The 60,948-nt window shown below is 44.6% G+C and overlaps 1 protein-coding gene across 1 annotated transcript; it reads left to right on the forward strand.

The window, feature by feature from the left end:
• Positions 1–17,447: 17,447 nt before the first annotated feature.
• PDIA6 (protein disulfide isomerase family A member 6) lies at positions 17,448–60,452 on the forward strand. The gene is made up of 13 exons (XM_073674156.1): positions 17,448–17,605; positions 18,728–18,869; positions 18,953–19,010; positions 20,839–20,965; positions 32,507–32,616; positions 50,140–50,267; positions 53,474–53,588; positions 55,547–55,687; positions 56,078–56,162; positions 56,278–56,350; positions 58,423–58,581; positions 58,717–58,813; positions 59,928–60,452. Exons 1-13 carry the CDS (start codon positions 17,587–17,589, stop codon positions 59,994–59,996), a joined length of 1,323 nt encoding a protein of 440 aa, XP_073530257.1. The 5' UTR covers positions 17,448–17,586; the 3' UTR covers positions 59,997–60,452.
• Positions 60,453–60,948: the final 496 nt, after the last annotated feature.

The raw sequence follows: 60,948 nt of genomic DNA on the forward strand, positions 1-60,948 counted from the left end.
TGAAACCAAGATTGAGTTGTTTGGTCATACAAAAAGGCGTTATGCATGGTGGCAAAAAAAACACAGCATTCCAAGAAAAACACTTGCTACCCACAGTAAAATTTGGTGGAGGTTCCATCATGCTTTGGGGCTGTGTGGCCAATGCCGGCACCGGGAATCTTGTTAAAGTTGAGGGACGCATGCATTCCACTCAGTATCAGCAGATTCTTGACAATAATGTTCAAGAATCAGTGATAAAGTTGAAGTTACGCAGGGAATGGATCTTTCAGCAAGACAATGATCCAAAACACCCCTCCAAATCTACTCAGGCATTCATGCAGAGGAACAATTACAATGTTCTGGAATGGCCATCCCAGTCCCCAGACCTGAATATCATTGAACATCTGTGGGATCATTTGAAGAGGGCTGTCCATGCTCGGCGACCATCAAACTTAACTGAACTGGAATTGTTTTGTAAAGAGGAATGGTCAAAAATACCTTCATCCAGGATCCAGGAACTCATTAAAAGCTACAGGAAGCGACTAGAGGCTGTTATTTTTGCAAAAGGAGGATCTACTAAATATTAATGTCACTTTTCTGGTGAGGTGCCCATACTTATGCACCTGTCAAATTTTGTTTGAATGCAGATTGTACATTTTCTGTTAGTACAATAAACCTCATTTCAAGGCAGAAACATTACTGTGTCCAACAGTTATTACATATATCAAACTGAAATAGCTGTTGCAAAAACACCAATTTTTATAAAACAATAAGCTTAAGATTAATAGGGGTGCCCAAACTTTTTCATATAACTGTATTATATTCAAACACAGTATTGAGGACGGATACCAAAAGGTACAAGCCAAAATAGCTAGTGCTGTGTAAGTTCACATACTGATAATAATGCACAGCGGAATGAAGTACCCTTTACAAATCAAAGAAAATGCACCTGATACGCGTTTCGCAACAAGCTTCATCAGGGGTTGTGTGATAGGATACTTTGTTTTGCTTCCAAAAGAGATGCAATTTGAATACTTTTTTTCATGGGGCATTCCAAAAAAGAATTCAGACCAAGCTGGTCTCTTTAAGCAGAACCATTCCCATCAAAGTTGAACCATATTATGAAGCAGTTTACTGGCCATGAATGAACTGAGACCAACAACGTCACCTACAACTCTGGTGGCACAAATTATTAACCCCTGGCTTTTTTAGCTCAAATATATTACTGCAAAATTTGATTTGATTTTGTAAGTATCACATTCACTGTGTCCTAGGGATGGAGAGAGTGACAGCTCAGTCGTCCTATAGATTACAGGGGCGTACAGGACTGTCATCATTGTGAGTGACAGCTTGGTCATCCTACATTATGCAGGACGACTGAACTCAATTTTTTTGCAGCCAAATTAGAAATCCTAGTGTGCCCCTAGTAACCCGATGTTTACCATAGTTACCCGCCTGATCGCTGGTCCCGCTGGTCACACACAGCGATGTGTGCTGACCAGCGGGAGAGCAAAGACCAAAAAATGGTCCAGGACACTTTGCAGCGATCACAACCTCACAGCAGGGGCCTGATCGCTGCAAAGTGTCACACATAGCGACATCGCTGGTGAGTTCACTGGTGAGTCACCAAAACCGTGACTCAGCAGCGATCTCGCTATGTGAGACGGGGGCTTAAGGATGATCCCTCTACACTGTGACATCCCTTCAGATATTTGTAGACAGCTATTAGGTCTCCTCTTAGCCTTCTTTTTTGCAAGCTAAACATTCCCAGGTCCTTTAACCGTTCTTCATAGGACATAGTTTGCAGACCGCTCAGCATCCTGGTAGCTCTTCTCTGAACTTGCTACAGTTTTTCTATGTCTTTTTTACCTATTCTGTTATATTACTGATTTATGAAAATGCCTATAGGATCAGCGGCCTCACTCTGTGACATGGTGGATATTTATTTGCCCTTTGTCTGTTATCGATGACTGAAATGTGCTTAAGAGTTCCTGTTATCTGAAAAAAAAATAAGAATTATCCTTGTAAGTAATAATGTTAAATCTGATAAGAAAATAATCTCCTATTATTGGGCCACGGGAGTATTACCCACCTCTAAAGAGCAGCATTACAACAGTTGGCACTGACATAGACAGCTAAGGAACACCCAAAACCAAAGTAGCACAATTCAGGCCTTGTATGTCAATTTCTTTTTTTATTTTCGGGGACTTATATTAATGTCACCATTAAATGAAAAATTTGCTTTTTGGAAATAAAAGGGGTTTTCCGTTTTTTTTTTTTACTTTTAACTTTATTTATTAGTCCCCTTAGGAGACTTGAAGCTGCGATCTTCCGATCGCCTGTGCTACACATAGCGCAGACCTGCGACATCCATCAGACCAGACTGCGACCGATGGGTTTATACAGAGATTGCTAGAGTGATGTGTAAGAGGGCTTAAAGGTTTATAAGGGGAAAAGAAGAAGAGACAATCCCTTTAAATGGTTCTTTCCATCTTCTCAGTTCAGAAGCGCCCTGCTCCCCAGCCCCCAGACTTGCTGTTTCCCAGAGGGTGGTGTGTGCCTGCTTGATTAATAGTTCAGACTAGCAGCATGGTGGCGCCGTTGGACTGAAGTGTACGCTCCGGATACTGCGATATGATGCAACTTTGCTTTGCAGCATTAGAACCGCAGTATCATTAAAGTTGGCCAGATTAGAAGCTAACACTGCGCTCCAGCGATCCGGCCAGATTCAGTGCAGTGCAGTGCTCCAAAGCTCTATTGGAAAGATCTTGTAAACACGGCACATGTTCAGCTCCTTCATTCTAAGGATAGGTGGGGGTCCCAAAGGTCCCCAGCGATCATTAAGTAATAGCATATTTTAGCATGATGCCAACACTTATGGAGATGGAAATATCCGATAATGTCTGTTCTTGTGTGGAATTACTCAAGTTCTCTATTTCCTCCCACATATTTCAGAGGAACATACTTTTAAGTTAATTGGCTTCATACGAACCTGGATAATTAGATTGTGAGCTATATTAGGGAGAAAGAACTGAGGAGAGTGATGACAGCTCTGCCGCATATGTTGGTGCTATATACGGAATGAGAAAAAAAAATTATCGAATAATTCATTCTTTTTACCTTAAATCACAGAAGTAATACACTCCCTGCCACCGCTTTTGTGGGCTCGGTGCACGTGGTTGGGACGTGAAGTGATCACTTGGTTTGATAATATTCGTGGTCAGTCATATCCTGGCTACTTTTATCAGCAAGAAAAGGGTACATTAATCCAGCGGTGCCATTTTTAGGTCTTGTTCACACATAGTATTTTTACTGCATTTTTTCAGTGCAGGAAAATAAGCGCCATTTTACAATAGCAGCAAAATAAATGAAATTTCTAAAATCTCTTTCACACGGTGCATTTTTTTTTCCTTGCAGTTTTTGAGCTACAGTGCGTTTTTTTAAATCGCAGCATGTCAATTCTTACAACGTTTTTGCTATATTTTTTTTTACCCTTTTAATTGAATAAATAAAAAAACACATTAAAAAAAGCATGAATAAAGGATCAAAAACTTGTGTAATATACGCAGCGTTTTTCCTGCCGGCATTCTGTGTTTTTCAAGCATAAAGAAACGCTGCAAAAAAGCATTGTGTGAACATTCCCTTCGGCTTTCACACTTCACAGCATAAAACTTTTTACAATATATTTATAGATGTAACGATGTTATTAATAAAGCTGGTGCACCGACACGTGCGGGAAATAACGACAGAAGACTCAAAAAGACAATCACGGGGATAACAGAGGAAATGTGGTTGTGTACTTTACGTACTCTGCGGTATAATAATGAAGAATTGAAACCAACAGTGAGAGTTGGTGCTATAAATACTGCAGTAATTCATGCCTGCATAAATCTCTGCCAAACCTAGGAGCCAGTTCTAAAAGTTAGCAGCCAGCAACAACTGTAGGGTTGGGTCTGCAATGCACCAGGGATGTGCAAGACTGGACTTAAAACTCTAATTTCCCAATAGTCAGAGCAACATTCCTGTTAGGCTCACCAGGTAAGGGGGATTCTCCAAGCACAAAGTCGGGGTGGGCACACGGGTCACAGGCGTCAGTGCAGCAGATAGGTGGGACACGCAGGACACGAGCAGCTGGGGGACTGGAAAGTGCAGGTAGAGAGGAGATGTCCAAAGAACCACAGACAGGCAGCCGGAATGCTGGAAACCGCAGGCAGGTGGGATGCTGGAAGCTGCAGGCAGGCGGAAGACATCCAGGAGACCATAAGCAGGCTGGATGTTGGAAACCGCAGACAAGCGGGAGACGTCCAGGAGACCACAGGCAGGTGGAATACTGGAAACCGCGGCAGGCAGAATACTGGAAACTGCAGGCAGGAGGGAGACATCTAGGAGACCGCAGGCAGGAGGGAGATGTCCAGGAGACCACAGGCAGGAGGGAGATGTCCCGGAGACCGCAGGCAGGAGGGAGATGTCCCGGAGACCGCAGGCAGGAGGGAGATGTCCAGGAGACCGCAGGCAGGCGGAGATGTCCAAGACTGCAGATGGGCAGGAGATGTCCAGGAGACCACAGGCAGGCAGGAGTCATTCAGGAGACCACAGGCAGGTAGGCAGGATTCTGGAAACCGCAGGCAGGCGGAAGACGTCCAGGAAACTGCTGGCAGCGGCTGAGCAGGTCAAGGTGTATAGAGCAAGCAAGGGTCTAGCAACACTCAAGTCTTAATACCAAGACAAAGATGTGTGTCTTGGTGAGCCTTATATAGGCCCATACAGGTACTCATGTGGCGCCCATGTCTGTAGCCCCACAAAATGCCTGCATGTGTAATGTGGTTCATATGTATTGCCAGTTATGGTGAGGGTAAGTTCTCTGCTGTTTTCATTACATACACACATTGTTACCCAATCCTTTACTGGAGGATTGTGCACTTTTGTCCAAACCAGGAAGTTATGCACAATCCCTCAGAGAGGGGAGCAGGTGCTTGACTAGTTGTAGTGTGAGGAAGAAAGCAGCATAATGGAGGTCCTGGATGCAGAGGCATGCTCTCTGCATGTACAAGCTGCACAAAGCAGGGTCCAGTCCCTAGAGCACAGAGACTTCCAGAGTATGTGGTAGTGTGTGAGTCTGCTCAGTCTTTATATAACGAGCAGTGAAGTGTTTTCCCTGGAGCTCAGCAACTGCATGGAATCAAAGCCTCTGCTGCAATAGAAAGTGAGTGTTCTGACAAGATTCCTGTTGCCTGCTCGCTGGAAGGGATCACAGATCCAGTAACTGTTTACCCTGGACCCCTGTGGATCCAAGGAATCATCTAACAGAGATATAATTAGCAGCAGGAAGGCTACACAACCTCACAGCAGAGAAACTGAACCTTCACCATACAGGGCTGTCCAAACCCTGCATGTGAACTGTATAGAAGCTTCTGGAACTATTTGCAGAACTCCAGTAAAGGGTACAAGCTGGTTATTACTCTGTCTAAAGCTAATTATTTTTTGCTGCGCCATTCCTGCTCCAACTCCCCTGGGAGCCAGCCCTGGTTGGGAAGGGTTAATCATCTGGCACTGCTCATCACCACCTAACTCCCAGAGGCCCTCATCAGTGCTCGGCCATACAAGACCCAACATCCCAACTGGCGTCACGAACCGTTTTTATTATTAACCCCCACAATTGATAAAGACTGGCGCGCGCCCCCGGTCGGACCATACATGCACTCGGACCACTGTGCACCAGTACCTTGACAGCAGCGGCCCGGCCGGGGCTTCACACTCACATGGGATCACACCGGGCCATCTGCAAAACCCAATGTGGAGCACAACAGAGTATAGCGGACCGGGGTGAGGAAAGCAAAGCATGGATCTGGGACAGATGCGTAACAGTTCCCCTTGGTAGTTACAGCAGTGCCCCTTCTTACCTCTAATATCAAAAATTGTGCCTCCATTAGTAAAAATGTGTGCAACCAATTAGTAATCAGAGCAGCCCCATCACACACTTCTCCATCTATCACTGCAACTTCCCAAGTAGTCATAGCAGATCAACTCACATCCAAAGCAAATGCAACAGGTCCACTAGTGGTCACATGAGGGTCAGCCTCCTGTACTCATTATTTTGTAAGAACAGTAAGGCCATGTAAATACTATGATTGGATCGGAGGACCCGTCACCATCATTGGTTCTCCCGATCTGTGCTGATTCACATACAGGTGCATCTCACTAAATTAGAATATCATCAAAAAGTTAATTTATTTCAGTTCTTCAATACAAATAGTGAAACTCATATATTATATAGAGTCATTACAAACAGAGTGATCTATTTCAAGTGTTTATTTCTGTTAATGATTATTATGGCTTACAGCCAATGAAAACACAAATGTCATTATCTCAGTAAATTAGAATACTTTATAACAACAGCTTGAAAAATGTTTTTAAAATCCGAAATGTTGTACTATTGAAATGTATGTTCAGTAAATGCACTCAATACTTGGTCGGGGCTCCTTTTGCATCAATTACTGCATCAATGCGGCGTGGCATGGAAGCGATCAGCCTGTGGCACTGCTGAGGTGTTATGGAAGCCCAGGTTGCTTTGATAGCAGCCTTCAGCTCATCTGCATTGTTGGGTCTGGTGTCTCTCATCTTCCTCTTGACAATACCCCATAGATTCTCTATGGGGTTAAGGTCAGGCGAGTTTGCTGCCAATCAAGCACAGTGATACTGTTGTTTGTAAACCAGGTATTGGTACTTTTGGCAGTGTGGACAGGTGCCAAGTCCTGCTGGAGAATGACATTTCCATCTCCAAAAATCTTTTCGGCAGAGGGAAGCATGAAGTCAGGGCCTGCGTCAGCACCCGGCGCACCCAGGCAAGTGCCGGAGCCCTGAGCAGGCGGGGGGGCCCACTGGCGGTCGGGCACCCCGCCGGGCTATGGGCGGAGTAGAGCGATGCCAGCGCCCGCCCTTCTCCCCTGCTTGCTCAAGGCCTCGGCAGCCGGATACTTACCTCTCCCCGTGCCTCCGCAGATCCGCTGTCTTCCTGCTGTGCGCTCCCTGTGACGTCTCAGGTCAGAGGGTGCGGTGACGTCTTTCATAAGCGCCCTCCCCTGAGCCGTCACAGGCAGCGCAGAGCAGGAAGACGCTGGCGACGCTGGAGTCCGGACCTGAGCAGCGGCAGCAGGTGAGGAGGAGTGAGGTGAGTATTTGATTTTTTATTTTTTTTATGTATGGAGGCATGGGGCATAATATGGGGGGTTGACATCCTGCATGGGGCATAATATGGGGGGTGACATCCTGCATGGGGCATTATAAAGAGGGGGGTGACATACTGCATGGGGCATTATAAAGAGAGGGGGTGACCTCCTGCATGGGACATTATAAAGAGAGGGGGTGACATCCTGCATGGGGCATTATAAAGAGGGGGGTGACATCCTGCATGGGGCATTATAAAAAGGGAGTGACATCCTGCATGGGGCATTATAAAGAGGGGGGTGACATCCTGCATGGGGCATTATAAAGAGGGGGGGTGACATCCTGCATGGGGCATTTTAAAGAGGGGGGGTGACATCCTGCATGGGGCATTATAAAGAGGGGGTGACATCCTGCATGGGGCATTATAAAGAGGGGGTGACATCCTGCATGGGGCATTATAAAGAGGGGGGTGACATCCTGCATGGGACATTTTAAAGAGGGGTGACATCCTGCATGGAGCATTTTAAAGAGGGGGGGTGACATCCTGCATGGGGCATTTTAAAGAGGGGGGTGACATCCTGCATGGAGCATTTTAAAGAGGGGGGGTGACATCCTGCATGGGGCATTTTAAAGAAGGGGGTGACATCCTGCATGGGGCATTCTAAAGAGGGGGGTGACATCCTGCATGAGGCATTATAAGGGGGGAACAGCATGCATGGGGCATTATAAGGGGGAACAGCCTGCATAGGGCATTATGTGGGGGGAACATCCTGCATGGAGGATTATATGGGGGGGTGACATCCTGCATGGGGCATTATAAAGAGGGGGGGATGACATCCTGCATGGGGCATTATAAAGAGGAGGGTGTGACATCCTGCAGGGGCATTATATGGGGGGGTAAGGGACATCCTGCATTGGGCATTATATGGGGGGGAGGGACATCCTGCATGGGGCATTATGTGGGGGAAAGGGACATCCTGCCTAGGGCATTATGTGGGGGGAACAGCCTGCATGGAGCATTATATGGGGGCCAGTATCTTGTATGGAGCGCTATAAGGGGAACAGTATCCTGTATGGAGCATTATATGGGGGCCAGTATTCTGTATGGAGAGTTATATGGGGGCCAGTATTCTGTATAGGGCGTTATATGGGGGCCAGTATTCCGTATGGAGCGTTATATGGGGGCCAGTATTCTGTATGGAGCATTTTATGGGGGCCAGTGTTCTGTATGGAGCATTTTATGGGGGCCAGTATACTGTGTGGAGCGATTCGCCAGTTTCTGAGCTATTGTAGAATTTACAATAGATATCACTCATGTAATGTAAGAAGTGAAATCTTTGCATTGTACCATATATATATATTTCTCTGCGGTATCTGTGCATCATGAATCGTCGTATGTGTTAAAGGGGCCCACTGAGACTCTTTCGCCCGGGGCCCAGAAAAACCTGGAGCCGGCCCTGCATGAAGTGCTCTAACATTTCCTGGTAGACGGCTGCGCTGACTTTGGTCTTGATAAAACACAGTGGACCTACACCAGCAGATGACATGGCCCCCCAAACCATCACTGATTGTGGAAACTTCACACTAGACCTCAAGCAGCTTGGATTGTGGCCTCTCCACTCTTCCTCCAGACTCTGGGACCTTGATTTCCAAATTAAAATCGGAACTCTGGGACCTTGAGGAGTGTGTCAATGACTGCCTTCTGGACATCTGTCAAGTCAGCAGTCTTCCCCATGATTGTGGAGCCTACTGAAACAGACTAAGTGGAACTCTGGGACCTTGTGGAGTGTGTCAATGACTGCCTTCTGGACATCTGTCAAGTCAGCAGTCTTCCCCATGATTGTGGAGCCTACTGAAACAGACTAAGGGACCTTTTTAAATACTTAGGAAGCCTTTGCAGGTGTTTTTTGTTAATTATTTTCATTTACTAAGATAATGACTTTTGTGTTTTCATTGGCTGTAAGCCATAATCATCAACATTAACAGAAATAAACACTTGAAATAGATCACTCTGTTTGTAATGACTCTATATAATACGAGTTTCACTTTTTGTATTGAAGAACAGAAATAAATTAACTTTTTGATGATATTCTAATTTAGTGAGATGCACCTGTATGCTCAGGTCAGTAGCTCTGGGTCTTCTAATTCGAGAAATGTCTGCCTTTCACACTGTTTCTGTGAAACCAGCCTAAGGGTATGTGCACATAATGGATTTTTGGGGGTAGATTCTGCCTGGAACCCAACTGAAAAGGGCTCAAAAAATGCAGAAAAGAATAATCATATGCCCTTGAATGGAAAAATTACTTGTATACATATTCAGTCTTTCTGTGCATCTTTTAGCGCTTCTGGCGGCTTTTTCTTGTAAGGTGATCACTAGTTTTATACAATTAAAAAAAAGGATGCCGGAGGCAGAGCCACCATGAAAACAACCAAGAAATACTGCCATTTTTTTCATGCACCATCTAAAAGACACCATGTGCACATAACCTATGGGTACATTCCCACCAAGCAAATCCCTAGGAAATTTAAGAAGTCTCATTCACACGCTGAGGAGAAACTCTGAGGTATAAATTGTCCTTTGCTAGGGATTTTCTGCACCTATTGAGTAAATTAGATTATTTGTGTTTTTCATTGCGTTTTTTACATTGTGTTTTTTTACATGCATTTTTAGCACGTTTTTTTGTCTCTTGTTGGTATGTCCCATTTTAAATAAAGCTGCTTTGTTTTTTATATTTGACTTTTTTATACGTTTCCGCTGCAGAAAAGCACTATAAGTGCATGTGCGTTTTTTTACCTGTGGATTTTCCGCATCTAATACAAGTCTATAGGAAAAATCTGCACGGAAAACTCAGCGTACCCGCAAGAGAAAATGACATTGTGCGGACTTGAATCACTCACCGCAGGTCAGATTACAACTAATAACAAAAGCACAGTGGGCAGGAGATTTCTATAAGGCCAAGTGCACACATTGAATATCTGGTGAGTTTTTTACCTCAGTATTTGTAATGTAATACTCAACGTGTGCACATGGCCTAAGACGCTGCATTTTTTACGCAAAGCAAAGGGTGAAATCCTCATAAATATCTGAAGTGGTAATTTGCATGTTAGGCCGCGTTCACACGTTCAGTATTTGGTCAGTATTGACAAGTCGTACAGGCTTTTCCCTGCTCACTGACAGTGACTGGCAAGCCTCTGCCTGTGTGCACATATAATGTGCAACCGGAGAAAGTGGAGATAAATCCGTGCTGCCAATGGTGAAGGATGCAGTGAAAAAACCATGAAGGTATCAATTTGGTTTTTATTTGTCTGTCAACGCATTTCGACACACACTTACTTCTCCATCTTCATGGTTTGTCCTGATGAAGAAGCAAGTGCGCTTCGAAACGTGTTGACAGACAAATAAAAACCAAATTGATACCTCCACGTTTTTTCCACTGCATCCTTCACCATTGACAGCACGGATTTATCTCCATGTTCTTTAGTTGCACATTTCATCTCTTTTTGTGGATCTGAAGCAGCCAAATTCTCCAGCGATCACAGGGATTGTGCCTTTCACAACCATTGAAGGTGAGCATAAACTTTGCTTTACTTTTTTCATTTTTACCCCGGATAAGACACTGCGCTCATCATCTTTCAAGTTTTCATCACAATTGAGTGCACATATAGGCAGAGACCTGTCAGTCACTGTCAGCTGGCGGGAAGAAACCGCCGGGGACCCGCCTGTACGTCTAGTGCACAGTGCACCTCGGTCCCTGGTGGCTATTAAAAGTATGTTTTTCTCTGAGACGCCGCAGCTTTCGTATATTTCGGAAAAGCAGTGAATTTCTCCCTTTGCAAAATCTGCAATAAAATCCTCAACGCATACATGCGGATTTTGTTCTAGATTCGTCCATAGTGTTATAGAATGTATAATGCTGGTAGCGTACAGCATTGGGTAAGACATAGATTAAGACCTAGGGCATAAGATAAGGACAATAGGTTTAGTACATTCTGGTATAGGATGGGATACAGTTAATTTTTGGGGATAGCTCACAGTGGGTGGAGACTAATGCTAGTAAAAGGTGGGCACTTCCTGATAGTTAGTCAGATAGGGAAGTGCAGTGACAACGTCAAGTTCATGAACAGTGGGCTGCTAGGGCCAACATGTACCAATCGTTCAAGGCAGTGGGAGGCTATACTGATATCTTTGTTGGTTCAGATAGGGGCAAGACAGGTTACATGAATTCTTTGGAATCCTGGGAAAACCGTTACTCAGGGCGACCATAGACCATGTGCTGCAGCTTCCCTCAGGCACACAGGGGTATTGACCCTCAGACACAGACACGTAGGTTGTTTCACTTGCTGACCAGACACACATGACAAGAGTCCTCATAAACGGTAGAACATTAGCATTTAATAAGAAGCCGCACAGCCAGTGCAAGTTAAGTCTTATGAGCAACAGGCTACAGTGACAAACAGTACAGTTTCCTTAGCACCACAGCAGTTCACAGTCTTCCCAGTAGTACAGGACAGCGCAGTTCCAATGCAAAGGCACATTAATGAACACAGCATTCTTTACAGAACAGTGAGATGGAGGAAGGGGGGTGTTGCTGAGGGAGATGATCCCTGTGACACCATTTCTTCCAGTCCTTAACTTTCCGCCTGACAATATTCTGCACTGTTAGTTCAGGAACTGTACCTGACCTGTGCTTAGCTTCACTCCTGACTTGAACCCTTTTCACTTGTAGGGGCGCTTCTGTGAGATTCAGAACACACACACCACCTTTCTCTTGGGCTCCAGCCAGACAGTAAACAACTTCCCCACAATCCCCCTGGAGCTCTGCTAAAACACTCCCCTTCTCCTGTGACTGTGTTAACCCCTCTAGTTGCTGGATGCTTCTGGAGCACAACACTTCCTGTCTCCTGTGCTTTTGTTACTTCTAATAGTTGCTGACTGCTTTTAAAGCAACAGCACTACTTCTGTATGTCACACTCTGCAACAGCACTACTTCTGCAAGTCACACTCTGCAACAGCACTACTTCTGCATGTCACACCTTGCAGACATTCCGGCAACGTCTGGGGCCCAAATCTCGGTGTGGGAGCTGTCATCTGGCATACAGGGGAAGATGGACGCGGAACTGCATGAAGCGCAAGTGGCTGGTCCCTGGTGCACTGCTGAAGTGGACTGGAAATTCCTGAGGCTGATTCCAGTCTACAAGTGAGTGTGATGCACCCTACAGCAGACAGCACACTGGGACATTGTTTTCCTGTAAAGTGCCAGAGTGTAACCGGACAGCAGCTCGGTCATGACTACCGCTCTTGGCCACTTTACACAACTACTGACTTTCAATTTATAATAATTTTTCATATACCATTAAACATGGATCAAATTGTTTGGATTGTCCAACAGTTCTCAGTCATTTTCAAATAATAATGTAACCAATTAGCGGCCAATGGTTGGCTTAGCCAATCAAAACAGTTCATTTCCAGTTTAGTCCATAACTTCATGTGAAATTTTGCCCACGTTCCCCCTTGAAGACACGTGTGTTGTTCTAATGTATTTACATGTGTGACGTGTTTAGTGACGTGTTATTCGTGACAGTGTTGTGTTCTGCCCAACAGTAGGGAGAGTTAGGGTTAATGATTGGAACTTGCAAGAGTGGGAAGTGGAAGGGGTTAAAGCGAAGGGACTGAGACAGCTTCCTGTCAAAAAGGTAGATAGGGCCCAGCTTTCAGTAGGAGTAGACCTATGGTCTGACCAGCAAGCATGGATGCTTGAAGTGGGTGTCGCTGAAGTGAGAGGAGACAGAGGTAACAGATAGCGTGATCCAGTGTAAGGGGGAAGACCGGGGTGTAAGTCCTTTCAGAGCAAGGGATCCGGAACTGCCGGGGCCATGCCTCTGGTTGCAGGGGGAAGACAGACTGCGAGCACAGGAGTCAGGTGACTGGAAAGCTGGGGGCGTGTCCAGAGAGAGAGCTGGGAGGTCAGGTGACCGAGAGACTGGTGGCGTGGGTAGAGAGAGGAAGAGACGAGGACGTTTGCGCAGGAAAGCGGAGCTGGGTCCTGCTCAGCAGAGCAGTGTGAGAGGGTCCAGGCTTCTGGCTCCAGGACTGGGAGCAAGAGCCGAGTGCAGTGGACTGGAGGAGTCAAGCCGACTAGAGAAGAGATGCAGGGTCGGTGGAGCAGGGCACGTGAGGTGCCGTGTTATGGACTAGAGGCTCAGCTGGTAAAACCGGAGACTGCCCGCTGCCGCCAGAAGATGGAGCATTGTTTGGGCGGGGAAGCCTGAAGAAATCAACACCGGCCTCAGCTGGCAACTGCCTTGTGGAGGAAAAGAGTCAGCTAAGTGTAAAAACTGTCGTTTACAACCGGTTAGACTCTGCTATATCTAGTTAAACTGTGAACTGTCAGTTAAAGACTTTTACCTGCTACTTCCCTTGTTTTCCCCCATATTTTCCCCTGATACTCCCTGCGTGGAGATTTACCCTGATATTATAAACTTCCCCTGTTTATTAACCCTGTATTGGCTGCTCTGTGTTTCTGTGTCACTGCATTTAAAGTATCCGTGTTACACAGGCTAGAGAAGAGGTAAAGTGATAGAAGGAGTGAGTGATTCTCCGGAGACGGAATCTGGGGCAGGAGGCCTTGCGGGACGGCCCTGAGTTTGCAAGCCAAAGAGGTAACGGGTCGAATCGGAGCAGGGAACGCGAGACGAAGAGCGTGCCCTGTGTGGTAGTTCCGGGGCGCAGGAGAAAGTAGCTCCCCTAAGGATAAAAGGATGCGAAACCGCTGGTTGAGTAATAAGACTCTGTGACTGGACTGTAGTGCTGTTACTGGGGACAAGGGAAGCTCCCGAAGCACTGTGCTGGGATGTGGTGAAGGCAGAGGAACTAACTGAGGCAGAACCGAGTGAGTTTAGGGAGGAGAGAAAGAATGTGTACAAAGATGTTCTAAGGCTGTGTGCCCACGTAGCGTTTTTCAAGCGTTTATGCTGCGGAATTTCCGCAGCGGAAACGCTTGTAAAACGCTAGGTAATCCGCACCCCATGGTCCCCAAGGGGATTCCGCATGTTCTATGCACATGCTGTGGATTTTTCCGCAGCGTTTATGCTGCGTACAAAAATCCGCAGCATGTCATTTAATTTTGCGGAAGTGCAGCGGAACTCCCGCCATTGACTTGCATTGAGACGCACAGAAACCGCGACTGTACATTTGTACAAGCGGCTTCTATGCGTCTCTATGTGCGGATGGTACCCAGTTCTGGAGGAGAGGAGACTCTCATCCAGACCTGGGTACCATTGTACCTGTAAAAAAAGAATAAAATAACAAATAAAGTTTATACTCACCTGTCCGGCGGCTTCTCTCTGAATGCCAGCAGCGCTGAAGGACCTTCGGTGACGTCACAGTCATGTGACCGCAGGCCCTTCACCGCTCTGTCTCGCGATATGCCGGCAGCCGGGAACCAGCCAGGAAGCAGCGCTGCAGCCACGCCGGGGCCTCGGGGGTGAGTATAGCTTTATTTGTTTTAATTTTTACGGTTCACACTGTATAAATCCATGCTGTTTGCATGGATTTATACAGTGTGACCTAGTTGTCAAGCACTTTCCAAGTGATGCTATCGCCTGGAAAGCGCTTGTCAATCTGCATGCGGAAATGCATGTGAATCCGCATGTATTCTGCAGGAAAAACGCATGCACAATCTGCATGCGTTTTTTTCTGCCAGGGAGATGCAGAAATGCTGCAGAAATTTTCTGTTTCATTTCTGCATCGTGGGCACATAGCCTTAGTGTTAAGAGAAACCTCCATGAAGATTTGCACCCGCTATCCACTGGACATATTATTCTCAGTAGCGTAGCTACCGAGGGAGCATAAGGAGCGGTCGCCCCCGGGCCCTGCACTCTGAGGGGTCTACCCAGAGCTACTGTAACTGTATCAGTTACACTCTGCGGCAGAGCAGGGAGACTCGATCTCCCTGCACTGCCACTCGACCGCTATGGGGCCCGTGAGTAGAGGGAGAGCCCCCGATGCACTTAATGTAGCAGAAATCATAATCTCCTATGAACGCCGGCCACGCATCGGCATTCATAGGAGATATACAATGACATGCACGGGAGTCTTCTGCAAATCCCGTCTGTCATAACAACCCACTGGTGCCCCGCGATGAAGTGACGGGTGCCGATGGGCAGGACTTGTGATGCGCTTCTGCTCGGCGAGTGTTAAATGCCGCTGTCAGAGATTGATAGAGGCATTTAACTTGTTAACAGCCACGGGTGGATCGCCACTCGGAATGATGCGGGCTCAGCAGCAGAGACTGCATCAAATGCCGGGACACGACCTTGGACGTACCTATATGTCCAAGGACATGAAGGAGTTAAAGGGAATCTGTCACCAGGTTTTTGCCGCTTAATCTGAGAGCAGCATAATGTAGGGTCAGAGACCCTGATTCCAGTGATGTGTCACTTACTGGGCTACTTGCTGCAATTTTGATAAAATCAGCAGGAGATTATCACTAGAGGACTAGTAAACCTGCTGCCAAGTAGACCAACCATGCCTCCACCACAGATTGGCAGCTTTCAGTCTATGCACAGTATACACAGAAAGCTGCCAATCAGTGGTGTGGGCGGGGTTATACAGGGCTCAGCAGTCAGAGAACTGCTAGATCTACAGCAGAAAAAAAGTGATTTTATCAAAACTGCAACAAGCAGCCCAGTAAGTGAGACATCGCTGGAATCAGGGTCTCTGCCCCTACATCATGCTACTCTCAGATTACATAGCAAAAAAAACTGCTGATAGATTACATTTAGTTATACTCCAGTACCCTAGTGGAGTGCAAAATGTGTACATTTTTTTGCACAGATGAAGACTAACGTGCACATTTTTATGCTATGAAGGTGCAAAGAAAGCAAAAGAGCCAAAAATATGCATCTTCAAACACTAGGGGTCAATTTTAATAAACTTGGTGCAAAATCCACCAACGTATAAAAAAAGAGAAAAAAATGTCACCCCCCCCCCCCATCCAATTATGTGAATGCTAGATTAGGAGTTTTTGTCCTGATGTCCCTCACTTTCCCCAATAATAAATACTGCTGCATGCTGGGACATTATTTTTTGGACAAATATGACAGAATCTGCAATGGAGACTAAGGCTGGGTGCCCACGTAGCGTTTTTCAAGCGTTTATGCTGCGGAATTTCCGCAGCATAAACGCTTGTGAAACGCTAGGTAATCCGCACCCCATGGTCCCCAAGGGGATTACGCATGTTCTATGCACATGCTGCTTATTTTTCCGCAGCGTTTATGCTGCGTACAAAAATCCGCAGCATGTCATTTAATTTTGCGGAAGCGCAGCGGAACTCCCACCATTGACTTGCATTGAAACGCATAGAAACCGCGACTGTACATTTGTACAAGCGAATTCTATGTGTCTCTATGTGCGGATGGTACCCAGTTCTGGAGGAGAGGAGACTCTCATCCAGACCTGGGTACCATTGTACCTGTAAAAAAAGAATAAAATAACAAATAAAGTTTATACTCACCTTTCCGAAGGCTTCTCTCTCTGAATGCCGGCATCGCTTGAGGACCTTCGGTGAAGTCACAGTCATGTGACCGCAGGCCCTTTACCGCTCTGTCTCGCGATATGCCGGCAGCCAGGAACCAGACAGGAACGAGCACTGCTGCACACACCGGGGCCTCGGGGGTGAGTATAGCTTTATTTTAATTTTTACGGTTCACACTGTATAAATCCATGCTGTTTGCATGGATTTATACAGTGTGACCTAGTTGTCAAGCACTTTCCAAGTGACGCTATCGCCTGGAAAGCGCTTGTCAATCTGCATGCGGAAACGCATGTGAATCCGCATGTGGATCCGCATGTATTCTGCAGGAAAAACGCATGCACAATCTGCATGTACAATCCGCATGCACAATCTGCATGCGTTTTTTCTGCCAGGGAGATGCAGAAATTTTCTGCTTCATTTCTGCATCGTGGGCACATAGCCTGACACGACCCACAATGTTATCAGCCACATGTATTTATCTCCGCAGTATTTCTTTACAGTGGGGCCACCGCTGCCAGAATCAGATAAGCCTGATAAGAGACTAATAACAGGTCTCTGATAAGAGGAAAAGGGCAGGAAAACAGCAACAAAGGAGAAGGAAACTTCCACCTAAAGTTCGCAACGTTCTATCCGGCGGTGACGTCACGTTCCATTCTAGAATACTAACAAACCCCGCCCATATTGAACAAGTCAGCCGGCGCCAGCCAATCAGATTCCCCCAGCTCGCCTTGCCGGAGGAAGGCTGTGGGCGGGGCTGCGCTACCCGGCCGCCGCTGATTGGCCATATTAATGATGGAATTCTCGGAGCGACCAATGTGCGGCGGACACGGCGGAAGGTGAGAGTGCAGCTCCGTACTGCTGAGGCGAAGTCAGCCAGAGACTCCAGACACCGGGAACCGGCGAGAGCATGGCCAGGATTCTGCTAGGTGAGCTGCTCCATGTTATCTATAGCTTGTGTATTGTGATGCATGTGTGCGTGCAGCCATTGTTACCAGTCTCTATAGTGACGGCTCCCACAGCCTCTGCTCAGCTCCCTCTAGGGGAAGCCTCTTAGACTGCACATCCACTGACTGCAGCTAATGTGACTGGTAGCCAATATCCGGGCATCTCCTGGGGAGAAAATGGGCAATCCCATTCATAATTAACCCCAAATGTGAGAATGTTTCCAGTCCGGGGGGAAGAATAAGCGCTAAGCTGTGTATTAATATATGAGAAAGCCCCATTGAGGGCAGACGGCCGTGTGCCATCCATTCTGCATAGACAAGGTGTGAGCACACGGATCTGATGATCGTGCGGATGGATCTATTAAACTTTTGGGTCCGTGCATCGCCTGTTTTTTAAAGTTGACAAAAAACCCGGTGTGGATCCATCCGCTGCTCTTCGCACTTTGGCACAGATCTTGTAATAAAATATGTGCAAGGTGCAATTTTTTTGGACAGGTCCGATCTCACCCATAGATATAACCTGTGCAAAAACTGCACCAAATCGAGTGGTTTTTGTTTCAGAAATTGCGCAGGTTTTGTTCTGCGTTGCTGACATTGATATCTGCAGATTAATAATCCGCGCTGTAGACCAGCTGTCTTTTTTGCGTCCCGTGCGGATGATGTTCTGTAAAGTCTTGTTGGCAGATTTCCCACCAATATATCTGTAGCATATCTGTAGCATACTCGCTATGCGGGCACTTACTATTCACTCTCCAATGTTATGAGCCGATTATTGGGATTTTTGGAGCGCTCGTTCGCTAATTATCGGTCAAGTGTAATCATGTTTACTATCGCTCTACTGACCAGCAAACCCCTTGTTTGTCAGGTGATCAGATCGTTTATGCTGGCAATAAAATCATTATCGGCAGCACATTGGCCTGTGTGAACCGGAGATGTGCTGCCGAGGACATGAACGTCTATGCGCTCAGAACAATCATATTAACAGTCATTCTGGTTGCCCCCTGTATTTAGTTGTGGTCATCGTACAGGGGAGACACCCATGATTCTTATATTTGCATGCATTACATTTTTTTCTTGTATATTAATCAGCTGATCTTCTTTCAGGCGCAGTCGTTTGCTCCCTGTTTGTGGCAGCTCGGTGCATGTACTCAGCCCATGACGATGTCGTAATATTAACTCCCTCCAATTTCCAAAGTGAAGTCCTCCAGAGTGACAGCCTGTGGCTGGTGGAGTTCTATGCCCCCTGGTGAGTGGGATCTCAGAAAACTCCTTTAGATCCGTAAAATAACCTCATATGGGGTGATGACCTGTGGTGGTTTCTTTTGCCAGGTGCGGCCATTGTCGGACACTGGCCCCCGCCTGGAAGGAAGCTGCAACTGCACTGAAGGTAAGAATCCGCTGCAGCCAAGAATGTGACTTCTGGGTCACTCGGTTATCTTCATAAGCTCTCCTGACTTTTTTTTTTCACTGTTTGCTTTTTTTTTTTTTTTGTTTATTCATTCTTTCCACCCTATATGGGGGTGGGGAACGGCACAAAAATTGTCATCTCCACAGGATGCTAAATGCCACAAACCAGATTGCTGCATAGGTGGACTTTTTATTCTATTGGTATGAACTTTAAATTGACATCAGGTCGTAGCAATTAGATTTAACCCCTTCATGATATGTTTTAATTTTTCCTCCCCTTTTTCCAAGAGCCATAATTTAAAAAAATAATAATAATTATTTTGCTTATAGCCATTTGAGGGCTTGTTCTTTGTGGGATGAGTTGTACTTTTGAATGACACCATATAGTGTACTGGATAACAGGGAAAAAAATTCCAAGTGTGTTCAAATTGCAAAAAAAAGTGCAAATTCAAATAGGTTTTTTTTTTTTATTTTATTTACCATTTTCACTATTTGGTAAAATTGAGCTGGCAATAAGATTCTCCAGTTCTCGTACATGCCAAACATGTATAAGGGTTTTTTTGTTGTTGTTTTTTTTTTAAGTGGTGAAAAAAAATCTTAAATTTGTTAAAATGAAGAAGAAGAAAAAAAAAAAAAAAACTTTTTCTGCCAATTTCTAAAACTCTAAATATTTCTAAAATATTATGATGGCTACAATGTTTTAATCACCTTATTGCATTTCATTGCAATGCAGCAGCAGTCAAAAACGGAATTTTGGCTTTTTGAGACACACACACACACACACACACACACACACACACACACACACACACACACACACACACACACACACACACACACACACACACACACACACACACACACACATATACATACACATACACATACACATATACATATACATATACATACACATACTTATACACACACACATACATACATATATACACACACATACATATATATACACACACACACATATACACACACACACATATGCACACACACACACACACAAAGCAGCCAAGGCGCATGAAAGCTGTGATTAAAAATCATGGTTCTTCCACCAAATATTGATTTTCTGAACGGTTCCTGAGTTAAAACATGAGTAATTTGAGGTCTGAAAGCACTGTTTCTTTATTATCTTGACGATTTCTCATTTGCTGCAAATAAATACAACATTTTTAGCTTTGAATTTCGGAGACATGTTGTCAGTAGTTTATAGACTAAAACAACAATGTACATTTTACTCAAAAATATACCTATAAAGAGAAAAATCAGAGAAAATGAAAATTTTGCAGTGGTCTCTTAATTTTTGCCAGAGCTAGCTATATGTATGTATGTGTTATATATAATATATTTTTTTTTTTTTTTTTTTTTGGGACAAAAAGGGGGTGATTCAAACTTTTTGTGGTGTGTGTTTTTGTTTTGTTTTTTTCTTCACATTTTACTGTATTCAATAGTCCCCTTAGGAGAAATGAATCTCTGATCGTCCGATCGCCTGCACTATACATAGTTATTTTCGCTATACATAGTATTGCTGTCACAGGAGGCTCATGACGACAGGCACGGGGGTCTTCAGCAGACCCCTGCCTGTCATCACAACCCATTGGCACCGCGCGTTCTCATTGCAGGTGTGCCGATGGGATCGTGGAATGATGCCCCCCTCTCTTCCTTTGATGTATTGCATTTTGACCAAAATATGGAGCAAATCGTTATTGATCTCTTATATACTGTCATGCACTAATCAGTATACAGAAGCGCTGCTAGTGACCGGCCTCCTTGCTCATGTCCGATGTCTATTTCAGGGCATCGTGAAGGTGGGAGCTGTGGACTGTGATCAGCACAAGGCTTTGGCTGCTGAGTACAAGATTCCAGGGTTCCCAACAATCAAGGTATTTGGGGCAAACAAGAATAAGCCGCAGGATTATGAAGGTACGTGTCCAATTGATTAGCTTATGCTTCTGGTCTCTGGTGTTAAAGGGAATCTGTCAGCAGGTTTCTGCTATGTAATCTGAGAGCAGCATGATGTAGGGGCTGAGACCCTGATAACAGCAATGTGTCATTTGCTGGTCTGCATGCTGTCATTTTCATATAAACCCTGTTTTAGCGGTCGACCATGACAGCACCACAAGAGAGCGGATCCGCCCACCAAGGACAGGAAACCTACAGGCTTAAAAGGGGCGGCCCTCTCTTCTCGCCTCAGTTTGGTTTCCTGTCCTTGATGGAGGGAACCTCTGACAGGCTTACCTGTGAAGATGTCCGGAAGAAGCGTGCTGTCGAGCTGTGCCCCTGTCTGGGATCAGCAGCTCCAGTACCGTCCTGTGCCTTGGGCTGTGGGAGCTGTGCCCCTGTCTGGGGTGGCAGCTCCAGCCAGATAGATCGTGATGACGGAGGCTGCGCCCCTGTATGGGGACGGCAGCCCCAACTTGAGGTGGGCACAGCATTGGAGGGCTGCGCCCCTCTCTGGGGTTGGCAGCCCCAGACCTGCGCGCAGGACTCTGGGGGAGCGGCACCCCGGCCGGGATAGGGCCGCCCCTAGCAGCAGGTGAACGCTAGCTGGAGCAGGCAGCTAGAGGGAGATAGTGACAATTACAGGAGCGGCGCCTCTATGACCAGCGGCGCATGCTTTCGGTCTTTTACTAGGCTGGGGACGGGGCCTGATGCCAGGCGGTCATGTGACCAGACAGGAAGTCCGGTCCACATGCAGACACCGCGTGAGCGCTGCGTTCTCCCCTCCAACCAGCAGGTGGCGATGTAATAAAAAAAAGAGGGGAAATTAAAGGGAAGTAGACGCTCCTATTTAAGCGTCCAGATATCACTGCTCTGGGCTTCCCAGCTACTTCAGAACTCTATTGTTAATGGATTCTGAAGACGAGCAGCAGCAGCAAATCCAGCGGCCTCCGCTTTCTCCGTCTCAGCGGTCGCCTGGGGTGCCCCAGGAGACACGACCCCCCCCCCCCTCGAGCCACCAGCAATTCTCAAACTGCAGGTAGACGAACCCGGTCCGGCCATCGTGACTCTAACAAGACGGACGAATCTGCAGCCCCTAGGGACGATCCCCCGGCTGAGAAAGGTCCTCCAGCTAAACCGGTACCGGCTATTTGAGATCTGGGTAAGTGATCTTTGAGAAAGTTCACTTAGGTAATAAGGTGTCCCTTCTTCTTATCCGTTTAGGGGAAGAAGTGTACCTCCAAAACCAAACACAAGCAATATGCGTTAGGCGAGGCCCTATTGGCGGACTCATTCCAAAAGACTGTTCCAGTCCTGCATAAACTAAACTTTGGCGGATGAGACCCCCTAGTTTCACCTCAGGCTTAAAAACTCTTGTTAAATCAGGTGAGCAAACTCCTCTCTAAAAAGTCTAAGAGGAAGGAAGCTAACCATGAGGTCTCCCCAACTCCTGATTATTCCCTATCATCAGCCGAGGAGATGGACTCTGACGATTCATCTTCCTCATCCTCGGATAGTGGTTCAGGCCAGCACTACTTTCCATTAAATGAAGTTGATGGGTTGGTTAAAGCGGTCCGCTCAACCATGTGCATTACGGACCTCAGACCAGAGAAGGCAGTCCAAGATGTTATGTTCAGAGGACTGGGGCACAGGAAGAGAAAATGTTTCCCGTTTAATGATAAACTTCAGAGTCTAATCCATAGAGAGTGGCAAAAGCCGGAAAGAAAAGTTTCTCCCCCCCCCCCATTCTTTATAAGAAAGTGCCCCTTTGATGACTCTGCCTCCTCCTCCTGGGAGAAGGCTCCCAACCAAAACACAGCCATAACTAAAGCTTCTAAAAAGTAATCTCTCCCCTTTGATGATATGGGGGCCCTTTTAAAGATCCTCTGGACAAGAAAAGCAGATGTTTCTCAAAGGCTCCTGGGAGACAACCACTGGGGCTTGAAAACCGGCAATTGCTGCCACTTGCACAGCTAGGTCTTTGATTGTATGGCTAAAACAGCTGGAATAGCATTTAGAAAACAACACATCCAGGAAAGAGATCTTGTCTACTATCCCACTCATGCAGGGAGCAGCAGTCTTCCTAGTGGGTGCTTCCGCGGACTCTGTTAAGTTAGCTGCTAGATCGGCCGCCATGTCTAATGCAGCCCACAGGGCTCTGTGGCTCAAGTGTTGGCCGAGTGACATCCAGGCTAGAACTAGACTCTGTGCTATTCCTTGCGAAGGGGAACATCTCTTCGGTCCAGTCCTGGATGAAATCCTTGATAAAGCAAGCGACAGGAAGAAAGGTTTCCCTAGCCTGTCCATGCCTGCCTATAAGCGGTCTTTTTGCAGGAGAAGATTTGTGCGTCAAAGGCCACAGAGAGACCAGGATAAATGGGAAGACCTTAAACCAAAAGGTAGAGAGATCTTCTGTTCAGTACGTCTTCTTCTTCCACTCTGGAGCCCCGGAAATCTTACCTGCCTGGACAAAGATTTCAGCCAGTAACTGGATCCTTTAATCTGATACGTTCGGGTCTGAGATTCCTGTTCCAAGCAGTTCCTCGTGGAAGGTTTATCTTGACCCCGGTCCGTTCCTCTATATCAGAACCGCTCGCTCTTCGGGAAGAAGTACTGGACCTTGTTCATAAAGCAGTCCTAGTGGAGGTCCCAGCGTCCGAAAGGGAGTTGGGATTTTACTGCCCTCTCTTTCTGGTCTCTAAGCCGGACGGTTCTTTCAGGTGTACTATAAGTTTAGAAGCCCTAAATAAATTCCTGATAATCCCCACCTTCAAAATGGAATCGATTAAGGTCAACAATAAAATTCCTGTTTCCATATTGTTACATGGTAGTTTTGGATTTGAAAGACTCCTATTACCATGTACCAATCCATTCAGATTACCAGAAATATCTTAGAGTGGCCGTGGTTATGGATGGGGTCATCAAGCACTTTCAATATAGTGCCCTGCCGTTCGGTTTAGCCATAGCCCCCCGGTATTTACCAAAATTGTGGCACAGGTAATGGCTCATGTTAGAGAGCATGACATTTTAATTATCCCTTATCTGGATGATTTCCTGGTAGTTGGTAACTCAGCCCTTCAATGTAGTAAGCATCTAAAAATAGTGATCTCCATCTTAGAAAATCTGGGCTGGGTCCTCAATTTAAATAAATCTAGGTTAACGGCCACAAAAGTTCAGCAATTGTTAGGAGTTATGCTGGATTCAGATTCTCAGACATGTTACCTCCCTGAAGCCAAAAAACTAAGGATAAGGGATCAAGTAAGAAGGGCAGTGTCAAACCCAGTCATGTCCCTGAGAGCTGCGATGTCCCTGTTAGGTACCCTGACATCTTGCCTTCCCGGGGTTCTGTGGGCTCAATATCACTCCAGGTTTTACAATGGGATGTACTGCATAATGAAGTTATGTTGAAGGGGAGGTTTTCCTTGTCTCCCCGGTCAGTTGAATCCTTACAGTGGTGGGATAATTAAGTGAACTTCTCCAGAGGGGTCCCCTGGGTTTTTAGAACAACCCGAACAATTACTACCAATGCCAGTTCCAGTGGGTGGGGGGCCCATCTGGGAGATATGGTAACCCAGGGGTCATGGTCTAATTCAGGAAAGAGTCTCTCCTCCAACGCTAAAGAGTTGCTAGCGATAGACAGGACAGTCGATTATTTTCTAGTTTTTCTTCAAGATCTCTGATGAGAGTGGCGGATCATCTCTTTCAGGTCTCGGAATGACATCTTCGTTCCCTAAAACCCCTTCATATAAAGGGAAAAGAAAATTCAAGGGCAGATTACTAAAGCTGCTATACCCTGAGACAGGGGGAATGGGAACTAAATCAGGACATTTTCTACCTATTGTCCAAAGATGGGGACCTCCAGTAGTGGACTTGTTTGATACAAAGTTAAATCGGAAAACTCTGCTCTTCTGTACCCTGGATCCCAAAGAAAAACCCCTGGCAGTAGACGCTCTCCAGATACCTTGGGGGTTCAGCCTAGCCTATGCCTTTCCCCCTTTAACACTTCTTCCTATGGTTATCAGGGAGGACAAGGTGAGAGTTCTGCTGGTCGCACCCTTTTGGCCCAGGAGGCGCTGGTTCTCATGCCTCAGGAACATGTCTGTGTCAGATCCTTGGGTTCTACCGGAAGTTCCGGATCTCCTCTTCCAGGGTCCAGTAGTCCATCCTCAAGTGTCTGGACTCCACTTGACGGTATGGAACTTGAGGGGGAGCTATTAAGAAAAAAGGGATTCTCCCAAGGCTTAGTGTAACCTTAATGCTTAGCCGTAAGCCTATTACAACCAGAATTTATGCGAGAACCTGGAAGAATTTTTTTTATCTTTTTCCGGTTCCATACTCGGTGAGGATGCTCCAATAAGTAAAATCCTAGAATTTTTGCAAAAAAGTCTTGAGTTAAGGCTAGCCACTAGCACCCTGAAGGTTCAGGTGTCCGCCTTAGGCACCTTTGTATAGCTGTGATCTGGCGAGTAATTATTGCATTTCTCGTTTCATTAAAGCCGCCTTTAGGTCCAGGCCCATTGTCAAAAGCAAATTGGTACCCTGGGATCTAAATTTTGGTTCTTAAAGCCTTAACTGGTCCACCCTTTGAGCCAATAGTTAGCCACTCTTAAGTCCCTCTCCCTTAAAACAGCGCTTCTAATAGCTTTAACATCTGCTAGGAGAGTTAGTGATATTCATGCCCTGTCTTCAGCCTTGCCCTTCACTCAGATCCTGGATGATAAAATAATTCTTAAACCTGATCCTGCCTATCTCGCTAACGTAGCTACCCGTTTTCACAGACTCCAAGAAGTAGTCCTACCCTCCTTCGGCCAAAATCCTGGTAACCGGAAAGAAGAAGAGTTTCATACACTATACGTAAGGAGATGTGTAATTAGGTACCTCTTGGTCACCAAAGAGTTTAGAAAAGACAGTTCGTTATTTGTATCCTACCAAAGGAAAGGCTTTAAGGTCACAAAGTCCACCATAGCTAGATGGATCAGGGAGGCTATTTCCCCAACTTATACATCCAGCGGTGAGGAAATACCACAAGAATTGAAGGCTCACTCCACCCGGGCAGTGACGACCTCCTGGGCGGAGAAGACGGGTGTCTCGATAGAAGACATATGTAAGACTGCTACCTGCTCTTCTCCTTCTACCTTCTATAGGCACTATGGACTGGATTCGGGTGTTCCGTCTGATCTCAATTTCGGGAGAACGGTGCTCCAAGCTGTAGTCCCTCCCTAAACGTCAACATCTCTGTAATACTCTCGTGGTGCTGTTATGGTCGACCGATAATAAGTTACTTATCGGTAACGGAATTTTTCGGAGACCATGACAGCACCCTTATATTCCCTCCCTTCACGTTGGTGGGAGCACTCCTTGTTTATTAATTTTCACTCTTAAGTTGGTAATTTTATAGAAATGTTGTTTTAGCTATGTCTGCTAACCTGGTGGTCCTCTCAATGCTCTGTAATCCAAACTGAGGCGAGAAGAGAGGGCCGCCCCTTTTAAGCCTGTAGGTTTCATGTCCTTGGTGGGCGGATCCCCTCTCTTGTGGTGCTGTCATGGTCTCCGAAAAATCCCGTTACCGGTAAGTAACTTATGACTTTCTCTGCTTCAAATCTAGCAGTGCTCAGAATGCAGAGCCCTGTATAACCCCGCCCACACCACTGATTATACAATGTACAGTGGGCGGGGTTATACAGGGCTCTGCATTCTGAGCATTGCTAGATTTGAAGCTGAGGAAACTGGGATTATATGAAAATGACAGCATGCAGACCAGCAGGTGACACATCACTGGAATCAGGGTCACAGCCCCTACATCACCTGATGACAGATTCCCTTTAAAGCGATACAAAGAACTAGGAAAGCAAAGAGAACCCTGATAACGCAACTGACATGTCTGTTTTATTGAACACTTGTACCCCCCCATAAAATAACACTTCTGGAGTATAATATCTTAGAACTTTTCACCAGTTTGAGCATGTTTAACTGTAGAGCTGGTTTAAACCTAGTTTTTTGTTTTGTTTTAATTATTCCCCTGTGTTGCGGAGATATTAGCTTGTAAAGTTTCAATTATAATTTGTTATAGTTCATCTGGGTGTTACAAGAGATTTGTCTCTGGGGGTGTGTACTTCTGCCCCTGAATGAGGTTGACCAATCATAAGCAGGAGGCATCATGAATGGATGAAAAGAGCATGCCCACTTCTCACTGATCTCTGCAGTTACTGTGTAGAGCTGTAGCAGAGCTGAGTTATGTATCATTACAAACACCTCCCAGATCTTATCTCACAGTGCTGTCAGCTCTCATCCTGCTCCACACTGACTGCCATGACAGAAGATTTGGAAGTGTTTGTAATAATACAGCAGAGCCGAGTTATATACACTGCCGTTCAAAAGTTTGGGGTCACCCAGACAATTTTGTGTTTTCCATGAAAACTCATACTTTATTTATCAAGTGAGTTGCAAAATGAATAGAAAATATAGTCCAGAAATTGACAAGGTTAGAAATAATGATTTTTATTTGAAAGAATAATTTTCTCCTTTAAACTTTGCTTTCGTCAAAGAATGCTCCCTTTGCAGCAATTACAGCATTGCAGACCTTTGGCATTCTAGCTATTACTTTGCTGAGGTAATCTTGAGAAATTTCCCCCCATGCTTCCTGAAGCCCCTCCCACAAGTTGGATTGGCTTGATGGGCACTTTTTGCGTACCATACGGTCAAGCTGCTCCCACAACAGCTCAATGGGGTTGAGATCTGGTGACTGCACTGGCCACTCCATTACAGATAGAATACCAGGTGACTGCTTCTTCCCTAAATAGTTCATGCATAATTTGGAGATGTGCTTTGGGTCATTGTCCTGTTGTAGGATGAAATTGGCTCCAATCAAGCGCTGTCCACAGGGTATGGCATGGCGTTGCAAAATGGAGTGATGGCCTTCCTTATTCAAAATGCCATTTACCTTGTACAAATTTCCCACTTTTACCAGCACCAAAGCAACCCCAGACCATCACATTACCTCCACCATGCTTGACAGATGGCGTCAGGCACTCTTCCAGCATATTTTCAGTTGTCCTGCGTCTCACAAATGTTCTTTTGTGTGATCCAAACACCTCAAACTTTGATTCGTCTGTCCATAAAACTTTTTTCCAATCTTCCTCTGTCCAATGTCTGTGTTTTTTTGCCCATATTAATCTTTTGCTATTATTAGCCAGTCTCAGATATGACTTTTTCTTTGCCACTTTGCCCTGAAGGCCAGCATCCCGGAGTCGCCTCTTCACTGTAGACGTTGACACTGACGTTTTGCGTGTTTAATGAAGCTGCCAGTTGAGGAGCTGTGAGGCGTCGATTTCTCAAACTAGAGACTGTAATGTACTTGTCTTGTTGCTCAGTTGTGCAGCGGGGCCTCCCACTTCTCTTTCTACTCTGGTTAGAGCCTGTTTGTGCTCTCCTCTGAAGGAAGTAGTACACACCGTTGTATGAAATCTTCAGTTCTTGGCAATTTCTCGCATGGAATAACCTTAATTTCTAAGAACAAGAATAGACTGTCGAGTTTCACATGAAAGTTCTCTTTTTCTGGCCATTTTGAGTTTGATAGAACAGCAAATGTAATGCTCCAGATTCTCAACTAGCTCAAAGCAGGGTCAATTTTACAGCTTCTCAAATCAGCCAAACCGTTTTCAGCTGTGCTAACATACTTGTGCAAGGGTTTTCTAGGGTTTTTCTAAACATCCATTAGCCTTCTTACACAGTTAGCAAACACAATGTACCATTAAAACACTGGAGTGGTGGTTGTTGGAAATGGGCCTCTATACACGTATGTAGATATTGCAATAAAAACAAGATGTTTGCAGCTAGAATAGTCATTTACCACAGTAACAATGTATAGAGTGTATTTCTGATTCATTTAATGTTAGCTTCATTGAAAAAAAAAATGTGCTTTTCTTTCAAAAATAATGAAATTTCTAAATGACCCCAAACTTTTGAACGGTAGTGTATAATTACTAACACTAATGAATCTCGTATCGCTGTGCTGCTAGCTCTCATCATCCCCATAGTGACTGCCATGAGAGGACATCTGGAAGTGTTTATAATGATACATAACTCTGCTGTAGATTTTGCACAAAGAAAGACATTTCACAGTTTTAGATCAAATTTCTGGAGAAAACTGCTTGATGAATTGAGTCCTTTGTGCTGTTCCTGTGTTACTTTTCCTGCAAATGTCTGAATAAATTGGAAACTCTGTATTTCTATTCACTTGTTAAAGTAGTGAGTCACTAGATGGCCTAAAAGCGTCTAATCAGAGCTGACTAGTAAGGCTGTTTTTACACGTTGCGTTTTTGCTGGGGGGGTTTTATGCAAATTTTCATCTGCATTTTACAGTACCAGCCAATTCTGAGATTTCAGAAATCTCATGCACACAGCTTGTTTTGTTTTTTTTTCCTGACTGTTTTGTCAGAGCTCTCTTTTTGTAAAATGCAGCATGTCACTTCTTTCAGCGTTTTTGCAGTCTTTCACCCGTTGAAAGCAACAGGAAGTGCAACGCTGCAAAAAACGCAAGTGTCAGGTTTTGCTGCGTTTTTGGTGCCAAAACCTGATGAAGTTGAATTAGGGTTTTTTTTTGTTTTGTTTTGTTTTTTTTGCACTAAACTTTATCAGCATATACAAGAGACAAATGTACACTGACAAACTCAGTAAAACCTGCTTTTTTTTACATTGCTTCATTACTGCAGGTTGCCTGCAGAAAAAAACGCATCAAAATGACAACGTATGAATATGGTCTAAAATGTTTTCATATATATTTCTAACTACCGTATTTTTCGGACTATAAGGCTATGTGCCCACGATGCAGAAATGCTCCGGCTTTTTTCCTGAGCGTTTCTGCATCTCTCTGGCAGAAAAAATACATGCGGATTGTACATGCGTTTTTCCTGCCAGGGACATGCGTAAGTGAAGCGTTCTTCACATGCATTTCCGCATGCGGGTTTTAGCATCACTTGGAAAGTGCTTGACAACTTGGTCACACTATATAAATCCATGCAACCGGCATGGATTTATATACTGTGACCTTAAAGAATGGTAAAAAATAAATCTATACTTACCTTCCGATGGCCCCCGGTGTCTTTATTCGATCCGTCCTGGCTTACCGGCAGCTCGCGGTACACTACACTGAAGGACCTGCCGACGTCAGCGTCGCGTGACCCGTCACATGACTAAATGACATCAGCACAGGTCCTTCAGTCCACCGCGATCTGCCGGCAAGCCAACACAAGCACACCGCGGGCCATCAGAAGGTAAGTATAATGTTTATTTTTTTATTTTATTTATTTTTTTTTTAGAGGTTCTATGGTACCCGGGTCTGGATGAGAGTCTCCTCTTCTCTAAACCCGGGTACCATCCGCACATTGAAACGCATTGATTCCGCATGTGCAGATCCAGTGAAGCAGAATGCATGCGTTGCAGTGCTGTCAATGGCGTCGAAAACGCAGCGTTTTCTCAACATAATTGGTAGTGCTGCGTTTTTTTTCCGCAATGATAATCCGCAGCGGAAATTTCCGCAGCATGTGCACAGCACATGCGGATTATCATTGGGGAACATGGCAGACCTTCTACCAAGCGTTTTTTAAGCATTTCTGCAGCGGAATTGCTGCTGCAGAAACGCTTAAACGCTTTGTGGGCACACAGCCTAAGATGCACCCCAAATTTTGGGGTGGAAAATAGGGGAAAAAAAATGTATAAGATGGGGTCCGTCTTATAGTCTGATTAGGTATCTTACCTGGGGGGGGGGGGGGGGGGGGGGGGGGTGTGTGGAGCGGGGGTCACAGGAGGCAGGGTCCTTCAGGAAACCGGCCCGGCGGAAGTGGAGGAATGCTGCAGACCCTTGATACATGAAGCCGGTGCTCCAGCAGCTGTGAGTTGCCATGATGGTGGAGCAGGATCGCAGGTCCCTCCATTCCCTGCCTCAGGAACCCGGCGGCAGCAGAAGAGGTGAGATGCCTGAGAACCGGCTGGGGCCTGGACCTGTGAGTGGCGTTCGGCGGTGAAGCAGAGGTGCCTGGCTGTAAGCTGCGTCCAGTGATGCAGCAGAGCATCGTGTGCGGCTTCCTGTGGCCGCGGCAATCTTCCTGAGGCCGTGATCTACAGGAAAATGGCCGCCGGAGCTCCCAGTCAGTGCATGTGTTGGCTCAGGCAGCCATTTTCCTGTAGAAGATGGCCTCCGGAAGCCGCACACACTGCTCTCCCGGACACCTCTCACAGCCCGGCACAGGCCACGGCTCCTCTGCTTCACCGCCCGATACCAGCCACTCCAGCACAGGTACAGGCCCCAGCTCCAGCCGCATCTCACCTCTGCCGCCGCGGGAGGACCCTGCGATCCCCATTCCACCACCACCGGTAAAGTAACGTTCGGACCATAAGATGTACCCCCTGTTTTCCTTCCAAATTTTGGGGGGAAAAAGTGCGTCTTATGGTCAGAAAAATACGGTACTTTGTTTCACCTTACATGGCAGGTCAAAATAATTTTTTGCATTTGCGGTTAAACTTAACAGGCTATCATAAATCTGTTTCATACGTTAATATTTTAAGGTTGAAATTAGACAGACATAAGTCGTTCATCGAATTCAACCTATAACCTAACCTGTTGTTCCAGAGGAAGGAAAAAAAAAGAGGCAAATGCTAATTTCCCCAATATTAGGGAAAAACCTTCCTTCCCTACTCCACATACTAGTTCCCTTGGATCATCCTCCCATCACAGAATCTAGTGCCCGTAATCTGTAATATTTTACATTTTTCAAGAAGTGCATCCAGGCCCTCATTGAACTTCTTTTTTTTAGTGAGTCAACCATTACATCATCGTGTAGCAGAGTTCCGTAGACTCACTGCTCTTACAGTAAAGAATCCAGAGTCTCACTGCTCTTACAGTAAAGAATCCATAGTCTCACTGCTCTTACAGTAAAGAATCCATAGTCTCACTGCTCTTACAGTAAAGAATCCATAGTCTCACTGCTCTTACAGTAAAGAATCCATAGTCTCACTGCTCTTACAGTAAAGAATCCATAGTCTCACTGCTCTTACAGTAAAGAATCTGCATCTGTGATTATGATTAAACCTTCTTTCCTCTATCCCTAGAGGATGCCTCCTTGCACAAGTGTAAAAAGCTCATTATACTTACCTCTGTATTGTCCCCTCATATATTTTTACATTGGAATGAGATCTCCCCCCAAGCCTTTGTTTTTCCAAACTAAATAACCTCAGATAACCCTTTTTTGGTATTGCAGTTTCCCCATTCCCTTAATACCCTTAGTCGTTCTTCTGTGCACCTTCTCTAATTCAGCTAAGTCCTTATACACCAGAGACCACCTCTTCCCATTACTTCAGCAGTACAGACGGACTCGTTTGCCACCTTTGTCCTGTGACTGGAGAGATTTGTCGCTGTCCCGATGGCCTCTCTACATTGATTAGAAGTTCATAATAAAGTAATCCTTATTCTGGTCCCGGTTTGTTTCCTCTGTTTCGCTTAATGCATCTTCACGTGTTCTTTTCCAGGAGGAAGAACCAGTGAATCCATTGTTGATGGGGCATTAAATGCCCTCCGGTCTTTAGTGAAGGATCGGCTGAGTGGAAGAGGAGGTGGTGGCTATGATTCTGGAAAACAAGTAGGTATTGTAGCGCCCCCATGAGTCTGGCTCTATGTTACACCTCTATACAGATAAGGGGCATGGCTAAAGTCCTGCCCGATCTGTATAATAATGGAAGAGGCCAAAGACCAGGCTTTTCAGTTAGCTCACACGAGCGTATAATGTGGACGAGTGCTATGCGATGTTTTATCCCATAGTACATGGTCCAATGTTATTCTATGGGGCAGTTCTGATTAGCGGGTTTGTTTTTTGTTTTTTTTCATACCAATTTGGCATGAGGGAAAAATAATCAAATCATGCTTCGATTTAAAGTGCAAGTCGGGTGGCACTCAAGTCATCAGAGTGCAGTCCAAGGATTTTCACGCCCCTGTAGACTCGAATGGTCGTGGAAATCATTGGACTGCACTCAGATGACTTCTGAGTGCAGTCCTATGTCCGCGGACTCAAAGAATTGAGGAGATGGTAGAAATCTTATTCTCAATCATCTCCTCACATGTGCCACAATTCTGTCATCCGAGAGACTCTGATTACGCTATGTCGACACTCGGATCAAACTCTTCTCAGTTTGATCCGAGTGTATTAACCTAATCGATTTTATTCTCGCGGAGGAGAAAATATACGCTCGTGTGACCCCCGACCTTTCACTGAGGAGGTCTGATCCCCAGGCAATCATTAAGCAGTTGCAAGTCCTAGCGATATGCAATCATTTACAGGGATGGGTGGGTGAAAACCTGAAGGTTTTAAAAAAAAACAAAAAAAAACATCTGATTAAATATATAAAGTGCATGTCCTTTTATTTAAAGCGGGTTCTGACGGAATCTGCTCCAAACTTTTTTTTTTTTTTATGACTGGGGGGGGGGGATCACTGACCATTGACACTGGTAATTGAAGCTCAGTGTATTTAAAATATTTTTCAACACTGCAATATAAAGCAATGAAATGAGCACTCCGGACAGCGCCAGCCCTGAGTCTGCAGAGCATGGTGTAATGATATACAGATTATCACCGGATCCTTGTGTCCTGCTTTGCACCCTCCAGTCCTCTGGACAGAATAGTTTATACCTAACACTACTTTTAATCTGTGGTTTACATAATGGCCGCCTGTCTGGCCATTATCTGCTGGACATGGTGTGGGCTCAGCTCCTGAGCCCGCTCTATATATAGGAAATCGATGTACTATTACAATCTGTGTTTAGAAAAGGGGTTAACTGACTAATAAAGCTGTATGATCAAATGTATATTATACCCAGGATTGGAGTGCCTCGGTGGACCACAGATTCCAGCGGTTCTCCCCTGTGCAGCATTGGGACAAAGGGCTGGCGAGTCGATAAGCCAAACGTCCAGCTCCTCAATTTCCCTGACTACGACTCCAAATCCGACTCCCTCATACATTTGGTTCATGTTTTAAGTGATCAATTTACTGTAGTAAAATGGTAACATCGGGCTTTTCATCACCATTATGACACAAATAATCACGCTATTTAGATAGAGCATTAAATATATTTATTGGAATACAACTTTAGAACACAAAAAAAAAACTTGTAAGAAATTGTACATATTGCGACAGGGTCCCTGGAAATATAGGTGAGGGGAGATATGTGTTACGGAGGTTGCTGTCTTCTGTGATATGAAACCCAGAAGCTTTTTTCCAGAATGTTAGGTGCTGAAGGAGTTAAAGGGGTTGTCCACTACTTTATATGATCCCCCAGGGCCCATAAGTGTTTCTCTAAATACCTTGTGGTGCCTTTTCTGCCTGTGAGCGGCGCTATCGCTGGCCGCTCACAGGCATCACGTGACATTCGGCTGCAGCCGGCTCTGACATCCGCGCCATCACTACAAGTGCTGGCAGCAGCCGAGGGTCTCTCATCTGCGTTCCACCGGTGGCTGCTGGGTTGTGGGCGGAGTTGCCCCGCACGTCACACCCGGCATCCACTTTGCGCTCTCCCTTTCCTCATTCACTGGGAAAACGTGCGGTGGATGCTGGGTGTGATGCACGGGGTAACCCCACCCACAACCCAGCATCCACCGCGGGTAACGCGTCACTGATGTCAAACCTCACTTGACATGACATCAGTGACGGGTCACGTGATGCCTCTGAGCGGGCAGCGATAGCGCCGCTCAGAGGCAGAAAAGGTACCGCAAGGTATTTACAAAAACACTTCTGGGCCCTGGCAGGATACATTGGGGGTGGGGGGTTCATATAAAGTAGTGGACAACTTCTTTAATAAGCCTTGTTTGGGTTGGGTTTTTTGTGAGTAGGTATGAGATGGGCAGGATGCCTATTCACCATATCTCCACCTCAAGGGTGTGACTGGAGGAGTCCAATCTCCAGCTACTGCGTTCTTTTCTTTTTCTCTGTGTGTTTGAAGACCAGGAAGTCTCCTGTGTGGATCTTCAGTAGGAGCTGAAGTGGATTGCAACCTGAGCGGGCAAATCCCGCATGCTATGGCCTGTGCTATAGTTTATCTCTTGTTTTGCTGGAAAGGGCATGTTTGTTTTCTGGTTTATGAAAATAATAAACCAGACACAGACTTTGACCCAAATGTTCCTGTGTCTACCTCTGAGAGTCAACCTACCACAATATGTAATACGCTATGCAGTAAGTGGGGGGGAGGGGGGCAGTTTTCAACAAAAACATACTGAATAGCATTGTGCAGTCTTTGAATTTTTTTCTAATAAATAGTATCTCATTCATAGAGGACCTCAAATCTAATCTGATTATTTTAAGGCTAGAGAACAGATTCATCTCAACTAAAAGCCTAGATCTTAGATCAGGAATAGAACAGACATTTATAGGACGTTTCATAACTTTCCCAAATTCATATGAAAAAATATTCAGCACATCCTGCATTGTACTACTGCACTAATTTATTATATATTGTTGGAGTTGGTCCATTTTATACCGACTCCACCACAATGGGCACAGACTCCAACCCTGCAGCCCCGGTGGGCCCTCTCTTATATGAGCAGTACTTGGCACTATACACATGAATTACTATGTACAGACAAAGGAGCATCTTATGCATGTAACAATCTACCCTGTTCATTGTTATATCAATTTGTGATTGAGGATAATGTCACATTTTCATGTAGCCGAAAAGTGGGGTCCTGGAGTTGGTTACTGGTGGGCCCTTGGTACCCTAGTCCTGACACTGGTTATATCTCTAGACTATAAGTGAGCAAATACATTTTACACACTCCTCTGATGTTGCGTGATCATTGGGCATAGATATAAATTAAGATCTTAAATTTGAGGTACCGCTTCATAGGTGTGAACCTTGGAGACCATCGACTTCAATTAAGAAGAAGAGCAAGGGATCATGCAGCCGACCATGAAAATCGGTCCAAGCACAGACTGTGCATGGGTCCCATTTATGCCTATGAGGCTATCTCATTCGGGTTGGGAGTCCTGCGCACATTCTGTGCATTGTGGTCCGAGTTTCACAAACGTCGACATGAGCCCTACTAGAAAACAAATAGATGGCACTGCCCTACCTACCATACAGCTGCACTGCAGTCTGTGCAGGCTGTAATGCTCGGAGTTCATGCTACAATCCACAAAAACCTGAAACCTTTATTTTGACATTGGAAGTAATAATAATTTAAAGGGCTATTCCATTGTGAGCTTAGTACTTTTTATCAGCATTAAATGCCATCATGGATTGGAGTGCTGAGCTACAATTTTGCCCAACTGTGTTAATAAGGCTATAGATAAAGTTGCATTCTTTTCTCAGTCCCTGGCCATCAATGGTGCAATGCGTGGACGAAGCAGCCTCGGCCTTTGCTTTCTAGCAGTTGTGGGGAGGGTCCTGTAGTCCGTTCTTTGCTTTTAATTCTACATTTCTTTACATCATCGTTTTATTGAGGTTTCTGATATCTTAGGAAAGCGCATAACTTCTTTCCGAGCTCTGCTTTGGATTGTCACAATTTCTTCTCGTCAATCATCCTCCATTGCAATTTTTGAAAAATGAGTTCTACAGATTCTACTATTCCTTCCTTAGTTCATTACCATGTGCAGATGTTCTGCCAGCTCTGAAGTTAAGGATCATTAACTCTAGAAATAAATGTAAACCGAAGAGAGGCCCAGTGTTTACCAGACTGTAGGGATTGCTGCTCCTTAAAGGGAACCTGTCACGTCCTAGCTGCCCCCATAGCGTTGTTAGTGATGCAATGTGCATCACTAACGAGCTGTTTTCATGAAAATTGGTGCAGCTATAATTTTATAACGTTTAATATACTTAGATCCTACCTGCCTCTTCAGTCATAGGGGCGTGCTTGTCACATTCAGTCTTGGGCGGGCGCAGCATTCACGACTGAACAACGCTATGGGGGCAGCTAGGACGTGACAGGTTCCCTTTAAATAGTGTTTTTAAAAATTTGCATTAAAGTAATCCTACAGGGTTTTGTTTTTTTTATTTCATCATAAATGGATAAATTACACCCACTTTGAATAGTAATATTTATCAATAACTCACTTAACATGAGAACAATTTTCAAAATTTAACAAGGCTGAGTTTCATAGAACATTTTATTTTTAACCCATAACATGTACACACACACTCACACTCACTATCTGAGTCTAATCTCAGCTGCTATTACCATCTCAGTCATTTAAAAGCTCTGAAGTGATGAAATTGCAAGGACTGTACCACTGACATTCTCTACAGAGGAAAGACAAAAGCTCTTATCACAGATAATGATGATGACTGCACGGCTCCTGTTATAATGATTAGGATCACTGACTACATTTATAATTTAGTAGCTTATCTAGGAAAATGAAGGCTGCTCAGTGTCATTCTAGTACAGAGCGATGGTACTGGCTCTAGCTCATGGTTTAATGATGCACCATGGGATTGAGTGAAGAGGATGGAGGGATAAAATACAAGGGTAGAACTAGGTACCAAGATAAAGGGTGAAGGGTAGAAAACTGTAGTCTGAACATCGTCCTATCTATATACGAGAAGTGTAGTGTGTGACAGATAATCAGGAGTTCTTCTCTAATTTGCTCCTGCCCCTTTTGATTTGTGGCTGGCAGATGTTTGATAAGCCAGAGCTTAGCATGGAGGGAGTGGGGAGTGCTCCTGCGGCACAAAGTAGCCGTACAGCCAGGAACAGGGCTGATCTGAAGTTAGTGAGAAATATGTCGGCCGACAAGATTAACATTTTTTAGACCTGGATCGAGAAATAAAAACATTATTTTGAGATATGGTAGAAACAAAGGAGCCGTGAATGGTTAGCTTTGCAGATTTTCTTAAATGTCTGCTATTGCTACATGACTGTAAACTACAAAATAAGGAAGAGCATACGAAGCTTCCTACAGACACACACAAACTATTCTGCCTCCGCGTTATAATCCACATTCCATCTATGTCCAAAACGAGAACTGAGTTCTTAAGGAGGAAAATAGGAAAATCTAATCCTTTGTAATCAAAAGAAAAATCTTCTGGTGACCACTCGTAAGATGAGAGGCTCGAATTGTGGAGATGTCTTCATAGAGCTTGCTTTTCTTATAATGGAGTTATCATTGTGTAGGCTCATTCGGGGAAGATGAAGAAGCGACGGCACCGTAATCCCCAGCGTTCGCAGCACCATGATCCCCACTGTATGCCGCAGTACTCCCAGGGTTCACAACATCATCAACCTTCTCAATAACACTGCTTCCAGCAGCAATTTGGTTAACGGCCTCGATTATGAAGAGGAGTAAGATCCAGCCTACGACCAAGAATCAAACCTTCTGCCTTAACTGATTGACAGCAGAGATCTAGAGCATTCTTGTCTGTGCATTATATCTTTTTATTTTCCTTGAAACGAATCTGTTGACAACGTGCTGATTTAGTTGTTCAGCACTCGCGTGGAGACTGATGTAACGCGTTTCTCCATTTTATCTAAATATTACTTTCTGAAAGTCTAAACGACTGCTGTCTAAATTCTGTACAAACCTGTCCTGATAAATTATAAATCACACATCAGCTCTGCTCTTAACACGATGAGTTTGGTTATTTACATACGTAGTAACATAGTTTTTAAGATTGAAGGAAGACTAAGTCCATCTAGTTCAACCCATAGCCTAACATGTTGATCCAGAGGAAGGCAAAAAAAAACATGTGGCAAACACCAAGCTCCACATTGGGGAAAAAAATTCCTTCCCGACTCCATACGACAATCAGACTAGTTCCCTGGATCAACGCCCTATCAAGGAATCTAGTATTTACACTGCTCAAAAAAATAAAGGGAACACTTAAACAACAGAATATAACTCCAAGTAAATCAAACTTCTGTGAAACCAAACTGTCCACTTAGGAAGCAACACTGATTGACAATCAATTTCACATGCTGTTGTGCAAATGGAATAGACAATAGATGGAAATTATTGGCAATTATCAAGACACCCTCAATAAAGGAGTGGTTCTGCAGGTGGGAACCACAGACCACATCTCAGTACCAATGCTTTCTGGCTGTTGTTTTGGTCACTTTTGAATGTTGCTTGTGTTTTCACACTTGTGGTAGCATGAGACGGACTCTACAACCCACAGAAGTTGCTCAGGTAGTGCAGCTCATCCATGATGGCACATCAATGCGAGCCGTGGCAAGAAGGTTTGCTGTGTCTGTCAGTGTAGTGTCCAGAGGCTGGAGGCGCTACCAGGAGACAGACCAGTACACCAGGAGACGTGGAGGGGGCCGTAGGAGGGCAACAACCCAGCAGCAGGACCGCTACCTCTGCCTTTGTGCAAGGAGGAACAGGAGGAGCACTGCCAGAGCCCTGCAAAATGAGCTCCAGCAGACCACAAATGTGCATGTGTCTGCACAAACGGTTAGAAACCTACTCCATGAGGGTGGCATGAAGGCCCAAAACCACAGATGGGGGTTGTGCTCACAGCCCAACACCGTGCAGGACGCTTGGCATTGGCCACAGAACACCAGGATTGGCAAAGTCGCCACTGGCGCCCTGTACTCTTCACAAGTGAAAGCAGGTTCACACGGAGCACATGTGACAGAGTCTGGAGACGCCGTGAACAGCGATCTGCTGCCTGCAACATCCTTCAGCATGACCGGTTTGGCAGTGGGTGAGTAATGGTGTGGGGTGGCATTTCTTTGGAGGGCCGCACAGCCCTCCATGTGCTCGCCAGAGGTAGCCTGACTGCCATTAGATACCGAGATGAGATCCTCAGACCCCTTTTGCGACCATATGCTGGTGCGGTTGGCCCTGGGTTCCTCCTAATGCAGGACAATGCCAGACCTCATGTGGATGGAGTGTTTCAGCAGTTCCTGCAAGATGAAGGCATTGAGGCTATGGACTGGCCCGCCCGTTCCCCAGACCTGAATCCGATTGCGCACATCTGGGACATCATGTCTCGCTCCATCCACCAACGTCACGTTGCACCACAGACTGTCCAGGAGTTGGCAGATGCTTTAGTCCAGGTCTGGGAGGAGATCCCACAGGAGACCATCCGCAACCTCATCAGGAGCATGCCCAAGCGTTGTAGGGAGGTCATACAGGCACGTGGAGGCCACACACAATACTGAGCCTCATTTTGACTTGTTTTAAGGACATTACATCAAAGTTGGATCAGCCTGTAGTGTGTTTTTCCACTTTAATTTTGGGGGTGACTCTAAATCCAGGCCTCCATTGGTTAATAAATTTGATTTCCACTGATGATTTTTGTGTGATTTTGTTGTCAGCACATTCAACTTTGTACAGAACAAAGTATTCAATGAGAATATTTCATTCATTCAGATCTAGGATGTGTTATTTGAGTGTTCCCTTTATTTTTTTGAGCAGTGTATAACCTGTAATATTATACTTTTTAGGAAAGGCATCCAGGCCCTTCTTAAATTTTAACAGTGAATCACTCATTACAACATCATGCGGCAGAGAGTTCCATAGTCTCACTGCTCTTACAGTAAAGAATCCGCGTCTGTGATTATGATTAAACCTTTCCTCCAGACGTAGAAGATGCCCCCTTGTCCCCGTCTCAGGCCTCAGTGTAAAAAGATCAGTAGAAAGGTCTTTGTACTGTCCCCTCATATACTTGTACATAGTAATAAGATCACCCCTAAGTCTTCGTTTTTCCAAACTAAATAACCCCAAGTGTAATCACCTGTCTTGGTATTGCAGACCCCCCAGTCCCCTAACAACCTTGGTCGCTCTTCTCTGCACCCACTCTAGTTCAGCTATGTCTTTCTTATACACTGGAGACCAGAACTGTACACAGTATTCTAAGTGTGGTCGCACTAATGACTTGTATAGAGGTAAAATTATGTTCTCCTCATGAGCATCTATGCCTCTTTTAATGCATCCCATTATTTTATTTGCCTTTGCAGCTGCTGCCTGACACTGGCCACTAAACGTGAGCTTGTCGTCCACCAATACACCCAGGTCTTTTTCAGTGACAGTTTTGTGCAGTGTTTTACAATTAAGCATATAATTATACATTTTATTTCCTCTGCCCAAGTGCATTACCTTACATTTATCCCCATTAAAGCTCATTTGCCATTTATCAGCCCAAGCTTCTAGTTTACATAGATCCTCCTGTAATATAAAATTGTCCTCCTCTGTATTGATTACACTGCAGAGTTTAGTGTCATCTGCAGATATTGAAATATTACTCTGTATGCCCCCTACAAGGTCATTAATAAATATGTTAAAAAGAAGCTGGCCCAATACTGACCCCTGTGGTACCCCACTGTTAACTGAGACCCAGTCTGAGTGTTTTCCATTAATAACCACCCTTTGTTTCCTATCACTGAGCCAATTCTTAACCCACATACATATATTTTCCCCTATCCCCATTGTTCTCATTTTATGTATCAACCTTTTGTGTGGAACCGTATCAAAAGCTTTTGAAAAGTCCATATACACAACATCCTCTGCATTTCCTTGGTCCAGTCCAGAACTTACCTCTTCATAAAAACTGATCAGATTGGTTTGACAGGAACGGTCCCTCGTAAACCCATGTTGATATTGGGTCATGAGGTTATTCTTCTTCAGATACTCTATCATAGCATCTCTTAGGAAGCCCTCCAGGATTTTACCCACAGTAGAAGTTAAGCTTACCGGCCTATAATTTCCAAGTTCGGTTTTTGTCCCCTTTTTGAATATTGGCACCACATTTGCTATACGCCAGTCCTGTGGTACAGACCCTGTTATTATGGAATCTTTAAAGATTAAAAATAATGGTCTATCTATGACGTTACTTAATTCCTGCTGTACTCGCGGGTGTATCCCATCCGGGCCCGGGGATTGGTCAACTTTAGTGATTTTTAGACGCCGCCGTACTTCCTGCTGGGTTAAGCAAGTGACATTTAATGGAGAATTTTTGTTATCACTGATCATGTTTTCTGTCATGCGATTTTCTTGTGTAAATAATGTTGAAAAAAAATCAATCATTTAGCATATTGGCTTTTTCCTCATCCTCATCCACCATTTCACCCAGACTATTTTTAAGGGGGCCAGCACTATCATTTTTTAGTTTCTTACTATTTATGTAGATTAAAAAGTAGTTTTTTAACGTGGTACCTGCGATCACATTGGACTTCTCGTCAGGTGGTGCTAGGGATGGAACGAATCTTTAGGGTACTTTCTAAATTGCCAAATTTACAACCACAACATATAAATAAAAATAAATTAATAACCTGGTGGCTCTTGAAGCAATCGGTGAAGAATTTAGCTCGGTGCAACACAACCTTCACGATTTTCTTTAGTGTTGGGCTCACATTAACCAAAAAAAGGCCATTCAGAAGGTTTGACTATAAAGCACTAATGGTCGTCCATTCAACACTAATGATCTGGTAGTTCTGGAAGTGGTCTGGCACAAATTGGTTTGGTCCCATTGGGCAATGCTGACTATCGGAGTGAAGTGATTACATGCATGAGGAACCCAATCTAATATTCAGAGGAAGGTAGCGTTCTAGAGGAACACATCCATTGTATGAGTGGTGGAGAAAGGTTGACCTTGATGGACCTAGGTCTTTTTTCAACCTATGTAACTATAACCGTTCACTATACGAGTAACGTTAAGAGTCTAAAGCCACATGGCCACATATTTGCTTGGATCCTCTCCCCTAGCCACATGTTTTTAGCCTAGACCCTACCGAATCCCTAATTCGGACTTCCAACCCATTCATATTATGCAGTCCTACGCTCGTTGGCATGATTACACCCATCCACTTTAATGGTAGCTCTCTCTGGAAGAGTTAGAGATGAAAGTTGTTTGCAAAACTGATACTTCAATCAGTGCACCTTCTCAGCAATGTGAGAAGACCAATAACCGCGAAAGGTGAAAAAGAGTCTCCTCTATGTAAATTGAGTTGATTTATAAATAATTTTTGGAAAGGAAAGCTACGTTCAGGAAGGTGTGGGAGTGGAATGAGAAAATCACACTAGAGAACCACATAACTTGAGACCTATTTGCTACCTTCTTGCTTTGCAACTTCAGTTTCAAGATCGTTGTCATTTATAGATCGGAACAAATATAGTATGGAGTGGTGCCCCATTTCTAGCTCTGAAAAAAAATGTTTGGCTTCTAGGTTTGGGCTTAATGCTCTGGGTCTAAAACTTATTTATCTCAATCATATGGTTTGTACTGCGCCTGAGACTTGAGGATGCCGCTTGTCGAAAGTATTGACCGTTAGGATTGAAGACCTTGGCACTAGTGTCCTTTTAAGTAGTGTGTTACAGGCTCACCTGGTAGGTGGAATTTAAGCTGACGGTCAAGATGAGCAACACGTACCGAAGGCAGTGGCACTGCGGGCAGCACTTGCCAGACTGCCCATGGATCATTGAAGACCATGATAGCAGGCAGATAAGCGGAGCAGAAAATGGTAGATGACACACAGCAAGGAATGTGGATATAGACCATCCAGGACTTGCTGCAAACAAATGGTTAATGGCAGAGTTGAATGCTCTCAGCAGACATTCAATAGCTGAGACTCCGGCAAACAAATGTTAATCGCAAGTAACCATACAAACTGGATTCTTGCTTGCAGAGATTACGCACTTTCGCAGCAGCGTAATAGTGTGAACAGCATCAGTATTAGCAGAGAAGAGTTTGTTATGCTTACATCAGACAAATAGTTAACCACAGGTCTACGCCAGCAAGTAAATGCAGATAGATATTAAGCAGGAGTTTGTGAAGAGATGATTTGCCAGAGAGAAGTGGATGATGAGGCAAACACCAGAAGTACACATGGAACTTAAGTTGCTAAATACTCAGACAGCACATAGATGATTGATAGTGGACACCTTCCTTGCTTGGTTCTTAAAGGAATGTCATACATAGTAATGAATTATTAAATTAAATTAGAAATATAGGTGCCCTCACTGTTTGCAATTCTGCAGCATTTTCTGCATAATCCTGAAATGGTCATTTTTCTAAAAATCCTGCAGAGAACAATGGGGTTAATCTTCTGCTGACCAGTTCCATTGTAAGCTGTTCGTTAGCTGAACCCCCAACCCCTTAGCAAGGGGTCAGACTTAAAGGGTTGGTCGAGTAAAAATCTCCTTTCTAAATATCTACCTTTTATACCATAACCACGTTTGTAATTGACTTTATATACAACAACGTACAATTCTCCCTAGCTACAGTAAATGTATTTTGTTTGTTTTTTACTTCCTGTGACATTTCAATTGAGGGGATTTGCAAACAGGATGTTACAGGAAGCTGGGGCTGCACTCATTTTCTGCAATGCCTATTGCCCCTGCTGGAACAGGACATCAGTGGGCGGTGTTGCACTCATTAGTTTTTTGCATCGCTCCCCGTTCTGAAGATGTACTGAATCCATGGTGATTGAAGCTGTGGGAGAGGTGAGAGCAGCGCTGGCACTCTGCTTCTATCACCACAGCCTCTGCTTCTGTGAGAGAAAACGTCATCATTGGGCAATGATAGAAGCAGTGAGGGACAGTGCTTCTAGCGCTGCCTTCAATTGAATCTTCAGGGGGTAGTGATAGAAGTCGGGTGAGTGACACTAGTGCCACCCCCTGATAACTATTCGGTTGAGGGCAGGGATAAAAGCTGATCTCTCGCTGCTGCTTCTATCTCTGCCCCCTTATCTCGCAGAAGCAGAGTGCGGAGATAGAAGCAGAGTGCTGGCACTTCACTCAATCCTGCACAGTATCACCATGACCATGGTTCCAGGACATCTTCAGATGGTGGCGATGCAAGAAACTGTAGTAAGTAACTGCAGCGATGCCCCTGATGACGTCCTGTTCCAGGAGGGGCATCAGACGCTGCAGGGAAGGACGTTTTACGTACCAGGCCAACCCTTTAATGATCCTTTGTCTCAGATGAGTGCTGAACTTTGTGGCCCAGTAACTTTGCGGTTGTGGCTGTCTCCGTGTACTTCTCTACATAGAGGATAGGTGCCGGAGCTCCTTACTATTTATGTGCAGTAATCTAGTCTGCAACTTTTTTTCCCCATGCGGACTTGAGGTCTGTGTGGAAAATGGCACATGTGTACTAACACATAGGTTAACATTGGTCTATGTGCGGTCCACGGGCGGTTCATTATGCACGCAGACCTCACGGGGACTAAAAATATAATGGTGAGAACTTAGCTTTACTACAGATGCTGCATTGGGGGGAGGCTCCTGCTGCAGCCAGTTGTCTTACAGACACACACAAGACAGTAAGGAGGAGAAGGTGGCATGGCTGAACTTCTGATACAAAGTATTTTTTCTTAGTTTTGATGGTAGTATGAGGCAAAATGGGATAAGAGAAGACCTGTTTATTTTTTTTATTATTTATTTATTTTGTGTGTGCATTTTCAATTTAGTATTTTTTTTAATCCCGTATTCCATATTTTGTATTTAATTTGTAGTTGTGACTGGGAGGTGATAAAGTTAAAATCATCCTATGTTTTTGGCGTGACGTGTTTTTTTTTTTTCAATTGATTTTGTGTTTGATGGGACGGGTTCATGGTTTTTATAGCTTTCGCATAGATCCACTTTTAATATATATTGTAGTTGCACCCTTCCCGGAGCAGTGCAGGCAAGATGTCTAGAAATGTGTCTCCTATAGTCTACAACAGACCTGGGCAAAGTGCAGCCTGCGGGCCATATCTGGCCCTCTGCCTGTTTCGGTCCGGCGCACCGTACCCGCCCGCTCGCTGTCTCCATCCGTGGTGAATGCACTGGTGGAGGAGGGGCTTTCGGCCCCATTTCCAGCCAATCAGCGTTAGAAACAGCTGACGCGATGACGTCCTCTCATAGCATTAGCTGTGCACTGCGAGGAGTCCGTGCACCGGAGCAGAAGCAGAGCGCCGGCTGAACGGGACTGAGGTAAGTATCAAGTATGTGGTGGTCTTTTTTTATTTATTTTATTTTTTTATTATGTGTATGGGATGTTATTCTGGACATGTTGCGGCCATGTGGGGCTCTAATGCTGGAAATGTTGCGGCCATGTGGGGCTCTAATGCTGGAAATGTTGCGGCCATGTGGGTCACTAATGCTGGACACGTTGCGGCCATGTGGGGCTCTAATGCTGGAAATGTTGCGGCCATGTGGGTCACTAATGCTGGACATGTTGCAGCCATGTGGGGCACTAATGCTGGACATGTTGAGGCCATGTGGGGCTCTAATGCTGGACATGGGGAGACTATGTGGGGCACTAATGCTGGACATGTTGAAGCCATGTGGGGCTCTAATGTTGGACATGTTGCGGCCATGTGGGGCACTAATGCTGGATATGGGGAGGCTATGTGGGGCACTAATGCTGGATATGGGGAGGCTATGTGGGGCACTAATGCTGGATATGGGGAGGCTATGTGGGGCACTAATGCTGGATATGGGGAGGCTATGTGGGGCACTAATGCTGGATATGGGGAGGCTATGTGGGGCACTAATGCTGGATATGGGGAGGCTATGTGGGGCACTAATGCTGGATATGGGGAGGCTATGTGGGGCACTAATGCTGGATATGGGGAGGCTATGTGGGGCACTAATGCTGGATATGGGGAGGCTATGTGGGGCACTAATGCTGGATATGGGGAGGCTATGTGGGGCACTAATGCTGGATATGGGGAGGCTATGTGGGGCACTAATGCTGGATATGGGGAGGCTATGTGGGGCACTAATGCTGGATATGGGGAGGCTATGTGGGGCACTAATGCTGGATATGGGGAGGCTATGTGGGGCACTAATGCTGGATATGGGGAGGCTATGTGGGGCACTAATGCTGGATATGGGGAGGCTATGTGGGGCACTAATGCTGGATATGGGGAGGCTATGTGGGGCACTAATGCTGGATATGGGGAGGCTATGTGGGGCACTAATGCTGGATATGGGGAGGCTATGTGGGGCACTAATGCTGGATATGGGGAGGCTATGTGGGGCACTAATGCTGGATATGGGGAGGCTATGTGGGGCACTAATGCTGGATATGGGGAGGCTATGTGGGGCACTAATGCTGGATATGGGGAGGCTATGTGGGGCACTAATGCTGGATATGGGGAGGCTATGTGGGGCACTAATGCTGGATATGGGGAGGCTATGTGGGGCACTAATGCTGGATATGGGGAGGCTATGTGGGGCACTAATGCTGGATATGGGGAGGCTATGTGGGGCACTAATGCTGGATATGGGGAGGCTATGTGGGGCACTAATGCTGGATATGGGGAGGCTATGTGGGGCACTAATGCTGGATATGGGGAGGCTATGTGGGGCACTAATGCTGGATATGGGGAGGCTATGTGGGGCACTAATGCTGGATATGGGGAGGCTATGTGGGGCACTAATGCTGGATATGGGGAGGCTATGTGGGGCACTAATGCTGGATATGGGGAGGCTATGTGGGGCACTAATGCTGGATATGGGGAGGCTATGTGGGGCACTAATGCTGGATATGGGGAGGCTATGTGGGGCACTAATGCTGGATATGGGGAGGCTATGTGGGGCACTAATGCTGGATATGGGGAGGCTATGTGGGGCACTAATGCTGGATATGGGGAGGCTATGTGGGGCACTAATGCTGGATATGGGGGGGCTATGTGGGGCACTAATGCTGGATATGGGGGGGCTATGTGGGGCACTAATGCTGGATATGGGGGGGCTATGTGGGGCACTAATGCTGGATATGGGGGGGCTATGTGGGGCACTAATGCTGGATATGGGGGGGCTATGTGGGGCACTAATGCTGGATATGGGGGGGCTATGTGGGGCACTAATGCTGGATATGGGGGGGCTATGTGGGGCACTAATGCTGGATATGGGGGGGCTATGTGGGGCACTAATGCTGGATATGGGGGGGCTATGTGGGGCACTAATGCTGGATATGGGGGGGCTATGTGGGGCACTAATGCTGGATATGGGGGGGCTATGTGGGGCACTAATGCTGGATATGGGGGGGCTATGTGGGGCACTAATGCTGGATATGGGGGGGCTATGTGGGGCACTAATGCTGGATATGGGGGGGCTATGTGGGGCACTAATGCTGGATATGGGGGGGCTATGTGGGGCACTAATGCTGGATATGGGGGGGCTATGTGGGGCACTAATGCTGGATATGGGGGGGCTATGTGGGGCACTAATGCTGGATATGGGGGGGCTATGTGGGGCACTAATGCTGGATATGGGGGGGCTATGTGGGGCACTAATGCTGGATATGGGGGGGCTATGTGGGGCACTAATGCTGGATATGGGGGGGCTATGTGGGGCACTAATGCTGGATATGGGGGGGCTATGTGGGGCACTAATGCTGGATATGGGGGGGCTATGTGGGGCACTAATGCTGGATATGGGGGGGCTATGTGGGGCACTAATGCTGGATATGGGGGGGCTATGTGGGGCACTAATGCTGGATATGGGGGGGCTATGTGGGGCACTAATGCTGGATATGGGGGGGCTATGTGGGGCACTAATGCTGGATATGGGGGGGCTATGTGGGGCACTAATGCTGGATATGGGGGGGCTATGTGGGGCACTAATGCTGGATATGGGGGGGCTATGTGGGGCACTAATGCTGGATATGGGGGGGCTATGTGGGGCACTAATGCTGGATATGGGGGGGCTATGTGGGGCACTAATGCTGGATATGGGGGGGCTATGTGGGGCACTAATGCTGGATATGGGGAGGCTATGTGGGGCACTAATGCTGGATATGGGGAGGCTATGCGGGGCACTAATGCTGGATATGGGGAGGCTATGCGGGGCACTAATGCTGGACATGTTGCGGCTATGCGGGGCTCTAATGCTGGATATGGGGAAGCTATGCGGGGCTCTAATGCTGGATATGGGGAAGCTATGCGGGGCTCTAATGCTGGATATAGGGAGGCTGCGTGGGGGGCTCGTGCTGGATATCGGGAGGCTGCGTGGGGGGCTCGTGCTGGATATCGGGAGGCTGCGTGGGGGGCTCGTGCTGGATATCGGGAGGCTGCGTGGGGGGCTCGTGCTGGATATCGGGAGGCTGCGTGGGGGGCTCGTGCTGGATATCGGGAGGCTGCGTGGGGGGCTCGTGCTGTATATCGGGAGGCTGCGTGGGGGGCTCGTGCTGTATATCGGGAGGCTGCGTGGGGGGCTCGTGCTGTATATCGGGAGGCTGCGTGGGGGGCTCGTGCTGTATATCGGGAGGCTGCGTGGGGGGCTCGTGCTGTATATCGGGAGGCTGCGTGGGGGGCTCGTGCTGTATATAGGGGGTTGTCGGCATACTTCATTTTACTCAATTTTAAGTGATACTATTAATATAATTATTAATAATATATTAAGCAGAATTAATTTCATCCTATTGGTTCGGCCTCCACAGCAGTCACGGTCTTTCATGTGTTGTTGAAGAAGTAAGTATACAGGTCACTCTTGCAATCTTGAGAAAAACAAGAATGAACTGAACTGACAAGAAAATATGAGAATTTAGATTTCTTAAAGAAATGGTTCAGCACTAGTCTTTGCCTTTAACAGTGGCCCCTCAGGAAAATTAATTGCCCACCCCTGCTATACAATCATTTTTTTTAAATTGTGTAAAGGAGGCGAAAGCACCAATATAGGAACAGACATTTAGAATGATCGACCTTCTTGATAGACGAGCTCTTGCTGCCCTATTGTTTTTGAAACAAAAAATTACTGTTTGCATTAATGCCTGAGCCTTCCCTACCTCTTCACCTACATTACATGGTTCCAATGTTGCTTATAGGGTCGGGAGATGAGCTAATTTCTGAAGGCATAGTCAGTACCAGCAAATGAGAGCTTACAATGGCTTGCTTGCCAATGTGAGCCAAAGTTTTAGGCTATTTTATTTAGTTGTTTTTTTTCTTTATTTAACACATGGTTAGGGAATTCTTATTAAACAGTCTGCAAGAGATAAGTGTGACTTAACAAAGAAAAAAAAAAATCTCACGCTGGAGGACCAAACAATGTAATTCCTCATGTTCCCTGTGGGGGCACTGCAGAGAAACTCAATGCTTATTGTTAGATTCTTTCATGGTTGCAACCGATTGCTGAGGGTCAATGCATCAAGACAAACTGAAAAAAAATTAAAATAATAATTGAATGTAAATATTTTTGAAAGTGAGATGGAATAATTAATCGTTATATTCTTTTTCTCTTGTATTCTGTAGCAGAGAAGCACTGGAAGCAAGAAGGAGGTCATTGAACTGACAGATGACAATTTTGACAGACTAGTATTGAACGGCGATGACATTTGGCTTGTTGAGTTCTTCGCTCCATGGTGCGGCCACTGTAAGAAGTAAGTGTACACTGGAAGTTCTAGTATATACACTACCGTTCAAAAGTTGGGGTCATCCAGACAATTTTCTGTTTTCCATGAAAACTCATACTTTTATTTATCAAATGATTTGCAAAATGAATAGAAAATATAGTCCAGACATTGACAAGGTTAGAAATAATGATTTTTATTAGAAACAATAATTTTCTCCTTCAAACTTTGCTTTCGTCACAGACTGCTCCCTTTGCAGCAATTCCAGCATTGCAGACCTTTGGCATTCTAGCTGTTACTTTGCTGAGGTAATCTTGAGAAATTTCCCCCCATGCTTCCTGAAGACCCTCCCACAAGTTGGATTGGCTTGATGGGCACTTTTTGTGTACCATACGGTCAAGCTGCTCCCACAACTGCTCAATGGGGTTGAGATCTGGTGATTGCGCTGGCCACTCCATTACAGATAGAGAATCAGCTGCCTGCTTCTTCCCTAAATAGTTCATGCATAATTTGGAGGTGTGCTTTGGGTCATTGTCCTGTTGTAGGATGAAATTGGCTCCAATCAAGCGCTGTCCACAGGGTATGGCATGGCTTTGCAAAATGGAGTGATAGCCTTCCTTATTCAAAATCACATTTACCTTGTACAAATCTCCCACTTTACCAGCACCAAAGCAACCCCAGACCATCACATTACCTCCACCATGCTTGACAGATGGCGTCAGGCACTCTTCCAGCATCTTTTCAGTTGTTCCGCGTCTCACAAATGTTCTTCTCTGTGATCCAAACACCTGAAACTTTGATTCGCCTGTCCATAAAACTTTTTTTCCAATCTTCCTCTGTCCAATGTCTGTGTTCTTTGCCCATATTAATCTTTTCCTTTTATTAGCCAGTCTCAGATATGGCTTTTTCTTTGCCACTTTGCCCTGAAGGCCAGCATCCCGGAGTCGCCTCTTCACTGTAGACGTTGACACTGGCGTTTTGCGTGTACTATTTAATGAAGCTGCCAGTTGAGGAGCTGTGAGGCATCAATTTCTCAAACTAGAGACTCTAATGTACTTGTCTTGTTGCTCAGTTGTGCAGCGGGGCCTCCCACTTCTCTTTCTACTCTGGTTAGAGCCTGTTTGTGCTCTCCTCTGAAGGGAGTAGTACACACCGTTGTAGGAAATATTCAGTTTCTTGGCAACTTCTCTCATGGAATAGCCTTCATTTCTAAGAACAAGAATAAACTGTCGAGTTTCACATGAAAGTTCTCTTTTTTTGGCCATTTTGAGAGTTTCGTAGAACAAACAAATGTAATGCTCCAGATTCTCAACTAGCTCAAAGGAAGGTTAATTTCATAGCTACTCAAATCAGCCAAACCGTTTTCAGCTGGGCTAACATACTTGTGCAATGGTTTTCTAGGGTTTTCTAAACATCCATTAGCCTTCTTACACAGTTAGCAAACACAATGTACCATTAAAACACTGGAGTGGTGGTTGTTGGAAATGGGCCTCTATACACCTATGTAGATATTGCAATAAAAACAAGATGTTTGCAGTTAGAATAGTGATTTACCACATTAACAATGTATAGAGTGTATTTCTGATTCATTTAATGTTAGCTTCATTGAAAAAAAAATGTGCTTTTCTTTCAAAACTAATGAAATTTCTAAATGACCCCAAACTTTTGAACGGTAGTGTAGGTCACCTTAAAGGGTTATTCCCATCTTAATAGATAGCATTGTCTGATAGTGCTTGTCAATACAAGCAGTTTTTCAATTTACTGCTTAACATTTTCAGCCAGTCTTGAGATATTAACACTTTTTTACTTTTGTTTACAGATCGTTGCTTTGGAGATCGACCACCGTTGCGAGACCGCAGTACATTCGCAGTGTTTACAGGCTCTTTTCTGTTGAGCTTGTAAGCTCTGTTTTAAAGCTAGACAGGATCAATGGCATTCACTGTTGCCTCCTAATCCCGGCCAGTTTCAGCGTAGTGCTTACAAGCTAGACAGCAGCGGTGGTCGGTCTCCAAAGCAACAAGCTGTAAACAAAAGAAAAGCGTTAATATATCAAGAAAGCTGCAAATTTTAATAAGCAGTAAATTGAAAAAGTGCTTGTTTTTACATTTGGCTCTACGATATCTATGTATTAAGATGGGAATAAACCTTTTACTACAGTGGGTATCTTTACTACAGTGGATGAGCTTTGGTTTGTTTTTTTTTGAGTGTTTTTTTTTTTTCTTGAGTTGTGGTTTAATAGGATTACAAAGATTACTGACCTGGGGAGGTTTTCAATTAAGCCTCCAGCGCACCCTGAAATTGCATTGTAGGGGGGACACTAGGGAGATTCTCCGGACTTGACTAACTACTTAGATGCTGTGGCCACTTTTGTCCTTGGTATCTGAGGCGTTTAATCTCCATTTGAAGTTCTCCCCTATCCCTGTGTCACGGGGTTACCACGACAGAGAGGTACCAGAGAATTGCAGCGTTCTGGGCATAGTTCACACACACCGGTCCGAAGCTCCTCTCCAGTTTATTAACTTCTTTTTGTCAGCAGTGCAGGAGTTAATCTGGGTTGCTGGGTTTTCCTGAGATTCTGGTCTCTCATCTGATTTGGGTTAACTACTCTTCCCTTCTATATAGACTCAGCTCTGACTTCTTGGAGTGTCAGTGATCAGTTCATCTTCCTGACTTGGAGAGTGAAGGAAGAGCGTTGTGTATAGGAGCTTGGAGGTTTACTTAGCTATGGTGGTTGCTGTTTTGCTGTGTGTTTACCTGCTTTCTCTCCTTTTTGGTTTCCCCTTCTTAACTCCCTTGTGTTTCCTCTGTGGCTGACTGACCATTTTGTGTGACTGCTATTTCTGTTTACCCTGTCTGTGTTTCCCTGTCTTGTCACAGTATCATTATTTTGTACAGTCCTCCTCTCTGGTGGTAGAGGGGGTCACTGTCAGGGCCTGCGCAGGAGATAAGGAGAGACGCTGGCGGCTCAGGCCTCCTCACCATCAGAGGTACCCCTGAGATAAGGGAAAGTCAGTGCCCCCCCAGTGTAGCAGGCACAGGTGCGGGTCGCAACACTCAGCCATTTCCTGGTTTCGCCGTTTACACCCGGTGATTGTTGCAGCAGAATATCAGTTATGTGCAAAAAAAAAAGTCACTTTAAAAAGATGAGGCGTGTGTGTGTGTGTGTGTGTGTGTGTGTGTGTGTGTGTGTGTATAAAATAAAATAAAATAATATGCCATGTTGTGTGTGCCTTCAGCTTAGAGCCTGAGTGGGCGGCTGCGGCCTCCGAAGTTGCCGAACAAACGAAAGGCAGAGTGAAGCTGGGAGCAGTTGATGCCACGGTTCACCAAGGACTAGCCAGCCGCTATGGGGTGAGTAGTGACCTATATAAGCTGCGTATAAAGGGATCAGTAGGTACCCCGTCACTGACACTGGGCTATAAAATCAGGAGATCGCTGTGACTTCACTGTATACAGGGACTGTTCCCCCCCCCCCCCCCTTTTTTTTTTTTTTTTTTCTCTTTTAAGAAAAACTAGAAAAACTACTGACCATGCTATAATTTTGTACTGAGCTGTCTGCTCTTTATCCATTAAGTACTATTATATCTACGAACTACAAGGGATTACTGTACATCCCATGATTAATGAAGAATGTTTGTTTTGTTTTTTTATCTAAGAGATCCTTAGAAATCACTAATAGGATCACCACTCACATTGTTGAAATTTGCCTACATTGTAACTTGCCTTCCACTCTTTCAGCAGGGGTTTTAGCAGGGTTCCTGTTCATCAGCATTCTGTCAACACTGTAGGAATTGGAACTTCCTTTCCCCTCACTTTCCCGTGTGTATTGCTTCCTCCATTGTCCACTGGCTTACCTGTCCTCAGCTTAAAATCCAGCTCTCTATTATGCCTACATCAGTTTGACAGAGAGGAGAGCAGTAGCAGAAAGACAAAAGACCATGTATGTTACAGTGCCTTGAAGAAGTAATTCATTCTATGTGAACTGAACTTTTCCACTTTTTTTTCACAATACATTTACGTTTGTGGGTGTATTTTATGTGATATACTAACACTAAGTAGCAAGTACTTGTGAAGTGTAGAGGAATTGATACTTGGTTTTCTTATTATTTTAGAAGTATAAATCTGAAAATTGTGACGTGCATTTGTATTCAGCCCTCCCTGTAGTCTGATACCCCTAAACAAAATCCTGAGTGACAGATTGCCTCCAGAAGTCACATAATTAGTAAATTGAGTCCACCTGTGTGTATTTTATTCACAGTATACTTACAGTTGTTCTGTGAAGGCCTCAGAGGTTTGAGAACATTAGAGATTAAACAGTATCATGAAAACCAAGGCGCACACCAGACAGGTCAGGGATAAAGTTGTGGAGAAGAGTAAAACAGGGATAGGTTGTAAGAAAAAAAAAATAGCCCGAGCTCTGAACATCTCATGGAGCACTGTTCAATCCATCCTGCAAAAATGGAAGGAGTATGGCACAACTGTAAACCTACCAAGACATGGCCGTCCACCTAAACTGACATCCCAAGCTAGGAGAGCACTAATTAGAGAAGCAACCCAGAGGCCCATGGTCACTCTGGAGGAGCTACAGAGATCCACAGCTCAGTGGGAGAATCTGTCCACAGGACAACTATTAGTCGCATACTCCACAAATCTGTCCTTTATGGAAGAGTGGCAAGAAGAAAGACATTTTTGAAAGCCATAAGAAGTCTTGTTTGTAGTTTGCATAAAGCCATATAGGAGGACACAGTGAACATGAGGAAGAAGGTTCTCTGGTCAAATGAGACCAAAGTAGAACTTTTTGGGCTAAATGCAAAACGCTATGCATGTCGGAAAACTAACACTGCACATCACTATGAAAACACCATTCCCCCCATCACACATGGTGGTGGCAGCATCATGCTGTGGGGAGGCTTTTCTTCAATAGGGAAGCTGGTCAGAGTTGATGGGAAGATGGATTGAGCTAAATACAGTGCAATCCTGGAGGAAAGCTTGTATCATTGACTTTACACTTCACAAATATTTGCTACTTTGTGTTGGTATGTCACATAAAATCCAAATAAAATACATTTAAGTTTTTGGGTGTAACATAAAAAAAATGTGGAAAAGTTCACGGGGTATGAATACTTTAAGTCACCCTTTATTGGGAAATTGAACTAATAATGACATTATATCTGAATGCTATTAATGGACCTTGTTCTCCTCTAGAGTATAGGGTTTCGGCAGTGAAGGATCCAAGCAGTCTGTGTAACGCCCCCATCAGCTTCAGGCCGTAGCGCAGCATCTGTAACACTAATTATTTTTCTTTTCAGATCAGAGGATTTCCCACAATTAAAATCTTCCCGAAAGGAGAGGAACCCGTCAACTATGAAGGTGGACGGACAAGGGCGGATATCGTGGCTCGTGCTCTTGACTTGTTCTCTGATAACGCACCTGCCCCTGAAATCCTGGAGGTTAGTTTTCTTCATTTTTGTGGCATCTATGGTGGTGGCATCTATGTATCCTACTGCTCTTGTATTCTCAAGAACAGAGGGCACTTTATCAGTTGTCGCTGCAGTTTAGCACAGGTTTCCTACAAAAGGAGTGCAGCACTTTCAAGCTCTTTGTTATAGAGCTTGTAAGCGCTGGATCCGGCCTCCTTCAGTGTCCCTGCAGAGACAAAGCATTGAAGAGCACAAAGTTTGGCCAAAAAGATTAACCATGCCATTAATCCGACATGTCAATCATCAGGAGCACACCGTCCCGAAGGATGCGTGGAGCCGGAAAACTCCTGTGACCTTCCTCTTCTTCCTCCCATATTCCCAGACACGTATGATGAACTCTCATACTTTTTACTTTGACAGATGCTGAATGAAGCCGTCGTGAAGAAGACCTGCGAGGAACACCAGCTCTGCATCGTCGCTGTCCTGCCTCATATCCTGGACACAGGTAATAGGTCTGATACAATCCTGCACATTGTTGGGACTGATCGGAGGGGTAGTGGTTGGCATAGCTTGGCCTTTGCCACCCGTGTCGTGACAATTGCCTTAAATTTTTTTTGCAGGTGCATCTGGAAGGAATGCCTATTTGGATGTCATGCTGAAAATGGCTGATAAGTACAAGAAGAAGATGTGGGGGTAAGTCCGCCTGCAGACGCCATGACACTTTTATTGTGTTTTATTCAAATGTGACCCCAAGTCTTAATTTTTTTAAATATATATATATATATATATATATATATATATATATATATATTATATATATTATTTATATATATATATATATATATATATATATATATTATATATATATTATATATATATATATATATATTATATATTATATATATATATATATATATATATATATATATATATATATATATATATATATATATATATATATATATATATATATTATATATTATATATATATTATATATTATATTGCAGTATAATAGTACAAGCAGCCAAATCATTGCAGGTTCAAGTTCCCATATATAAGCAAAAATGAAAGTTTCTACAGTTTTTTTAAAGGTTTGGATCACCCAGCCTTCCCAATGCAAAAAAAAAAAAAAAAAGTTAGCCTATTCGTTATCATAGTCCGTCCGATCTCTGAAAATATAAAATCAATTAACCCATACAGTAAACAGCGTAAAATAAAAATTGCTGTTTTTTTTGTTTAAAAATGTAAGAAAAAGTGATCAGAACCTTGTATGTACCCAAGAATTACCAATAAAAGCTACAGCTTGTCACGCTACAAGTAAGCGTTTACACAGATCCATCGATGGGACCAATTTAAAATATAAAAATGCAGATTAAAGAAAATGGCAACAAACCAATTGTTTTATTTATTTTTTAAAGTTCTGTTTGTTTCTTTGGTTTTATGATAAATTATATAAAAAAAAAAAAAAAAAAAAACTATGCAACTTTGGTATTGGCACCATTATAACGACCTGGAGAATCATGTTTTCGAATCCTATTTATCGCATAATTTTACCTTGTAGAACACTTCCCACCCACCCCCCAAAAAAAATTGCAAATTGCTTTTTGATTTTTTTTTTTCACTATATCATCCCACGTGGAATTTTTTTTTTACATTTTCTAGTACATTATATGGTAATGAGAATGATTGATTTAAAAAAAAAAAAAAAATTTGTCTTGAAAATCCTATCCAGCAGGAAAAAAAACCAATGCGTCAGCTTGCCATTCAAAAAGCGAGACCTCATACTGCTCCATTGACTGGAAAACTAAAATGTTATAGATGTTAGAAAATGGCGACACAAGCTGTATTTATTTAGTTTTAATTTTTTACAAATTTCTGAACTTTTTTTTTTTTTTTACACCTTGAAAAAAAAACTAGGCATATTTTGTATCGCCATATTTATACTGCCTGGAGAATCATATTGCCAGGTCATTTTTATCGCACAATGAATAAAATAAAAATAATTGTGGAGTAAAAACATTAAAATTTTGCCAAACTTGGAATTTATTTCCCAGTTCATCACGTGGTAAAATAAATGCTGGTCAGTAAGAAATAATAACGTCCCTCCAGAAATAATCCTCATACGTCTGTCGCTAGAAGAATAAAAAAAGTTATGGCTCTTGGAAGAAGAGGAGACACTAACAAAAGTAGAAAAAAATGAAAAATCTCCTCCTGTCAGGAAGGGGTTAAAGGCGTTATTCCCATTTTCATAAATGGATATTGTCGGACAGTGCTTGCAAATGCAAGCAATTTTGCCATTTACTGCTTGTAAAAACATTCAGCCGTTTTTTAGATATTAACACTTTTCTTTTGTTTACAGCCCGTTGCCTCGGAGAGCGACCACCACTACCAGACAACAGCAATGAGCAGTGCTTACAAGTTTGTTTTTTTTCTGTTGAGCTTGTAAGCACTGTTTTTTTTTTTTGTTTGTTTGTTTTTTAAACTAACCCGGATCGCTAGAGTGAGCTTTTACCTTCTAATTCTGGCTACTTTCAGAACAGTACTTGCGTTCTAAGCAGCAGTGGTGGTCAGTCTCCTAGGCAACGACCTGTAAAGAAAAAAATGTTAATATCTCAATAACGGTTGCAAATTTTAATAAGCGGTAAATTGCAAAAGTGCTTGTTTTTACCAGCATTATCCAACAATATCCCAGTTGTGAAAAATAAGAAATATCCCTTTTAATGTCTCAGTAGCTGAAGTTATAATAGTGCATGCTTTGTTACAGGTGGCTCTGGACAGAGGCCGGTGCACAGCTGGACATGGAGACCGCTCTTGGTATCGGTGGCTTTGGTTATCCGGCCATGGCTGCTGTTAATGCGCGAAAGATGAAGTTTGCACTACTGAAGGGCTCCTTCAGCGAGCAGGGAATCAACGAGTTCTTACGGTAAATTGTGTCTCGTGGGTGAATGTCACTTCTGAGCTTTTCAGCGCTAAGTCTATAAAGACTTCTGCCCCGTCCTGGTTATATAAATGTGACCTCCATATTTACTTGTTTTTGCTTTTTCCTCTGTATTTGCAGGGAGCTCTCATTTGGCCGCGGTTCCACTTCTCCAGTTGGCGGTGGCACCATTCCCAAGATTAACACGGTGGAGGCTTGGGATGGGAAGGATGGAGAGGTAAGAACACATCGAATTACGGTTATTAAAGAGCTTGTACAGGACTTCTATATTGATGACCTATCCATAGGACAATAGTGGGGGTCTGACACTCCCCCCACACCACCCTTCCTCTCTCAATCAGTCTGCTTTTGCGGTTGCCAGATATAAGAAGTGTGTCATGGACCACAGCCATTTTGTAGATTGTTTAGTGCTCGCTGCTGACCAACATTGCATCCCATCTCCTACTCATGTGGTTAGATCATCAGTATGTAGGTCCCAGATAACCCCTTTAAATATAAACTGTCAGCTGGTTTTTATTATGTAATCTGAGAACAGCATGATGTAGGGGGTGAGAACCTGATTCCAGCGATATATCACTTACTGGGCTGCGTGCTGTCATTTTGATACAATTACAGTTTTCTCTGCTGCAGATCTAGCGGTGTTCAAATGCTGAGCCCTGTATAGCCCCGCCCACACCTCTGATTGGCAGAAAGCCGGTAATCACTGGTGGGGGGCGTGGTTGGACTAGGAGGCCGGAGACAACTAGTCCTGTAGTGATAATCGCCTACTGATAAAACACTAATTTTATTGAAACAGCAACACACAGCCTAGTAAGTGATACATCGCTGAAATCGGGGTCTCAGACCCTACATCGTGCTGCTCTCAGTTTACATAGCAAAAACCTGATGACAGATTCCCTTTAATAGAAGTCTGGTTTCTGAAATGTAGTTTGGACCTGCCCTTTTGAGAAGGGGAAAGGAAACGCTTTGTTGTCACATTATTAATTTCCTGGAGGAATAATTGGAGAAACACAACAGCCATATTTGTGCGAACAGTGTCTTAACACTACGTTTCAAAGATTTATTACTCTGTGGCAGAACATGACTCAAATTGGCTTTCTTGCCAGTTCCTTAAAGGGGCTCGCTGGGTGTAAGGTATTGATAACCTGTCCTCAATATCAGCTCAGTGGGGGTCCGACACCTGGCACCTCCATCAATCCATTCCAGCGATGGCCAGATATAGACTTTGAGCACCATGCAGCTCTGTTCAATGTGTAGCGGTCATCGATATCATGTGCTCGGAGAACCTCTTTAATAAATGCACCTTGAATTTCTGTTTTTTTTTTCTGCAGCTGCCGGTTGAGGATGACATTGATCTCAGCGATGTAGATCTTGACGACATTGAAAAAGACGAACTGTGAAAAGAAGCGGCACATACCTCCTTGTTGTATCGTTACATCCCTCCTCTCGGAGGAACTTTTTCAGCGGGTGGGGTGGACCGCCACTCGTCCAGAACGCTGGGGTGGCAGCAGCAATGACTTTTATATGTGCACTCAGAGAGAAAGATTTCAATTTTACCAATGGACAGTTCCTCTCGGGAGAACACTGAAAAAATTCTATGAATTGTCGTAACAGTGATGACTTCTGTTTGTTCTTTAGATTTTTGTTTTTCTTGTTTTTGGTCTGGGGTTGTGGTGTTTGCAGACTGAAGGAATTACGCCCCATTTTGACTTTTTGACCAGTTAAAAACTGTCACCCAGATTATCTTCTTGGCCGATGCTGCAAATATTGTTTTGTTTAATGTATTTTATGTTTTGGGTATTTTCATTGGCAAATTGATCAGCTTGACTCAATTGAATAAAATATTTTTTGACATATGGTGTTTTTATCGGTCGATTTTTTGTTTTTTACTTTTCTGGAAAAGTAGCTTTCATATCATAATTTGTAATTTCTTTATATTAGTTTGAAGGGATTTTGTGTTTTGGAGGTACAAAATCAAATTGATTATACTTTTCTCGTTAATCGCATAGGGGTACATGACCATGGCTATACGCCCTGCCATGACTAGGCTCAACACTAGATCAAAAAGTTTTGGCTCCACTTGGTGGGTTACATCCTCTCCTACAATACTAGGCAGCTCAGTTTTATCCTAGTGTCTGTAGGAGGAATACAATAGGCTGCTCAGCTTTTTGCCTAGTATCTGTAGGAGGCAGACACTAGGCAGCTCAGTTTTAGCGTAGTGTCTGTAGGAGGCAGACACGACCTCCATCAGATCTTCTGCACATTTTTTTTTTTTTTGCTTTTTTTTTTTCCTGTCTTCCAGATGGTGTAGATGTTCCCCACCTTGGGTCAACATCCCAGGAAGGACACATT

This window comes from Phyllobates terribilis, unplaced genomic scaffold, assembly GCF_046119375.1.
Source record: "Phyllobates terribilis strain yellow unplaced genomic scaffold, ASM4611937v1 Scaffold_3__8_contigs__length_932513732, whole genome shotgun sequence".
Taxonomy (NCBI): domain Eukaryota; kingdom Metazoa; phylum Chordata; class Amphibia; order Anura; family Dendrobatidae; genus Phyllobates; species Phyllobates terribilis.

Coding starts and splice junctions, on each gene's coding strand:
- PDIA6 (XM_073674156.1), top strand. Junction 55,688..56,077: donor CTGCCCCTGAAATCCTGGAG/GTTAGTTTTCTT, acceptor TTACTTTGACAG/ATGCTGAATGAAGCCGTCGT. Junction 56,163..56,277: donor GCCTCATATCCTGGACACAG/GTAATAGGTCTG, acceptor TTTTTTTTGCAG/GTGCATCTGGAAGGAATGCC.